Here is a 72,089-nt window from a genome sequence, read left to right as displayed (position 1 = left end):
TGTGAAAAGCAGTAATAACAGCTGCGGGCACTGCTTGGTCATACATAAAATAAAACAAACTTGCACAGCGTACACACATAAGGCATCTTTGTGCATAATTTGGTGTCTCTAGATCTCTGAGATCCAGGTGTTCATACGGACAGACAGACAGGGCTAGAAGGACTTGTCTTGTCATGCTGATCAAGAATATATATACTTTGTGGGGTCTGCCACGCCATCTTCTGCCTGTTACATTTTTCACCTCCCGCAAACCTAATATACTCTGTACATTTCATGTAAAAATCCCCACCACCCACATGCCCAATTGCAGCACCACAATAACCTTGAACCACATATTTCTAGAGTGTACTAAATTTCAACAAGAAAGATCCAAATTTCTGGAATCAACAATACAAAAAATAACTTCACACAAAAATATTTATCAAACAATTGCATTCCTTAAAACTGTGAATCTCTACCATCTGATACAAAAAAAAAACCTAAAATAGCCGCCTTGTTAAAAACAAAAACCAATGTAAGTAAATCTAGACTTAAGTCAACATATTGTAAATACATAAATTGATACTCATAAGCTTAAGGCCTTAGTTGCTATAGCTTAAATTATAAGCTGCTTGCAATTTGCAATTGTAAGTGGAATTAACAATAATAATAATTTCATTAAATTTAAAATATTCAATACATTCAATGATTGCCTATCCCGTAGCAGAGTGCACGAGTGGTTTTAACGTTTTCAAAGTGGTCGTGAGGACATATAGTAAATGACGATCAACATGTGGGCCAATCAAAATTCGTGATCACCGAAAATTCCATCGAAACTGTGCGTGAATTCATAAAAAATCAGCCGAAATCATCACTGAAATTGATGGAAATGGAATTGAACATCTCCAAAACATCGATTTATCGCATTTTGGTGTGTGCACGGTTTGTTCCGCACAAATTGACTGACGATCAAAAATTGCTCAGACGATCGACGCTTGTGACCGTTATTTGACCAAAAATCACATTTCAACCATTAACCACTCGCCGTATTCACCTGATATGGCACCGTGCGACTTCTACCTTTTCGGATTTGCCCATGAAAGGAAAGCGTTATGCAGACGTAGAGGCCATTCAAAAGGCTTGCACCGGCATACTGGCGGCCATACCGGCCAACGAGCCAAAACACTCGTTCGACATTCTTTTGGATCGTGCAAAAAGCTGTATTGAAGCAGAAGGAGACTATTTTGAATAAAATAAATTGATTTTGCCGAAAAAACCATGTTTTTTTTTTTTTTTAAGTCTTGTTTACTTTGGAACACACCTTTTACATACGAAAGTGGAGACATGTTCATGACCAGTTTTCATTTACATCAGAATCGTGTCTCTGCGTGTTTATATGCGTGTATATGTATATGCAGTACAAAGTTGAACCAAAGCAGCAACAACAACAGCTGCGGGAAGAGCATGGGCAGCGATTTTAGTTATGGTTATAACTTTTTCCAGAATTGACCAATCATGATGAAACTTAACATACGGACACATAATCTCTAATTGGATGTAATAACCAAATTTTAGTTTGAAAATTCGAAAAATTACAGTTATGGGAAAAGCACGAATAACGGGGGAGTGGGGGGTGCATCAGAAAAAAAATACAAACTCGAAATAGCCTGTACTCAACAGACAGAATCGTGCCTGTGCGTGTGCAGTACAGAATTAAGTCAAAGCACCAACAACAACAAAGGCAGAGATTACATTTATGGCTATAACTTTCGACATAATTGATCTATCCTGATGAAGCTTAACATACAGAGGCATAATTACTAACCGCCACTAATAGCGGGGTAGTGTATCAGAATAAAAAACAAACTTGACCTACGTGGGCTTACCGGAACCTCGATAATACATTTGATTATTCTTGCTCTTGTACTTGCTGAGATCCTTGCTCCCATACAGACGGACATGGCTATATCGACTCGTCTTGTTATAGTGATCAATAATATATACTTTGTGGGGTCTGTCACGTGTGCATCTGTGTGTTACATACATTCGTACTAAGCCTTAGAGGGTATACTTGTAAAAATTGTATTGTGTATTAAGTCTATCTATCCCTTATAGTCTCTTAGGTCTTCAGATGTTCACTAGATATGATCATACGGACGAACAGCCATGCTAATCGAGAATATACATACATATGTATCTACCAGAGAACTGGAATAAGTATGTTCGATCACCGTTGCTGAAAATTCAATCAAATCAAATCTTTGCTTGGCTGCAAATGAGCTCGAACGAGTTGAGTACTCTCAGCATTTTTCTTATGATCGAACTTGCATGAGCAATCTTTCTATTTTTACGAACAAGCACCGGTCTTGATTGGTTCAGACTCGATCACTTCGAGTATTCTGTTCGTTGCGAACGGGTACCAGCCTTGATTGGTTTGCTTTCAAACAGTTCACGCTCGGTCACTTCGTTTAAGTTGGCTGGGTCCTGATCAAAACAAACCAGACTTTGCAGAATGAGCGTTTGCCGTTATTGCTCGAGTATTGCGCGAGATATACTCGGGTATTACTCGAGTATTGCGCAGGTTTTACCCGAGTATTGCGCGGGTTTTACCCGAGTATGACCGTATAAAATATGCATGTATGTACGTGCTTATACTTATTTATGTATTTGTGCGTGCATGTGTTGTGTGCAATTATGCGCAAACATGTGTATATGTATGTACGTATTACAAATAAAGAGGTAGCGAATGAAAAGAAAACATATGTATACATATGTATATTTATTTTTATATTATGATATTTCTTTATTAAAAAAGGAACTCAAATATCTTTAAATAAACAAATTAATATAAATTAAAATAGCATAACTTTTTTTAATTTAAATAAAAAGGAAGGTATTTCTTTTCGCTAATAGTTTTGTTGGATTCTTTAATTTATATGCATATACATACTTGTATACGAAGTTAATATTGAACTAATAGCCGAAAAAACAATAGAAAGTGCATGTGCACCTGCATTTTTCCGAAAACCTAATATGTATACTCTTGTACCTTTCCAAAAGTACATATGAAACTAACTCCCTAAAATACATACATACATACATAAGTACATTTACGAATTTTGGGATATATTTACATAAATTCATATTAATAATGTACACTACTATAAATGTTAGCAGCTGGATTCCAATTCTGTTTTTTCTTGTTCTAAGCTTTATCTACTGTCTCTACTGTTTCCAAGTCGCTTTTGGTTAATTTTTTGTGTACCATAGCCATGTCTGCTTCATTCTGCTCATCTGACGCACTTTCACTGGATTGACTAGAGTGCTCTTTTGAACCCGTGTTTTTTTTTAATCGTAAACGTTTTTCCCGATTCTTTTTCTTCATACGCTTTGCTCTTTTCTTTGCGGTGCGCTCCTCTGCTAGCCGACGATTGTCATCCAATTTTTGTTGGTACGCTTCATCAGCCTCCTCGCGTGCACTTTTTGCTTGTATGTTCTTCTGACGTGCATATTCTTTCCGGCGCAAGTGACGATAAACATGGAATTCACCAGAGCCGGCCCCTGCACTACTGCCCATGACATTGCGAACGAATGTCGGCACCGTAGCCATGTAGTCTTTTTCGCGCCGTTGCTCAGGTATTACTACTGGTTTGTCCTGCATAGGAATAAAAAAGATGGATAAAATTATAAGCATTTTACACGGATGCCACAAATAATTCGTTATAACAGCCGAACATTTGATATTTCAATATTTGCAATATTCCCATTTATTAAAGAACATGTTATGATTGGGATTCATATACTATATTCATATACATATACGAAGTAGTTGCAGTATTTACAACTACTATTTAGTGGCATCAAGTGTAAAATTTGTAAATTTTGAAATAAATATGGAATTTTACCGGATTTTTCATAAGTTTTTCTAGTTTTAGTCTTTGCAAATCGGTGGCCGTTTTAACAAATATCTTCTCGCCCGACTTTGACCCATCGGCGTCTGTTTTTCGCCTAATGGGGCTTTGTTCGGTTTCCTTAACCAAGTTTTTGATAAAAGACATATGTATATATTATGATTTCTTTATTATTCACTGATATTACATGCTATTTTAACATGAAATGTTCATTAAATAGTCATCCCTTTTTGGAATAAGGCAGTAGTGCTGGGCGAAACATCGATGTAAAATCGATACATCGATGTTTTGTAATTTTTTCCAAACATCGATGTTTTATTTCCGATTTTCGATGTTTTTTACTATTTGAAAAAAAAAATCGCGGGAAAAGCTATGTTAGTAAAAGCTTTAATTTGCATTTTTGAATAAAACCCCTAATACAAACATGCTCATTTTTATTAACAAAAATGAGTGGATCTCAAATAATTAGTCATGAATTATATATATTTTTTATGTTATGCTAACAAAATATTCTTTGAATTTATGAAAATATTGTTTTGTGTTGAAACCGTTCGTATTATATAAGAAAACATAACTTTATGAATAAGAGGACTATACAAAATGAAGTGCCCTATTTATAAGTATCAACAATCAAATCAATCTGAAATTAGTCATTAGCTATAATTTTTTATGTTATACTTTATATTGTTTTTAGTTTATTATTTGGAGTTATGAAAATATCGTTTGTTTCAAAACGTTTTGCACTTTTATAAATAAGACAAATCAAAACGAAGTGCCCTAAGTATATTAATTTTTGTTTGAAAATTTGTTAGTGGAATTTCGATATATCGAAGTTCTTCCCTCAAAAAAATCGAAACATCGATGTTTCCCCAGTTTTACTATTAACGACCACTAAATATAACTCTAGAAAGAAAAACATGGCTAGCCCTATGAAAATATGTTTCGAATATTAAAATTTTTAATGTTACTAAACGCAAAAATGAATACACAATTTTATAACACAAATACATATTAGACAGCTGCATGGCTTTACTCATAAGGTACGTTGAAAAGAATGGAATCGAATTGAAACATTGAAAATGATTTGAATTTGTATGAATATGAGTGCGTCTTGTGTCACACAGCCAGTGCTGTCATTATTTTTTGAGCAAAAACAGCTAGATTGCAAAAAATGGCTAAATCCAAGGCAAAATAAGCTAAAAAACAAGCCGGCTTTAAAAACACTATTTTCTTGGTTAAATTTCTGTTTTAATGTTTTCATATTAATTCTATATTCTTAATTCATAATTTATAATAATAATATGAGATTCTTGTGAAAATAATAATAGAAAATTCACATTAAAATAAAGCTAAAAATTCTACAGTTGTTCATCTAAACTCACTGTCTCTTAGTCAGGATAATTTTCTTTTTACGATTAAGTCCATATCTTAAATTGAAAATTAATTAATATAATTATGAATATGGTTTATTTTGCTTACAAAAAACCTAACTTAAGCTTAAAATGGAGTTAAGCGTATTTAGATTCATACCATTTCTTAATTTGGATTTAACTAAATTCACCTGCTGAAGACCCGCTCCACTTCGCGAACACTTTGTTTATACACTTTAGACATATCTTAAGGCAGCGAAGAAGAAAAAAACGGCTTATCCTCGAGCATGAAGATTATTTTGATAGATTTTATTATTATTACTAAGGAAAAAAATATATGGTGAAAAATAAAGTAAAGCTAGAAAAAGGGTAAATAAATTTTTTCCAAGCTATAATTCCCGCAACCCGCTATTTTCGCACCGACAAATGCATTTTTCCGAAAAGGTAGAAGTCGCACGGTGCCATATCAGGTGAATACGGTGAGTGGTTAATGGTTAAAATGTGATTTTTGGTCAAATAATCGGTCACAAGAGTCGATCGATGAGAGCAATTTTTGGTCGTCAGTCAATTTGTGCGGAACAAACCGTGCACACACCTTTCGTAAGCCCAAATGTTCGGTGAAAATTCGATAAATCGATGTTTTAGAGATGTTCAATTCCATTTCCATCAATTTCAATGATGATTTCGGCTGATTTTTTATGAATTCACGCACAGTTTCGATGGAATTTTCGGTGATAACGAATTTTGATTGGCCCACATGTTGATCGTCATTTATGTCCTCACGACCACTTGGAAAACGTTGAAACCACTCGTGCAGTCTGCTACGGGATAGGCAATCACCGCCATAAACTTGTTCCATCAATTGAAACGTTTCAATAAAAGTTTTACCAATTTTAAAACAAAATTTAATATTGGCTTTTTGTTCGAAGCCCATTTTTGCACAGATAACACAAACATACTGACACTTAAAACGCAATAACTTCACTTCCAATCGATGAAATGTCATGAAATTCTCACTGGACAATCGATAAATAGCAGATTCTAACGCACCAGTCGACATATAGATAGCGCCACCAGGGGGCGCTAGATTCAAAAAGTCCTGTTTACTTTGGAACGCACCTTGTATATGTACATACATATATTATTGATCAGGATGACATGACGAGTCGATATAGACATGTCCATTCGTCCGTCTGTCTGTATGAACGCAAGGATCTCAGAAAGTATAAAGCTTAGAATAACCAAACTAGTATCCAGATTCTCCTAAGTCAGAGAAAGTATGAGCTTGAGTTTTTTTTTTTTTTTGATGCACTCCTCCCGGACCTTTCATTTTAAACTCATTTTACTTAACCCGGCAGAGACGGGAAAGACCTGCTAGTGTTATAATAATTACCTTGCCCGATGTAATTTACAATTCTCACAGGACCCTAAACAGTGTTATAATTTCGTTAACTCAAAACGTAAAACTTCTTCCCTTCCTTCAACATGATGACATAAAAGATAGCAATGATTCTAAAGCTGCTGACTTGCTTGTCATCTTCTTTCAATCAACATATTCCTCTTTTTCTTTTAGTAATACCTCTTATCCTTATTGCATTTCATCTTCCCACTCTATTTTTGCTCCCATTATTACTGATAGCTGTCTACTGTCCGCTATCAAGTCTTTAAAATCCTCTTACTCTCCTGGTGTAGACAATATTCCTAGTTGTGTACTCAAGGAGTGTTCTAGATACCTTTTACAACCATTGCTTAAACTCTTTAATTCGTCGCTTGATTCTTTAATCTTTCCAGATATATGGAGAGAATCTTTTATAATTCCTTTATATAAAAAGGGTGGTAAGTCTGATATTTCGAATTACAGAGGTATTGCAAAGTTGTCCGCTATACCAAAACTATTTGAAAAAATAGTTTGTGGCACTTTGCAGCACCTCTGCAAATCTATCATATTTCCTGCTCAACATAGTTTTATGAAGAGACTGGCTACTACGACCAATTTGCTTGAATGTATTTCCCTGATAAGTTATGCTTTTATTCTTAAAATGCAAACTGATGTCATTTACACTGACTTCAGTAAAGCATTTGAATCTGTAAGCCATGACCTTCTGCTCTTTAAGTTTAGTCTCATAAGATTTCCCGCCGCTTTATGTTTTGGATTTCATTATATTTAAACAACAGGACCCAGCTCGTTTTTGCATCATCAGGTGTGCCTAAAGGTAGTCATCTAGGTCTTTTACATTATTTATTAATGATCTACCCTCTATCTTGTCACACTCTCATACACTTATGTATGCTGTTGATGTGAAACTTATGTATTCTGTCTGACAAAAACCCTCTTCATTTTCAACGCCTGCAGGATGATCCGAACTGCATGCAACCTTGGTGCTTAGAAAGCCACTTGCACCTCAATTGTTCTAAATGTAAGTTCATGACCTTTCATCGAACTTTGCCCCTTTTAGTCACGTATACGATTGACAATGTGTTATTGCAGCGTATATCAACTGTTGAAGACTTTGGGGTTATTTTTGATTTCAAATTGAACTTCAATCTTCACATCTCTAGCATTGTAAGTAAAACAAAGGGTATACTTGGATTCATAAAACGATGGTCCAAGGAATTTACAGACCCTTATACTACCAAACTTCTTTACACTTCTATAGTATGCCCTGTGCTTGAATATTTCTCTTGTGCCTGGTGCTCACAGTATATAAAACATAATGAACGTATTGAATCTGTTTAGAAGAAATTCTTGCATTTTGCTTTACGTGGTCTTAGGTGAGATCCTGGTCTTGGAATAGTTTTTCTCCACAAGTTGGTTATCGGTGAGGTGGACTCCTGCGCTCTCTTAAGTCACCTCAACTTTTCAGTTCCTTGTAGATCAACAAGGAATTTTTTGCCATTCGTCTTGTCCAGATGTACAACTGATTATCGTTTTCGGGTAATTTATTTTAATTATAATGATTTTTCACTTTCAACAGAACTCTCTCTCTATTCTATAAAATGTAGCCTTTTTAGTTATCTCCGGGGAAATCTCTGACCACTTACTGCTGTGAGTCCCCCACCGAGCTGGAGATTTTACTCTTTCTCTTTATGCTTAATTAGCTGTTAAGTAGAATTAATTTTCCTCCTCTACTTACTATCTTTTTTAGATTTTTAGGTCTATAATATCTCTGACCACATATGGCTGTCATTCGGGGCATAGCTGGCCAAATGGCAAATAAACTTCCCCCAACGTGCCGGAGGCAGTAATAGACGTTATTGTACAGTTTTTTCTTAAGCTTTCTTATCTTTTAAGTTGAAATTATGTATAACGTTGTATTATTAGATATCTTTATAAAGTAAAGCTATTACAATACATATAATATAAATCATAGTTTTGAATATGTATTGACAGTACCATTTGTTGATTTATTAAATAAAAATAAAATGAAATAAAATTAGTTCAATAGCGACTTCATATACAACAATATACATCAAATATGGAAGAAACCAAAAAAATTAGGCGAAAAGAAATGCCCTTATTTGTATGAATGATCAATGAAAATTCACTCAATGCCAGCTAACGGAATAGACTCGGATCAAGAGCAGTTGAAAGCTTAATATTCTTTAATTCTTGATAAAGAAATATTAATTAAGTAATACTAATTACTAATTATTTTTTAAGGCTAGACATTTTTAAACGTAAATTCCTATTTTTATAAATTAAAAATAATTATGCTATTTTAAATTATATTAATCATCATTTGTTTAGTTTAATTATATTGAGTTCATGTTTATAAAATTAATCTTGGTATATATCATAACGTTGTTACTCTGCCGCGGGTATGCTCGCCGGCCAGAGTATGCTGAAATAAATTAGGCACCCCAAAGTGCCGAGGTGTCCAACAAATAAAAGAGGGCGGTATGCCAAAACTTCTCCACGTGTTTCTTTAATTGTAAAAAAATGATACAGAGCGCTTCAGTGCGCGTTGGGCATGAGCCAGAAGAGAACTAACTAAAACCCGACTTAAAATTACCCGCCTTTATGGCTTACTATTCTTACAATTACTTATTAGCTTAAAATTACTCGTAATGACGCACAGCTGGTTGCTGCGCAACGCGTCGTTACACCTCCCCCTTTCCCCAAGGGGTCGAATGGCAGATGTGTAGCAGCTGGGTGGCAGCGCTGCCACCCCTCGCGTTTGGCCACCTGTCAACGCCACCTGTACCTTCACCGTCAGCTGTTCGCTCTGTCGCATTGTTGTTTTCTGCATTTCCGCCGCGTGGTGCTGACGTGTCGTCATCCTCTGGATTCTGCAATGGGTGCTGTAGTGGCTGTTGCGCCTGAAATTGCTGTATTAATGGCCAATTGTGCTTCCGGCAGTTGTTCGTCCCACGTATTGTGCTGCCCGTCCGCCAGCTGAGCAATCAATATTTTGACCGTTCTATTGGTCCGCTCCGTGGGGTTGTCCTGAGGTGTATATGGTGCCGTCAGTTGTTGCAGCCTCGGCGAGGAACTGCTTCAGCGCGCGGCTCGTAAACTGGGCTCCGTTGTCTGTAATGAGCTTTCTTGGTGTGCCAAACCGCGCCAGAATCCGCTCTCGTAAGGCCAGCTTCACTGCCGCTGCCGTCGCCTTGCGGATGGGGACCAGTTCTGCCCATTTACTGAACTTATCCACCAGATACGCGTTGCCTCGTTTGGACCGCGACAGCGGCCCCACAAAATCGGCGCAGACGACGTCCCACGCTGCCTCCGCTGGTTTGAAATACATCTTACCTGCCGTCAGCTGTTGCTGGGCTTTATAGCGTTGGCACAACAGGCACTGGTGCACATACTTCGCTACGTCGCGATACAGATCAGGCCAGTGGTATCGGTCTGCAACGAGCGTACAGGTTCGGCGTACTCCCATATGGCCCGCCGTTGCGTCGCCGTGGCATTCTCTCAACACCTCCTGTCGTAGAGGCGCGGCCACGCATAGCCTCCATGGTGACACCTCATCTTCTCCTAGCACATGGGCGATGCGGCGGTATATCCTGTCGTTCTGTATGGCGTAATATGGGTACTTGCTGGGACTCTCCAACACCGCTGCCGTCAGCCGCTGTAACCATTTACAAGTTGGCGCTGCCTCTGGCTCCACGTGTGCACGGCCGGCCACCTCGCGCGGCTGTCGTGACAGCGCGTCGGCCACCACGTTCAGGGTTCCTTTCCGGTACTGGACGTCGAATGCATACTGTTGTAGCTGCAAGGCCCAGCGTGCGATGCGACCAGTGGGGTTCTCGATTGAGTTGAGCCATCGCAAAGCCAAGTGGTCGGTCACGACGGTAAAGCGGTAGCTTTCCAGATAGTGTCGCAACTTTCGGATTCCCCAAACAATGGCCAGGCACTCCTTCTCTGTGGCGCTGTAGTTGAACTCTGCCTTCTGCAGTTTCCTACTGGCGTAGGAAATCACATGCTCCTAGCCGTCTACGTTTTGTGTAAAACCGCGCCCAGCCCGTACTCGCTGGCGTCAGTCTGTAGGCAGAAGCGTTGCGTGAAATCGGGGCACGCTAACACCGACGCTTCTATGAGCTGTCTTTGGATGCACTCAAATGCCTCCTGCTGCGGTGTTTCCCAACTCCACTTGCAGCCCTTTTCCAACAGTTCGGTGAGTGGGCCGACCGTTGTGGCGAAATTGGGCACAAAGCGCCGGTACCACGAGGCCATCCCGATGTACTGCCGCAGTTGCTTCAGATTTGATGGTGGCTTCAGCTCGCGGATGGCTGCCACCTGCCCCGGATCCATTTGGATGCCGGCCTCCGTCACTAGATGCCCCAGGTACCTAATGGATTTACGAAAGAATTCGCACTTATCCCGATTTATTCGCAGATTGGCCGCCCGCAGTCGCCGGAAGCAGCTGCTCCAAAATGTGCTGGATCCGCGGAATTGGGTACGCATCTGGTTCTGAGCGTTCGTTCAGCTGTCGATAGTCGATGCACATCCTCCAGGCGCCTGTCTTCTTGCGCACCAACACAATGGGTGCGCTGTAGGCGCTGTCGGAGCGCTCAATGCAGCTCTCTGCCAGCAATTCGTCGACTTCTTGGTTGATTACTGCTTGCATGGCCGGATTCCGGGGGTAATACCGCTGCTTGATGGGACGCTCGTCTTTCATCCGGATTGTGTGCACAGCCGCCGACGAGACTCCTGTGACGCTCTCGAAACCTGGTTGCCGTCTGGGCCTGCTGCTCCGTTAGGTGGGCAGCTATAGTGGGCCCCGCCTGCGCGTTGGTCACTGAAGCTGCATGCCGGGCCCTGCGGTTCTGCCTCCGCCGCCTGCGTGGCCGTTGACCGCCCGCTCGCAGTTCTACAGTTTGGCCGCCCACAGTCACCGCCCCGTTGGCCATATGGACGTAATCTAATCCCAGTGTTTTACATGTTTTCATGGTACGCCGCCAGCTCTTCCAGGCGGGGTCGGTACTCTTCCTTGGTCGACTTCACGAACGTGGATAGCCGCGACCGCAACGCCTCCACGTTGTCGGTCTCTTCAATTTCGAACTCACGCAACACCGCGCTGAGCTCTTCCTTCCGCAGCGCACGTATCCAGCTCGTTCGTAGCATCGTAAATCCACGCGCTTCTCTCTACACTCGGTCGGATATAACCTCAATCTTCTTTGGGGTCCCTGCTCGGGCGCCACTTGTAATGTTGTTACTCTGCCGCGGGTATGCTCGCCGGCCAGAGTTTGCTGAAATAAATAATAAATTAGGCACCCCAAAGTGCCAAGGTGTCCACCAAATAAAATAGGGCGCTACGCCAAGTGAATCCGTTCCACGTGGTTTTAATTTCCAAAATTTACACAAAAGGTGGGTGCGCTTCAGTGCGCGTTCGCTTACTTCTAGACCAGAACTCCAACTCCTCTCTCCAATTTCAAACTACTTATCTCTTCTTATACTTAAACTACTTCTTAAAACTACTCGCCTACTCAGGAATCGTGCTCTGCAGAAATAACAACAAGACGAGCGTCGACTGTAAATGTATGCTGTTAAAACGAAACATAAACATGTCTTCTAATTTAATTAATTAATTAATTTTTTTTAATCATTTCATTTTGTTTTTAACTTTTTTTTTTTAATTTTCCCTTTTTTGTGGAGAGTACAGGCTCGGCTGTAGCGTTCTCTCTTGTTTAGGTCTATAATGCGTCTGACCACATTATGACTGTGAATCGGGGCGTAGCTGGCCAACTGGCAAATAAAATTCCCCCAACGTGTCGGAGGCATTAATAGACGTTATTGTACAGCTTTGTGTTAGGCTTTCTTATCTTTTAAGTTGAGTTTAAATTGTTATATGAGGTTATATCATCATTTTATTTTTTATATTAATATATATAAAATGTTAAAATTTAATTTAAATTATTATATTCGACAGAATTATTGTTGATGTACTAAATAAATAAAATAAAATAAAGAGAAGCGCACAGATCACCAGACTCAAAGGAGCGGTTAAAAGTAGCCAACCAACCCACAACGTCAGCAGAAGGATGAATATAAGAACAAGTGATAAATACAGCATGTGTAGGTATAATTACTTTAACAGCAATAAATTCTACTTCAGCAGTCATATTTACATATACAAGCTCTGATCGAAGGGTGGATTTGACTGCGATCAGTATACCACCACCACGACCAAAGACCTCTAACATTTTGGTAATGTAGAGTAAGCGGAACGTGGACAAAGTCTAGTTTTGTGAGGCTTTACTAGTCGTTGGTTGCGAAGAGGGGGCAACAGGCAATGGAACTGGAGCTGGTTGAGATCTTTATTTTCATTGAAACTTATGAACTATCATATGAGGAAGCCAAAATTTAGGTTCAATCCGACTGCCCATCCGTTGTCTCAGAATCTGGATAGAATCAGATTTGATTTTCCCCCACTTCCCACGTAAATATACTAAAATTAAATAATTTCTTGAAAAAACACATGTGAAACTGAACTGCCTCAAAATGCATTAAATGTGGCGGAAACCATCGTCCAAGTAATGAAACATCATATTTGAGAAAGTAGTGGACAAAAAGAGGGTTAACTGAGTATTATGCAATAAGCATGGTCACCCAGCATCCTACAAGTAATATGGAAAATATAAACAGATCCAGGAAAAGATTAAAGCTAAGAAAAATTGAATTAATCAAAATAAATTAACAATAAATTCTTCCACGAAGATGTTGATGCATTCTTCTGTGTTCTGCATAGTTGAATGCGCCAGAGATGTCCAGGAACGCTCCCATTGCATAGTCTTTATGGTGGAGAGCTTTTTCTATACAGGCTACCAGGGAGTGTAGCACTGTATCCACTGATTTTCCTTTAGAGAAGACGCGTTGGTTGGGATCTAAGGGTGGGTAGATACTCTCGCTTATTGCATTTGCCTGATTTCGGCAAAAATATGACCCGTGCAGTCCTCCAGGTTACTGGTACATAGAAAAAAACTTCAGACATGCTTCGTATAGTGAGAGTAGCCATGGGGCTACCCCTTCTCTAGTTGATTTCAACATAGCTGGGAATATGCCACCTAGTCCGGCGGACTTGTAACTCCCGAATGAGTCCAAGGCCCACCCAATCTTCTCCAGCGTAGCGTTGCTTGGGTGCTTTGGGTCCTAGTCCCATCATCCATGTTGCTCCCTGTATCATCTAAGGTCAAGAACGTTGGAAGGGGTTGGTCCCTCGTAGGTGGGTAGCTCCCCTGCATTTCCTATACTTATGCTATTAAGTAGTATGAAGTTTAAGATTGACTCACCTCTGTCATTGGTATCTGTGCTGCCCCATACCGTCAGGGGCCGCTTTTTTGCGCATCCCTCTTCTGTTACCCTGTGTAGCTCTTCTGGCGGCGCCTCCCTTTCGTGTGCCATGTAATAGGAGACCACGAGCATTGGCTTGCCCTTGCAGTCGCCACATCTGTGAAATCATCCGTGCTGAAATTAGACAATATGTACGAGATACCTATCCTCACGAGGATGGTTGTTCTTGTTCTACTTACTATTGTCGGGTGGAGCGTGGTGAAGTTAGGGTGAAGGTGCATGTAGCACCTCAGGATTTTGCCATTTGAGTAAATTGAGGGTCTGCTCCACTGGCCAGCTTATTCCTCTCCTCTGTGGTTAGGTTGCTGTTGTTGCTGAGCTGAGCCTTAATCTTTAGGGCTGTCTTGTAATGGGACTTCGCTCTCATGCCCTTCTTCGTCCTTTTGGCCACGACCTTGCTAGAGGTTTCGGTGCTCGCCGGGATTGAGGAGAGCAGAAGCATTTCTTCAGCCTCCGTAGAGATGCTCTCGCAGTCTGAGCCTACGGCACTGCTGCGTTGTCGTGGCAGTAGCTTTGCAACTCCCGTGGCCTGCACCACCCACGGTAGAGGTGTGACCGCTGGCGGTAGCGGTTTTTCCTCCCATTGACGTTTGGGCTGACATCCCAGACCCTGTTTCTTCCTTCACGACCTCCATTTTGACTTTTTTATCGGGAAATCACACCTAGCGTTTTAAGCCTAACCGCCAGGCATCTCTAACCATGACTCCAGTGGTCGTGCCGTTTCAAGCCCATCAGGGTACACGATACCTTCGTCTCTGCTAGGCACCGCATCGCCTAAGATGTAGGTGCGCAAGTGACACTAGGTATAGCCCGTTTTCTCCGAGACAGATAAAGTGTCCATTGCCCACCCGGCACCATCGAGGAGGGTTCACTTAGAGGATTTTTGCCAGCCGTAAAAATTTTGGTGTCCCTATGTTTTATAGAGTCTGAGATATAGGTGACCTAGGAACACCAAATTTTAGTCCAAAATGCCTTTTGTGAATACGCAGAAAATGTGTATTTTTGAATTTCCCTCCCTCTCCGCCGCAAATCGTAACTCCCGTAATTTTTGGAATTTCGAACTCAAATACCCCAGTTAGTGATTATGTGTCCGTATGCTTAGTTTCACTATGATAGACCGATTTTACAAGAAGTTATAGCCATAAATATATTTGCTGCCCAAGCGCACATAGAAGCTTTGTATATGTGCAATTATACACCATTTACGTGAGTTCGAATACCGAGAGGGATATAATTAATCAAAATTTTCTTGTTAATTTTCTTAACTTTTTTTTAAATTTTATTTCTAATTACTTATATGTACAGAGTATTTCAATGTCGGCAAAAAACCTGTAATTGCAAATCTCTTTTCATTTTAGAACGCATTCATTGGTTTCTACATATTTTGTAGCGTTACGTTGGCAGCGCGGGTGAGCATTTACGACCGGGGAATTCCCCATTTTGTTTTTACTTTTTTCGTGGCGCTGCTGCTGGGGCCAGCTAGCAATACTATGTTAAGGGAATTCCGGATTTACTGACTGCGTATTCTTTGTGTGATTATTTTGACAATTGGTGATTTGTATCTTCGCACGGGTATTTTTCCAAAAAAGTTAAAAATTATACATTTTATAACACACACACACTTAACACACATATACCCTTCTTTTGGCTATGAGTTACTAAGAAGGAGTAAAATTTATTTTGGACATTATTATTTTAATGATTTTTTGTTAATTTGTAGATTTTATTGTTATTCTTTATTAGGTCAGAGTATCTCTGTAAAAGATATTTGATGTTTTGTGATAGCAAAATAAATTTATTTTAAGGAGCCCGCACCCGTGATAGGTCAACATACAGTAAAACATTGCTTTCGTATGTCGATCCCCACTAATTCGAAGGCTTGGCCTTGGGACTACCGGAAATTTAAGCCATATAAAGGTTCATCGGTATCGTCGTTATATGAGCTAGTTGACCAGTTGCTGGACCATTGTTATAGTTGCTACACTTAAATTGTCCTGCAATTCCTTAATAAGCAGCCTCATCCCATTGCACACGCTTGAAAGGCTTTAATTCATGTGGCGGCAGTCCAGAAGGGTTTAGTGATCGATTTGTAATATTTTATTTTTCTGGGGGCTTTTGAAAAATATTGCCTTAATATTTAAAGTGGCAAAGTTTCGAGGATGATTAGATGAGGATGAACTAACAGCATGCTATTCAGGAGTTTTTAATGTATTTTTTTTTTACACATTTGGTTACATTATTGGCGTTTTAGTAAGGATTCCATTCTTTTTTGCAAATATAATATAGCCCATGTTAACCGTCGATAGTGTAGCTTCACAACAGTGAAGGAATCCATTAAATCGGTCCAGTAGATTCGGAGCCTTTTCAATTCAAACTAATAAACCATCAAAACTTGAAACTAGAAAAATGATGACTTAAATAATGAAAAGTCGAGTGAACAGTGCTCCAAAAGTGATGAATTGGACCTTCTAAAAGTATACCAGAATTATCAGATGCAGCACCCAACATCCAGATATAGAACAACCACAAAAGGTACTAGCAAAAATCAAAAAATTTCTGTTTTAGCATGAGCAGTATTTTGGCTTTGACGCCCGACCATTTCCTTACTGGCGGGTCGCACCTTTCCATTGCCGAGCCTGAAATCAAGCAGAAAGCCTCGTCCATAATTAACCATTGGCAACAGCTTAAGGCTATCAGCGAGTAATTTGGTCTCCGTTGGAAACATGAATACCTGAAGGAGTTGCACAAGCGCAACAAGTGGAAATAGCCTCTACGGGACTTTCAGACAGGGGATTTGGTAGTCGGAGGACAATCTCTCTTCGCATGATTGGCGTCTTGGACGAATCCGAGAGACCTATCCTGGCTCTGATCGAATTACACGAGTAGCCGATGTCTTAACGTCACGAGGCACTATCAAACGGCCAATCCCAAGACTTGTACTACTTCCCGTACAAGAAACCGTTTCCGTCCAGTAGCTACTTTGTCTAGCTCCGTGTTGTTTGTTCCAGCCAGACCCGCGGAGTGAACTCATTCCGCTGCCGTGTTTGCCGAGGAGTCCACGCCCTACAGCGGTGTCGCCGGTTCCATAGGCTCAATCCGGCGAAACGCCTTCGGGCAGTACTCATTAACAAGTACCCACATCACAGCACATCAACGCATCCTTTGCGGCTGCACTGCGCCAGTCCAGCGATGATGAGGTCGCCACGGCTGTCGTGCGGTATATATATATATATATATATATATATATATATATATATATATATATATATATATATATAAAATTAACTCTTTAAAAAACTTTAGAGAGCGTCGAAAGAAGAATATCATATAGTAAATAAACTTATAATTATAAGCACATTTTACTTAGCCCAGCAAAGACGGGCAAGACCTATATATATATACTAGCAGGTATTGCCCGTCTTAACCCGGCTCAATATAATGTTTCCAATTGTATTAATTTGTGTGTGCATAACCTACCCATATGTTTTCACTTTATAAGTTACCAGTAGGAAGGCATTTAAGGTATTTAAATGAACATTTTCTGTTCTTGACAAAAAATTGTTCAGTAGACCGTTACATTTTTATTCTTGCCAAACTATTTCGTTAAACGAACATGACCACTATAACTAATACTTTTTAAAGCTCGTTTTCTCCCTTTGGAGCTAGAATTTTCCAAAAACCTTTCTTAGTGTGCTCCTACACTATCTAATTTCATCTTTTACCGTTTGGGCTGTGCGTTGATCACCAATTAAGACGTTTTAAGATAGACTATGTGCAAAAAAGGGGAATAATTATAAGGGTATATCCTAATTTTAAATTCACATTTGAGTCTTTTCGTGCCATATTGAGTCAATACGGTAACGCACAAACTCCGAATATGAAAAAGCACTGACAATTCTCATCTCAATTTGCTAGAGTAAAACTTTCGATAGTTGAAGCCACCGGAGAGAAGCCCAACAACAAGTTTAACGTCCCTCCACGTCGGTTTTACGAGAGGGAGCCCCTAAATTCAAGGCCGCTTCCGATGGGCAGAGCTATGGATAGATTAGCTGTACCGAATAAACGTCCACGAACGGATGATGACATTCGCTGTTTTAGGTGTGGAAAGAAAGGCCATATCAGAGCCTACTCCAAAACGAAGATGGCCCAAACTGTTGACGGTAAAAGTGCTAGCGGTGAGTCGTCAGTTGTACCTTCTGCGGCAGTTCAGGCCGTACTGAATCGATATGTTGGGCTAAAGAAAGAGCTGAACATAAAAACGTAAACATATGTAAGTGTACTTTTCTAACAAGAAACTACACCCCAGTGCTAATCAACAAACAACTGTTCCATTGCTTACTGGACACTGGCTCCGACTATTCATTCATTAGGTCCGACATAGCGGACAAGGTTTCGCAGAAAAGAGACCCATACACTCTCTCGGTAGAGGGAATTGGAAAAGAGCTAGTATTGCTGACAAAAGATATTTATTATTGGCAGGGACGTGTTAAAACACTCCACATTGCGCCGAAAGGCAAAAGTACTGTGTTCCGATAAGAAAGCGATTAGCGACTCACTTTCCCACCAAAAACCTTTGGGTTCTGTATTGGTAAAATATTCTCGGAACAATATAAAGAGCCATCCAACTACGCGGGTAACTACTTGTTCCCTAAACATTCGTTTGATAAAAGATACAGTTGTCAACTATAGGCCTTATCGAATCGCCCAGCTGCTCGCCTTTTGCTAGTCCAATAATCCTCGTCAAAAAGAAAAATGGCTCGAATCGACTTTGTGTGGACTACAGGGCACTCAATAGAATTGAAGTAAAGGATCGTTACCCAGAATTGAGGACCAGCAGAGCAAATGGCCAGGTAGAACGATATGTCGACACCGTAGCTAACTTATTACGGACTGATACAGAAACAAACCTCCAGTGGCCTAACTACGTCAGCCGAGTACAGTTGGTTCTTAATACTACAGTTAACAAGACAACTGGGGTTTCCCCCTTAAAGATACTGACGGGAGTTACTGGGCGTACTCCAGACATTGGCGCACACCCAGCTGCATTAGATATCGAACCCTACTGTGATGACATAGTAAATATACGCGAGCTCGTTAAAGAACGAATTGAACGATTTGAATAAATGTAAGCCTACCAGGTTAAAATATAGGCGAGAAGGTAATTTACCGCAGCAATCAGATCCGAAAGTCGAAGTTGCAACCCCAGTATCGAGGACCCTATGAGGTGTTGGGCGTCTTGCCGAATGATCGTTATAAGTTAAAACGCGGTAACTCCAATACCATAATAGTCGCCGCTAGGGAAGTGATTCGACCACTACTCGAACTAGAGGCCGAAGAAGCTACTAATAATTAGGGAACATAGTTATAAAAAAAATAATAATAGTTGCACTAATTATAAGACAAAAAAAGATAAAAAAAAACAAAATAATATAATAACAAAATAAAAATATGATTAAGAAAGAGAAAAGGTGAAAACTAAGTAATAATATTCTAATGTAGTTGTGTTGCTGTTGCATTGTACTTGTGCTATAAGTAGTTGATTAGAATTCATGAACAATCGTAAGATTGCCTCTGAGTCATGCTATTCTGATGTAGTTGCGTTGTTGTACTGTACTTAGTTGTATTAAAGTTGATTGCAATTCATGAACAAGTGTAAGATTGCCTCTGAGTCATGCTATTCTGGTGTAGTTGCGTTGTTGTACTGTACTTAGTTTGTTATAGTTGGTTGGAATGCGTGAACAAGCGGATGGTCGCCCCTGAGTCATGATATTCTAAGTGAGGTAGGATTCGTGAACAAGCGAATGTCCTGGATAAGAGTGGACACATGATCATACGGAAGGTCGCCGCTGAATCATGGTGTCCTGGATAAGAATGGACACATGAACACGCGGAAAAATCGCCTCTGAGTCATGGTATTCCAAGAACTGTACTGATGGAAGTGCTTTTGAGTCTGACTCGGTGGAGTTAAAACAAGCCGGTTCCATTGTGGTAGATTTGAAAATGCTTAAGTAAATTTGTTTATGTAAGCTTAAGGCTGAATTGCCACCCTGTACTTGTTATGCAATTAAAATGAAGTGTTTTCCAGAATCAAATTTTGTTTCACTATTTTGAAGAGAGGGAGCCTCATCCAAGATTGTATTAGGCAATCAATCTCTTCTTCGTGTTAACCTTAAATTAAACAAGATATAACGCTACAGTCGAGCAAGCCCGATAGTAAAATACCCTGTACTCTCCATAAAAAAAGGAAAATTAAAAAAAAAATTATTTGAAAAAGGTTAATTAATTTTATCAATGAATTAAATTATATATAAAATAATCAACACATGCATATAATAAATTTACATCAGAATTGTGTCTCTGCGTGTTTATATGCGTGTATGTATGCAGCACAAAGTTGAATCATAGCAGCAACAACAACAACTGCGGGCAGCGATTTTTTGTATGGCTAAAACTTTCTTCATAATGGACATACCATGGTGGAACTTGGTATACGGATATATTTATTTATTTATTTCATCGACAAACAATGCAGTCGATGTAAAAGAAAAAGAAAACAAAAAATCAATACAATAGAGAACTTAAACTTAAATAAAGCTATAGGAATAAAAAGCCTATAAATAAAGCCTATATAATCGCTAACTGGGTGTGAATACCAAATTTTAGTTCAAAATTCCAAGAATTAGTCCGCAGCTGTATTTGTTGCTGCTTTGACATAATTATATAATGCACACATGCAAATGTACAAGTACACAAACACGCATAGATACGATTCGGATGTAAATGTATGTATCTCCTTCTGTGTGTTACATGTACATACACTCGCACAAAACTAACTAAACTAAACTTTGGGTATAGGATATAAAAATTGCAAGATAATATCAATAAACATTTTATTTTGTGTGATTAAACGACATTTATGAAATTTAATGTAGTTTTTATACCCTGTACCCAAAGGGTAAAAGGGTATATTAGTTTTGTGCGAATGTATGTAAAAGGCAGGAGGCTTCGCAGACCCCACAATGTATATATATTCTTGATCAGTATGACAATATGTCCGTCTGTCTGTATGAACGTAAGGATCTCAGAAAGTATAAGAGCTAGAATTACCAAACTTGGTATTCTCCTGAGTCCGAGAAAGAACGAGTTTGTTATTTTTTTTCTGATGCACCTCCCCACTCACCCCTATTCACGATTTTCTATAACTCCCGTAATTCTTGAAATTTTGAACTTTTCGGTAGTCACATTAAGTTAGTGATTATGTGTCCCTATGCCAAGTTTAGTTATGATAGACCAATTTAACGTTAACCAATTTAACGTTAACGTTAAAGTTATAGCCATAAATATAATTGCTGGCCAAGTTGTTGATGCTGGTGCTTTGGTTGACTGCAAACACGCTCACACAGACACGTATACATATAAGGCATCTGTGTACAAAATTGCCTGTCTCTAGGTCTTATAGTCTCTAAGATTCTTTTATTCTTTCGGACGAACAGACCCGTCTTCTTATGCTGATCACTAATATATGTACATATAAATCGAGGGGTCTGCCACGCCTTCTTTTGCCTGCCAAATTTTCACTTTGTTCAAACCTAATATCCTCTTGTACAGAATGTAATGAAATCCTGGCAACCACCCTACTAGGCTAATTTATTTTCCTCGTCCTGACATGCAATTTTTATTAAGTTATAATAAACAATAAATGCGAATATTCCTCGATAAAGCATTTCTTTAATTATTTATTAGATTGCCTTTATTGTTCATATTTCACGGGTATTGCATACAAGTGTAGTTTTTGCATACGAAGTAAAATTTTTCACAAATAATTTTGAATGCTGAATATATTTTGCCTTTGCACTTAGTCACAAATTACAACTAAATATGCAACATAAAGTAGTGCGTTGATCTTAAAAACAAACCTAATATTGTTCATAATTTAAATTTCTGTTTTTTTTTTTTTAAATCTTTTTTTAAAAAGAACGTAAAACAGAGTTTGCTTTAGATTGTTGACAAAAACGCATTCCATTATAAATTATTTAAATTATAATCCATAATAAAATTGAAGTAATTTTAACAAAGCAAAGTTTTGAGAATACAATGTTTTATGGTTGAACCTATGTTAAAACCATTAATATTTTTACCACTCACTGAAACACAATTACTTTCTTAAGTCGATTTGCTGTATGTGATAAAAACAATTTTAAAAGAAATGATCTACATAATTGTATGGAGTTGCAAAGAAACACTTTACTTTGTTTGTTGCTAATGTATGTATTATTTGCTTAAATATGTTTTATTTTACGAAAATCCTACTACGAAGCAATGTTTTCACGGCAATCGGCTAGCGAGCGTGCATTTATATTTTGTGAGCGTGGCCTATAGTGCGAGGCTCAACTGTGTACAATTAAATTAACAGTAATTATAATTTACAGTTGTTATATGTATATATATATATGTATTTTAATTTGCATTGAAGGTTAGCAATTCTTAGGTAGCTGTTTTAATAAATATTTTTCAATTTTTTACGTGTTCCTAAAAGGTTGCTTCCATGTGACACAGACGTTGTAAGGGTATTTTTTGTTGTATGTATTTAAATAGTTGCTTTAATATGTATATTTAATAAAGGAGGCAAATCGTTTGCTGAGTTAACGGCATTCCCAAACTTTAACTGTTTGATCAACGCTGCCGGAGATGACATACGGATGAGACTTGTGAAAATCTACAACAAAACCAGTTGGCAATAAATACATTATAAATGTACTTTTTAGTTTATTCGAATATACTGACCAATTGATGTGCAAAAGTGCTGGTGTGCATAGAGCGTCTTCATGCATCGTTTGTTTCGGAGATCCCAAACTCGAATGGTTTTATCATCACTGGCCGATACTACATATTTTCCACCCGGATGGAATGCCAACCCTCTTACCCAGTTATCGTGCCCATTTAAAGTTAGCAAGCACAAGCCAACACTCACATCCCAAATGCGAATGGTTTTGTCGCGTGAGCCCGATGCCAGGAACGGGCCCTGATGGTGGCCTTTTTTGTTGTCGGCACCGGCAGCTTCGTTTATTGCTGATGCAGCAGCTTCCGGTGCCCAAGCAATGCATTCTACAGTGTGCTCATGATCACGCAATTCAACCTGTGACAAGAAGGTGACAATATTGTTTCTAAAATTTCTAAATTGAAATACAGAAACTCACTTTGCAGTCCTTTGAATTTGTTAACCAAACACGTATTGTATGATCGTTTGAGCATGTAGCAAAGATGCTGCCCTCAATATGCACCCGTACCATTCGCACCCATTCGCGATGGCCGGTATAGGTTTTGACGCAGTAGCTGTGAAATATTCAGAAGTTTTAGTCACTAGAGCGGAAAATTATTTCTTTTTAAAAGTATACATACCCCGTGGCTACTTCCCACATTTTTATGGTGCGGTCGCGAGAGGCAGATAGTACATAGTCGCCAGCTGGCACAAAAGCCACCGAAGAGACATTATGATCGTGACCGTGCATGGTTTTAACACAGTCATAGCTTTGTTGGAAATCCCATAACTTGATGGACAAGTCTGCGCTGCAGGAGGCTAAAAGACATATTGGATTACGTAACGTACAAAAAAGTTCTATAGTCAATGCCTACCCAAAAGTTTGCCTTGCGAATCAAATGCCACATCCTGGACAGAGTCTGTGTGGCCTTTTAGGCTCCGCTCATATTCGCCAGTTTCAAAGTCCCATATCTTTATAGTAGCATCTTCAGAGGCCGAAACCATGAGTCCAAAAATTGGATGAAAGATCACCTATATAATTTATGGAATAGGATTACAGTGTTGGATTTGGTGGCACCAATCGGTTTACCCTCGTGATACTGGCTCTATGTCCTGTCAATGAATATTTTTCCGGCGGTCTGGGTATCCATTCGCCTGGGGTGCGTTTGTTTCTTGTTGGCGCGCCCTCAATGACCTCTTTTTCAGCTTCAGTCAACTTAGCCTCTAATTCCATAACTTTTTTTTGCAAACGTATGACTGAGGTCCATTTTTTTTCTAACAGACCACTAAACTTCTTTTCCACTTCGGTGCTGAGATCGGCCTCCTTACGAAACGCCTCTAATGAACTGGTATAGCCATTAGAGCTCAAATAGTCGGCAATCGCTTGGTTACTGCAAAAATGTTGTAATATTTTATTAAATAAATGTAGATTAAGCATAAAAACACAAGATGAACACCAATACATACAGCTCCTCGCGCTGCCGCTGCGACAACACCATTTTCATGCTGTACTCCGATTTGTTCGAGCAAAACAACTCTTTCCTGTCGCCTTGGTCTTGCTTGGATACTGGCTGTTTCAAAATGGTGATATGATAAATATAAATAATAAATAAATATGTGATGATAAATAAATTGCCTGTCTAATAACATTACTCATAATTTATGTATATTTGATTTTTTGCTATTTACTATTTACTTGACCTAATCGAATATTATGTCTGAGTAGAAAATATCATATAAACCTGATTTATGTTGAGAAATTGAATATTTAAGCTCACATCACCGCCATCAAAATAATACACACAGGACAAGGCTGCCTAGGAGCTGTGTTATGTATTCAGCTGATGTATATTCTTGGTTAGCAGGAGACTTTGCCAGATTAAGAGCGAATTAAAATTCTTTGGTAAAATAAAATAAAGTTTCATAGCGCACACAAATAACATACATACAAGGTGCGTTCCACAGTAAACAGGACTTTTTGAATCTAGCGCCCCGTGGTGGCGCTATCTATATGTCGACTGGTGCGTTAGAATCTGCTATCTTTATCGATTGTCCAGTGAGAATTTCATGACATTTCATCGATTGGAAGTGAAGTTATTGCGTTTTAAGTGTCAGTATGTTTGTGTTATCTGTGCGAAAATGGGCTTCGAACAAAAAGCCAATATTAAATTTTGTTTTAAAATTGGTAAAACTTTTACCGAAACGTTTCAATTGATGGAACAAGTGTATGGCAGAGTGCACGAGTGGTTTCAACGTTTTTCAAAAGGCTTGCACCGGCATACTCGCGGCCATACCGGCCAACGAGCTAAAAAACTCGTTCGACATTCTTTTGGATCGTGCAAAAAGCTGTATTGGAGCAGAAGGAGACTATTTTGAATTAAATAAATTGATTTTGCCGAAAAAACCATTTGTTCTGTTTTTTTTTTTTAAGTTTACCTGTTTACTTTGGAATACACCTCGTATATAAGGCATCTGTTATTATAAGAAATTTTAGTCCAAGATGCCTTATGTGAATACGCAGAAAATGTGTTTTTGGAATTCCCCTCCCTCGCCATTTTTCCCGGCGCAAATCGTTGGTTATGATGTGTCCGTATGCCAAGTTTCACTATGATTTATCAAGAAGTTATAGCCATAAATATATTTGCTGCTCAAGCGCTGCTCGCAACTGTTGTTGATGTTTGATTGACTGCAAACATGTTTACACAGACACGAATAGACGTGCATAGACATTCATTGCTTTGTATATATGCAATTATACTCCCTTTACGTGAATTCGAATACCGAGAGGTAAAATCGATCAAAATTTTTTTTTTTAATTTCTATAATTATTCTAAACATGTGTACAGAGTATTTCAAAGTCGGGACACCCGACTTTAGCTTTTTTACTTGTTTTTTTTATTAACAAGTAAATTATAAAGAAATGACATTAAATTATGGTCATATAACAAATGAAAACAAATCTTTTCCAATAATAACTGCCGCACATTGTTTTAGCATGAACAATGAAATGAAGAATGAAACTCCAAACATGCCTAACTGCTTCCCAAAATTGTTCAACTTCCTTCTTTACAGCGCACCATAAATTCTAAATCGGCTTGAGATCTAGATCCAAATGAGTTGCATTTTATCACTTGCATATAGCAGCATAATATTCTGCATTATATGCACATAAAGGCGCCGATCTATGATATCCCTGACCCAATATATGGGCCCCACGCCGTAATATGAAAAAATTGCCCAGATCATAATGCGAGCTCTTCCGTGTTTTACGGTTTTTGCTGTGAATCTATGGTGCCATTCAATGTTTGGTGGCCGCCTAACATACTGACAAGACCCAGTTCCAAAATGGACTCCTTGGACTCCGAGCGGCCCAATTAATTTACATTAGGCATCTCCGTATTGTTTTGTGTGCTTGTATTGATTTTAAATTTTTCTTTTATCCTTGTAGAGCTCGCAAATGTATCTCACTACACGGGTCATTAATTTATTTTAGAGCGAGGTCGTATACGTGCTTTAGGGATGGGTTAAATTTTATAGCGTTATGCACCATTGTACGAGAACAACCTACTATATTTTGAACTTCATTGCTGTTCCCTCACATATCAATTTTTGAATGAGTGCACAAGGTTTAGATGTGCAATGCTTGGCTCCACCCAAAAAAGGAACTAAAATGTTTATTGTAAACCATTAAAAAACTAGTATACCCTTTTACCCTTGGGTACAGGGTATAATAATCAAATTTACCATTTGCAACTTTTTGTGAGCTAATGGAGCGACACACTTATTAGTTTCCCAATGTTTGTCCAAGCACTACTAATATTTTGAACTTGTAAAAAAGGGTCAAGCTGTAGAAAAGGCAAATAACAATAACAAAAGTGCACAAAAAGCTAAAGTAACGGGAAAAAATGAAAGGAAACACGAAAATAGAACGAAGAGTATGAAGAGTATCACTACTATTGTTTTGAGCACAACTGTAGGTGTCACGCCTCCAGACTTGGACAGACAGACACAGACAGACAAACTGGAGTTCATATACATATATATATGAAATGTAAATACAATAAAAGTCTATATACCAAGTTCGGTTTTACCCGTTTCCATAATACAGGCGTTCGGCCAGATACGTCAAGATCAATTTGTTTCGTCATGCTTATTAAAGATATATGTATGTACATACAAGTACATACACCGCAACCGATTAGCACACTCTTTAACCTTTCAGTGCAAATAACTCAGTACTTTGAATACATATGTATGTATCATGCTCAATATTCTTTTCTTTCATTCTTCTTTATTTACACTTCTGAGAAAAGAACTGTTATGCTCTGGAAGATACCGTTATGCATGGCATTTTCTGCGACAGCCGATTAGCACACTTACGCTTCAGTGTTAATTTTTGCGAGTGCGTTGTCGTATTTGGCTTATTAAAGTTTTTGTTCAATAAGTTTAAACAATTTTCAATTAAATTGAGTTAATATGGGGAAAGCTAAACCGTTGAATGTTCCGGCACGATGACGCCCCACACACTGCAAGAGCCGTAAAGTCTTGGATTGAGCGTCAAAACGTGCCTTTACTGACATGGTCGCCATACTCACCCGACCTAGAAAATGTTAGGGGACGCTTATATACGAGTCTGGAAAACAATACTCAACTGAGTCGGAGCTAATTGAAGGAATAAAAAGTGCGTGGGAGACCATTGCACTAAATTATTTAAAGAAATTATATGACTCCTTACCCAACAGGAAGTCATAGTTAACCGTGGTGGGTAAACCCATTATTAATTCTTCCTAAATAAGCTAAGAAAATGCAGAAGCTTACGTAAAAAATTAATTTGATGGTTTTCTGTGCCCACTTTCTTATGTTATTCCATATTTACATAAAGGTGTGCTAATCAAATGTCACAAAAATAAAAGTGAATTTTTGGTATTAAATTTGTTAAAATTCTGTTAAAATATTATTTATAAAGCTAATACAATTACTATTACGTTTCCTGGTGTATAATTTAATGATCTTCTATTAGCTAGAAAGTTAATTTTAATAGCTTTATAAGATTGGCTGATATTAAGCTTCAAAACGAAGAAGCATAGAGTGTGCTAATGGATTGTCGCGCGGTGTATAAACATACTTTATGGGGTCGATGTTTTCTTTTATTTCACAAGCTACTTTTACCATTTGGGTTTACGGTAGTAATGTTTTTATTTTTGGATAAGGTCAGTGAAGATAAGAAACTCATAAATACTTGGCACTTGGGGACTATTCACAACGGGATAAATACAATTGCTCATATTTAGAATTGACACTTCCGCATCATCTTTGTGATATTTTGTGTGCAGTTACTTCTGTTGCAATTCGTTATTCCCAGGCAAAATATGTACATATATATCGGAAGTAGTTTGGCCACGAGTTAGCTTTCACATCAAGGTAACATACAAATTTAAGTACTGTTAAAATATGAGAATAAGATTCCTAGCAACTTCATTCCCTTTGCAGAACTGGTTTAGTGCTCAAACTTTATTCATATATGTACATACATATATGTACATACTGGTGTACATATGTACATACATAAGTAATTTTGTTAGACTAGATCTACCGAGAGGGCGCTAAGGCATTTACATATGTACTTTTTATGCAACAGAAGAAAGGAGCCAGTAAAAATCGATCGAAAAGTAAATGGTAGGGTGAGGTGTTGTGTAGGGTTAGGAAAGAGATGTTGGGAAACGTACACACCAACATACATATGTATGTAAATATGTATTTGTACACATGCGCAACACAAAAAATTGACGTAGATGATGTGTCATCGTTTTCCGTCGATGCAGAAAACTACTCAATGCCTGAACTTTAGGCCCATAATTTATTTTGTTTGAAAACATGTAAATATAGGGCGCTTTTTTTTTAAATGTTGACAATTCTTATAAACACTAAAACAGAAACCTTCCCAAACTGAACACAACAAAAACATATGGAAACTTTAAAACTAGTGCGACAGCCATTTTGAATTGGTGGGTCAGCCGAAGTTGACAGTGCATCCAAAAGTGGCAGTCGCTGCCGCAGCGAAATGAAAATCCACTAGCAACATTTTTAAACCAACTTATGTTATTAGAGCTTTAAAAAATTTATAGTCCGATATATCACTAGTCTCTCATATTGGAACACACTAAACCATTGTCATTCTGATTTTTTATATGCATTGATTTATATTTCGCTACTTCCAAAACACAATACCAGGGAGATTAACCACCTCTTTTTTGATATGACATACATATGTATGTATTTTGTGAATTTCACCTTCATACTAGATGCTCTGTGCTCATTTATACTTACGTTAATTGTCAATTTACTTAACTATTTTTACAAGTTCTGCTTATTACGCAGAGAATCGCGACAGCTAGAGATGTACACAATACAGTTTTCATTGTAGCACATATACTTTTGATTAATCGATGCTAAAGAAACCAGTTGTAATCGGTATCCGATATACTTAGAACAATGAGTTGGCAGCTCCATTTGTTCTACATAAAAGAGAAGACTTGGCGCCTACTCATTATAGTTTAGAGCAGAAATCTTCTTTATACACCCAAGTCAAAATGTTTATTACCTTAGAAAATTAATGCAATCATTTCCATGATTTTTTAACATGTTGGGCAAAATTGCTCTGCACACATATATCTACATTTTTATCTTTGATATATACATGCGGCAGTGGGCTCTCAATAGCATTTCTTATCAGTTCAAAGGCATAACGCTCAATTATGTGCTCAGTGTTTAATAAATGCCCATCGAAAACGGTTATAATTGCGCGACAATATGTTTTGAATTTATCGTATGAAAACTGATTTATACATCTAGAAAACGCATTCCTTACACGTATTAGAAACAAGTTTTCAAGTGAGTAAAATTGGTTACTTAGGTAAACCAGAAATAGTTAGGCGTGTTAGCTAAAGATAAAGGTTAAAATACTTGGATTATGCGCAATTTTTTCCAAATGTATCGATATAATTCTAATCAAATGGATGATTTTGATTTTTATTATACTTATACGCTTGTGATAACGTCAAAAAGGCTGCACTTGTCTTTACCGTTATATATGTACGTATGTATGTAATATATTCATACAAATGTATGTATGTATATGCTATGTACGATTATGGACGACAGCCTAGCTGTTGGAACCATTAATACTGCCTTATTAAATTGTATTAGGGGCTTTTTTTGAGATTTTAAGTTGTATTGCTCCTATTGTGTCAGAAATTATATACATTTTTTTCCAATTACTTCTTTTCGCATTCACCTTATCAGCGGGCCTTATTATATTGGAGATAACGCTGTAGTACCCGCCTTTGTAATCGCGTTAAATTGCTGTTATTGACTTATTTTTGTACGGTAGGTACATGGTTGGTAGCGCTGTGATTTGCTTAACTGAAACTCAATGCAATTTGTACAGACATGTCGGTTTATATGGTGTTGCCTTTTCCGCTACTTTCACAAAAAGATAAGAGTCATTTATGTATCAATACAGAAATGAAGCAGTTTTATTTATTTTTAAATGCTTTTTGTCTGCTTTGGACTGTGCATCCAAAGCTCAGTGCAAATGTAATAATGAGTCAAATTTAATCTATATATATATGTAAATATGTACATACATACATATATACAATGTGGTACAATTGTCTCCCAAGGAGGCGTGGTAGACCCCACATGTTAAGCAATTTTTATATCGAGAACAGCAATTCGCAATTGTATAGTTGCCCTTGACTCACTGAAGCAGACTGAGCTGCATAACTTTAATATTGAGGCACGTGGCTATACTTCCTCAACTCTTCTTTTTCGTTCTCTATAATTTCCTTTTCACATTTAGGCTAAGGCTAAAACCATGATTTCAGCAAAGTCAGTGTAATTCGTTAGGCACCTTACGAACTTTTGTTGTACTTTCTTCACATACATTAATATTATACTCTGTACATGATATGTATAGAAGAATATTAGGTTTGCGGGAGCTGAAAAATGTAACAGGCAGAAGGAGGCTTGGCAGACCCCACAAAGTATATATATTCTTGATCAGCATAACGAGACGAGTCGATCTAGCCCTGCCTGTCTGAACCTGAACCTGTCCGTATGAACACCTGGATCTCAGAGACTATAAGAGATAGAGACACCAAATTTTGCACAAAGATGCCTTATGTGTGTATTCTACACAAGTTTGTTTGATTTTTTTGATTTTCCACCCCACTTTCCCCCTATGGGGGTTTTCCCGATTTTCCATTCGTATAATCGCCTATATCTCGGAGACTATAAGACCTAGGAACACCAAATTTTAGTCCAAGATGCCTTATGTGAATACGCAGAAAATGTATATTTTGGAATTTCCCTCCCTCCCCCCTCTCCCCCGCAAATCGTAACTCCCGTATTTCTTGGAATTTGGTTATTATGTGTCGGTATGCCAAGTTTCACTATGATAGACCGATTTAACAAGAAGTTATAGCCATAAATATATTTGCTGCTGCAGCGCTGCCCGCGGCTGTTGTTGATGCTGGTGCTTTGGTTGACTGCACACATGTTTACACAGACACGAATAGATGCGCATAGGCATACATACACTCACACAGACGCAATTGCTATGTAAATGTGCAATTATACACCCTTTACATGAGTTCGAATACCGAGAAAGGTAAAATCGATCAAAAAAATTTTTTTTTAAGTTTCTTAATTTTTTTTATTTTCTATAATTATTGTAAACATATGTACAGAGTATTTCAAAGTCGGGTCACCCGACTTTAGCTTTTTTACTTGTTAAATGAATTGCCTTTGTTCTTGAATTTAACTATTATACTTCTACAGGCAATCACACATAGTAGTGGCCTCGAAAGCTTCTAAGAAAGCTTCCTCCATAAAATTTTCTGCAATTTTCCCCGCAGTCTCATCACGAGCTGCAGATTGTGCGTCAGTTTCTGCTCTGCCTCAGCCCCCGGCTCTTACTGTTATAGCTCCCAGAAGACAAGTTTTTGTATCAAGATTATCTTCCGATACCACTTGTGAATCTATAGCAACCTATATTGGCAGTAAATCGACGGCTAGTGTATTCATTTCGAAGTTCAGTTTTGCTGAGCCCCGTGAAATAGCCTCGTTTCAAATAAGTGTTCCGCCTGAGGCTTTTCAATTATTTGTGACCAAAAATTTTGGCCTCCACATATGATTGTTCATGAGTTTAGGCAGAAAAAACGAGTTTCGTCACTGCCTGTTGATTTACAGTCTAGTACTCTTTCTTCGAAACCAACGTCAAGTACGGCTTTAAAAAACTAGACTCGCGACCTTTTTCGATTAATATTCTGTATCAGAATGTTAGTGGTCTTTTGTCCAAGCTCGGGAATTTATTTCTGAGCAGTTTTTCTTTTTATTCTAATATTATTGCGTTTTCAGAAACGTGGTTAAATCCTACGATCTGATAATGAAATTTTATCAGATGACTTTTGTATTTTTCGTCATGATCGTCCGAGTCGTCGAGGCGGAGGGGTACTGATTGCAGTCAAATCCAACCTTCGGTCGGAAATCATTGATGGTGATGTGCCAAATGATGTTGAATTTGTTGCTGTTAAAGTAACTTTGCCGTCTTTTGCTCTTTACATCACTTGCTCGTATATACCTCCCTCTTCCGATATTCAAGTTTATATGCAACATATAACTTGTATTAAAGCAATTTCCACTCATCTCCGTGACAGAGATGCGTTTGTTGTGCTAGGTGATTTTAATTTGCCTAACATAGAATGGTCATTTTTCAATGAGTCCAATTTTTTGGTGCCCTCAGCAGAGCATGAATTTTTGGATCTTTCTTTGTTTCAAATTAATCCTATACCTAATCACCTCAGCAAAATGCTTGATCTCGTCTATGTCACTGACCCTAGTAGCGCTGTAGTCTCTAGGTCTTTACCCCTGTCAGTGCCTGAAGATACTTACCACCCTACATTTTCAAATCACACCTTTATTCCTACATTTATAGTAATTCTAACAAAACACGTCGTTGCTTTCGCAAAGGAAATTTTTCTTTGCTTAACGAACTTATTTTAGCAACTAATTGCTCCTTTTTGTATAGTGCGGTTGATATCAACATAGCCGTCAAGTTTTTCTTTGACACTATTAATGGTCTTTTTGATGTCTGTATCCCAAATAGTGTCATATCGTCTGCGTCATCAAAACCTCCTTGGTTTTCACCAAGACTTTCAAACTTAAAAAATGTTAAATCTTGATGCTTTAAAAAGTATAAGCAGTCAGGCCTATCTCTTGACTTCTATAAATACTCTATAGCGAAATCGAATTTTGTTCTTCTTAATTCACGATGTTATAATAATTACCTTGCCCGATGCAAGATGCAATTTGCACAGGACCCTAAACAATTCTATAAGTTCGTTAATTCTAAACGTAAAACTGCTTCTCTACCTTCATCATTTTTCCTTGGTGACAAAAAAGCCAGCAACGATTCTGAAGCTGCTGGCTTGTTTGCCAACTTCTTCCAGTCTATTTATTCCTCTGTCTCTATTAGTAGTACCTCTTATCCTTATAGCATTTCATCTTTCCACACTATTTACGCTCCCATAATTACTGATAGCTGTCTACTTTCTGCTATCAAATCTTTAAAATCTGCATACTGTCCTGAAGCAGACAACATTCCTAGTTGTGTTCTCAATGAGTGTTCTAGTTCCCTATTACAGCCATTACTTAAAATCTTTATCTGTCACATGGTTCCTCAATCTTTTCAACTATTTGTAGAGAATCTTTTATTATTCCTGTTCATAAAAAGGGTGGTAAGTTTGATATTTCAAACTACAGAGGAATTGCAAAGTTGTCTGCCATACCGAAATTATTTGATAAAATAGTTTGCAGCACTTTACAGCACCTCTGTAAATCTGTCATATCTCCAGCTCAACATGGTTGCATAAAGAGACGGTCTACTACGACCAATTTGAGAGAATTTACTTCCTTAGTAAATGAAGCATTTACTCTAAAAATGCAGACTGATGTCGCTTACACTGACTTCAGTAAAGCATTTGACTCTGTGAACCATGATCTTCTGCTCTTTAAGCTAAGTCGTATAGGATTTCCCTCCGCTTTTTTGTGTTGGATTTCGTCTTACCTAAAAGACAGATCCCAACGGATCTTGCTTAGGTCGCACATTTCTAAGCCTGTGTTTGCATCATCAGGTGTGCCTCAAGGTAGCCATCTTGGTCCCTTACTTTTTGCATTATTTATCAATGACCTCCCCGCTACCTTGTCACACTCTCATATTCTTATGTATGCTGATGATGTGAAACTTGTTCTGACTTATAAAGACCCTTCTCATTTTCATCGCCTGCAGGATGATCTGAACTGCATGCAATCTTGGTGCTTAGCTAACCACTTGCACCTCAATTGCTCTAAATGTAAGTTCATGACATTTCACCGACCTTTGCCCCATTTAGTCACGTATACGATTGACAATGTGCCATTGCAACGTATATCGACTGTTGAAGACCTTGGGGTTCTTTCTGATTCCAACTTGAACTTTAACCTTCCCATATCTAGTATTGTCAATAAGGCCAAGGGATTACTTGGATTCATTAAACGTTGGTCCAAGGAATTTAATGACCCTTATACCACTAAGCTTCTTTACACTGCTCTAGTACGCCCTGTGCTTGAATACTGCTCTTATCCTCATCAGCAAAGATACGAGCCGACACGCCAAATAATAAAATTGCCGAACTGACTGCCTTTATAAAATGTTCCGTGTTTAAATACAATGTGTGGATAAAATAAACAAACTAAGGGAAAGCATCAACTTCTACTATAACATACTCCTTCCGATTTTTTTATACCTTATACTCGTAGGGTACCCTATCCTATATTAGGTTTGTGCAAAGTATATAACAGTCAGAAGGAAGCATCTCCGACCCCATGAAGTACATACATACAAGGTCGTACAACAAATTTTGCCATATAAAGTCGACCACACGTTCATTATTATGGTGCACTATTTCGCCTTAAAATGGAACTCAGTTGGATTTGTTGACGTTTTTTCATTGACCATGTGCAAAAATTATTATTTTAATTATAATTTGTTGCCCCCCTTATGGTAAAAGCTGCGTACGCCCTTAAGTACATATACATACATACATACAAGTATATATTATCAATCAGTATGTCGAGAGAAATCGATCTAGATATGTGGTTCAGTTTAGATGAACGCCTGGATTTCGCAAACAGCAGAGTCCACATTAACAAAACTTGGTATATAGACGCTCCTAGTTCTTAAGCTACGCGGGTTTATTTTATTTTGATTTTCCCTCCCCTCACTACAGAATTTTGCCAATACTGTCTACATTTTTAGTCCTACATAAATCAAACTTTGCACATAAATACACAAATATCTGCATTTGTTTTAGATTTCATTCAAATCACTTGTCATCACTCAATTTGCCACTAATGTCAATGTGTTTTGTATGTCACGGTATTTCTACCTTGCACTTCTTCCTAAACATTTCCTGATGATTTTGATACGTTACATGTAATACCGTTTTCTGCAAATCTATGTACATACTTGAATATTTTCTTAAGCTAATACTTGTAGTAATTTATTACGGACCATCTATGTTATATGCTCTCGGTACCACTGGCAAGCAATTATTTCTACCATTTTTATACTCTGTACATGAAATGTACAAGAGTATATTAGGTTTGCGGGAGCTGAAAAATGTAACAGGCAGAAGGAGGCGTGGCAGACCCCACAAAGTATATATATTCTTGATCAGCGTGACAAGACGAGTCGATCTAGCCCTGTCTGTCTGTCTGTCTGTCCGTCCGTATGAACACCTGGATCTCAGAGACTATAAGAGATAGAGACACCAAATTTTGCACGAAGATGCGTTATGTGTGTATTCTATACGAGTTTGTTTTATTTTTTTGATTTTCCCTCCCACTTCCCCCCTATGGGGGTTTTCCCGATTTTCCATTCGTATAATCGCCTATATCTCGCAGACCATAAGACCTAGGAACACCAAATTTTAGTCCAAGGTGCCTTGTGTGAATACGCAGAAAATGTATATTTTGGAATTTCCCTCCCTCCCCCCTCTCCCCCGCAAATCGTAACTCCCGTAATTCTTGGAATTTCGAACTAAAATTTTGCAAATACCCCCAGTTAGTAATTATGTGTCCGTATGCCAAGTTTCACTATGATAGACCAATTTACCAAGAAGTTATAGCCATAAATATATTTGCTGCTGCAGTGCTGCTCAAGCGCTGCCCGCGGCTGTTGTTGATGTTGCTGTTTGGTTGACTGCGAAAATGCTTACACAGACACGAATAGATGCGCATAGGCATACATACACTCACACAGACGCAATTGCTATGTAAATGTGCAATTATACACCTTTTACGTGAGTTCGAATACCGAGAGAGGTAAAATCGATCCAATTTTTTTTTTATTCGTTTTTTTTTTATTTTCTATGATTATTGTAAACATATGTACAGAGTATTTCAAAGTCGGGACACCCGACTTTAGCTTTTTTACTTGTTTTTATTTTTCTGTGATTTACCCAAATTTTTTGTGTTCGTTTGCTTTTGCCTTGTCCTTACTTAGCTCGTTATTATGCAATTTAGAAATAATGACAGACAAATCTGGATCTTACTGTTGTTCAGAAATGAGCCATTATCAGTCAGCTCGACCATGTGCACGTATTTCTTAGAGATCTTATCAACGGCTTTAGATTCAGGTGGGATGCGATTTTGCCAAAAAACACAACGATGATCCTTTTTATATTCGACTCTAAGGTCGAACATTTGTAAATATACCACACTCGTGTTCTGGTTTCCAAGTAAAGCTATCATTCTGGAGGTAAGATACCACTTAGTGGTTTCATTTGCTCTGAAAATTGTACGTTCAATTGAATCTGCATGTATGGGCACTCATAGCCCTAACGCTAAATTTTGTTGTAGATGTTGTTATAGGGCTTTTAAAATTTCGTGCCCCCTGGTGTAAACATTAGCTCTTAACAGCTCCTTCATTAGGTCTCTCATTAGCGCTAAGTCTGTATTCCAATATATTCTATTATAGGAAATCTGTGATAACCTTAAATTCATATGTGCCCATGTGCCAGCAGTGGATTATGTTGTTGCTGTTTTATTGGAATGAACACACACACACACTATTTGAACTGTGTATAAACATTCCTTTCTTGTTATAGCCTGTACCCAAAGGGTAAAAGGCTATACTAGTTTTATGCGAATGTATGTAATAGGCAGAAGGAGGCTTCGCAGACCCTACAATGTATATATATTCTTGATCAGCATGACAAGATGTGCGTTTGTCCGTCCGTCTGTATGAACGCAAGGATCTCAGAAAGTATAAGAGCTAGAAATACCAAATTTGTTATCTAGATTATCCTAAGTCCGAGAAAGGACGAGCTTGTATTTTTTTTCTGATGCACTCCCCCACACTCCCGCTATTTGTGTTTCTTCCATATTTGGAATTTTTAACTCAAATTTGCCAAATACATCCAGTTTATGGATATCTGTCCGTATGCCATCATGATAGGTCAATTCTGAAGGAAGTTATAGCCGTAGACATTATTTTTGCCGGGACTCTGCCATCAGCTGCTGTTGTTGCTGCTTTGGTTCAACTTTGTGCTGCATACATCCACGCATATAAACACGCCGAGACACGATTCTGATGTAAATGTATGCTGTTGAAACTGTGCATGAACATGTCTCCACTTTTGCATATATGTATTGAATAATTTATATATTTAATTTAATTAAAAAAGTACATATACATACATACATACAAGTATATATTATCAATCAGTATGTCGAGAGAAATCGATCTAGATATGTGGTTCAGTTTAGATGAACGCCTGGATTTCGCAAACAGCAGAGTCCACATTAACAAAACTTGGTATATAGACGCTCCTAGTTCTTAAGCTACACGGGTTTATTTTATTTTGATTTTCCCTCCCCTCACTACAGAATTTTGCCAATACTGTCTACATTTTTAGTCCTACATAAATCAAACTTTGCACATAAATACACAAATATCTGCATTTGTTTTAGATTTCATTCAAATCACTTGTCATCACTCAATTTGCCACTAATGTCAATGTGTTTTGTATGTCACGGTATTTCTACCTTGCACTTCTTCCTAAACATTTCCTGATGATTTTGATACGTTACATGTAATACCGTTTTCTGCAAATCTATGTACATACTTGAATATTTTCTTAAGCTAATACTTGTAGTAATTTATTACGGACCATCTATGTTATATGCTCTCGGTACCACTGGCAAGCAATTATTTCTACCATTTTTATACTCTGTACATGAAATGTACAAGAGTATATTAGGTTTGCGGGAGCTGAAAAATGTAACAGGCAGAAGGAGGCGTGGCAGACCCCACAAAGTATATATATTCTTGATCAGCGTGACAAGACGAGTCGATCTAGCCCTGTCTGTCTGTCTGTCTGTCCGTCCGTATGAACACCTGGATCTCAGAGACTATAAGAGATAGAGACACCAAATTTTGCACGAAGATGCGTTATGTGTGTATTCTATACGAGTTTGTTTTATTTTTTTGATTTTCCCTCCCACTTCCCCCCTATGGGGGTTTTCCCGATTTTCCATTCGTATAATCGCCTATATCTCGCAGACCATAAGACCTAGGAACACCAAATTTTAGTCCAAGGTGCCTTGTGTGAATACGCAGAAAATGTATATTTTGGAATTTCCCTCCCTCCCCCCTCTCCCCCGCAAATCGTAACTCCCGTAATTCTTGGAATTTCGAACTAAAATTTTGCAAATACCCCCAGTTAGTAATTATGTGTCCGTATGCCAAGTTTCACTATGATAGACCAATTTACCAAGAAGTTATAGCCATAAATATATTTGCTGCTGCAGTGCTGCTCAAGCGCTGCCCGCGGCTGTTGTTGATGTTGCTGTTTGGTTGACTGCGAAAATGCTTACACAGACACGAATAGATGCGCATAGGCATACATACACTCACACAGACGCAATTGCTATGTAAATGTGCAATTATACACCTTTTACGTGAGTTCGAATACCGAGAGAGGTAAAATCGATCCAATTTTTTTTTTATTCGTTTTTTTTTTATTTTCTATGATTATTGTAAACATATGTACAGAGTATTTCAAAGTCGGGACACCCGACTTTAGCTTTTTTACTTGTTTTTATTTTTCTGTGATTTACCCAAATTTTTTGTGTTCGTTTGCTTTTGCCTTGTCCTTACTTAGCTCGTTATTATGCAATTTAGAAATAATGACAGACAAATCTGGATCTTACTGTTGTTCAGCAATGAGCCATTATCAGTCAGCTCGACCATGTGCACGTATTTCTTAGAGATCTTATCAACGGCTTTAGATTCAGGTGGGATGCGATTTTGCCAAAAAACACAACGATGATCCTTTTTATATTCGACTCTAAGGTCGAACATTTGTAAATATACCACACTCGTGTTCTGGTTTCCAAGTAAAGCTATCATTCTGGAGGTAAGATACCACTTAGTGGTTTCATTTGCTCTGAAAATTGTACGTTCAATTGAATCTGCATGTATGGGCACTCATAGCCCTAACGCTAAATTTTGTTGTAGATGTTGTTATAGGGCTTTTAAAATTTCGTGCCCCCTGGTGTAAACATTAGCTCTTAACAGCTCCTTCATTAGGTCTCTCATTAGCGCTAAGTCTGTATTCCAATATATTCTATTATAGGAAATCTGTGATAACCTTAAATTCATATGTGCCCATGTGCCAGCAGTGGATTATGTTGTTGCTGTTTTATTGGAATGAACACACACACACTATTTGAACTGTGTATAAACATTCCTTTCTTGTTATAGCCTGTACCCAAAGGGTAAAAGGCTATACTAGTTTTATGCGAATGTATGTAATAGGCAGAAGGAGGCTTCGCAGACCCTACAATGTATATATATTCTTGATCAGCATGACAAGATGTGCGTTTGTCCGTCCGTCTGTATGAACGCAAGGATCTCAGAAAGTATAAGAGCTAGAAATACCAAATTTGTTATCTAGATTATCCTAAGTCCGAGAAAGGACGAGCTTGTATTTTTTTTCTGATGCACTCCCCCACACTCCCGCTATTTGTGTTTCTTCCATATTTGGAATTTTTAACTCAAATTTGCCAAATACATCCAGTTTATGGATATCTGTCCGTATGCCATCATGATAGGTCAATTCTGAAGGAAGTTATAGCCGTAGACATTATTTTTGCCGGGACTCTGCCATCAGCTGCTGTTGTTGCTGCTTTGGTTCAACTTTGTGCTGCATACATCCACGCATATAAACACGCCGAGACACGATTCTGATGTAAATGTATGCTGTTGAAACTGTGCATGAACATGTCTCCACTTTTGCATATATGTATTGAATAATTTATATATTTAATTTAATTAACTTTTTTTTTTAAATTAATTAAACAATTTATTTCCATTTTTTTTTTTTGTGGGATGTACAAGAAATTTAACAGTTGAGATCGCTCGGCATTAGTATTCCTTTCTTGTTTTTCATTAAAATAGCATGTGGGCATTTGTGTTGTTGTTTAAGGAGTGTTTTGGGAACTCAAGTGATTTTTGTAGGTTTAAGTCTGTATGTTTCATTTGGTGTGTTCATAAGGACTGACGCGAGACATGTGCTTTAAAATATGTTGTTCGTTAATGAATGCAAAATATTGCTTCTTAAGATGAGGATGATATACTATAGAAACAAGCTCAATACTGAGAATATTCGTCTAGTTGATCAGCTCCCCAGAAGGTAAGTGAGGTAAAAGGCTATACTATGTAGTTTTGTGCGCATGTATGTAACACACAGAAGGAGGCGTGGCAGACCCCACAAAGTATATATGTTCTTGATCAGGGTGACAAGCCGAGTCGATATAGCCATATCCGTCTGTATGAGCGCAAGGATCTCAGAAGGTACAAGAACTAGAATGACCAAACTTGGTATCCAGGTTCCCCTGAGCCCTAGGCAGGTCAAGTTTGGTTTTTTATTTTGATACACCCCCCAGTCCCCCGCAATTCGTGTTTATTTATAACTTCCGTTATTCTTGGAATTTTGCAGTTTTTGCTAGTTACATCCAGTTAGGGCTTATGTGTCCGTGTGCCAAGTTTCATCATGATAGGTCAATTCTGAAGAAAGTTATAGCCATAAATAAAATCGCTGCTCATGCGCTGCCTGAGGCTCTGTCGGCAGCGCTGCCCGCAGCTGTTGTTGTTGTTGCTGCTTTGGTTCAACCTTGTGCTGCATACATACACGCATATAAACACGCATAGGCACGTGATGTATATGCTGTTAAAACTGAACATAAACATGTCTTCTCATTTTATTATTATTATTATTATTATTATTATTATTATTATTATTATTATTATTATTATTATTATTATTATTATTATTATTATTATTATTATTATTATTATTATTATTATTATTATTATTATTATTATATTATTATTATTATTATATTATCATATTGCAAATTATGAGTTACTTAAATTAATTAAGCTATAGCAGCGGGGACCTTAAGCTTATTGGGGTGTAATAATTCTTTACATTTGTTTGATTTTAGCTTAGGTCTAAGGATGTAAAAATATTGATTATATTAGCGTGTATATTTTCGTGGCCTTAAGGAACGCTATTGTTTGTTGGATGTTGGTAGGTGCTGTTATCTCTTTTATTGATGGGTTAAGGTATTTGGATCTTTCTATTTGAAATAGGGCGCAATCAAGTAGGATGTGGTTTAGAGTAAGGAGAATTTTGCAGTGTGGACAGGTTGGTGGAGCAGTTTTGTTTAGTATGAAGTTGTGTGTCAGATTTGTGTGGCCTAGTCGGAGTATCATCTAGTCGGGGCGTGTTTTGATATGGAATGTTGTCGATTCTATTTTTGCTAGGATTAACCGTTTTGTAGTATGTATATTGATGTATATTGATCGCTGTATATTGATAAATTGTCTTTAATGTGTTTACGTATGTCAGATACGTTTAGATTTCGCTCATAAATGAGAGGGTATTTAAAGGCATTTTTGGCCGTTTGGTCCGCTGTTTCATTGCCAGCAATCTGGCAGGGTCCAGGGACCCAGACTAGATGTATTTTGTCGCCTTTTGTTGCTGTAATATTTCTGATTGTTTCGGCATCGAAATTTTGGTTAGTGGTGTTTTGTATCGCTTTGAGTGAGATGGAGTCTGTGCATATAACAAATTTCCCTTTCTGTTTTGCTGCGTATTTACAAGCTGCGAGTATGGCAGCTATTTCGCCAGGCGACTTGGAGCCATCGGAGTACAGGAATCTTCTGTCCGCCATAGTTCCTTTGAGTTCACAGAACTTTTGTTGGTAGACTATTGCTGGAGTGTCGTTTTTAAGGTTCGAGTGGAGGGAAGTGTTTATTATTTTATTTTGAAATGACCATAGGGGTTTAGGTTCTTTCGGGGTTTTAAATGGTGATATTTCTATATGTAGTTCATTGTAATAATGTATAGTGTCTATTAAGGAATAAGGTATTTTGGGTCGCCTCTTAGCTTTTTTTATTTGTTGGTAAATACTCTCTATTGGTGAGTTTTTGGCATTCATAATGGTCTTGAAATTTTTTTGTTTTGCATGAATAATTCTTATTTCTATGGGTAGTATGTTAGTCTCATATAATATGTTGTTGATTGGAGTAGTTCGATATGCGCCTATTGCTAAACGCAATGCCGAGTGATGTATTGTTTTGAGGCTGTTGATGATAGATTTGGGTGCATTACCGTATAGGTGTAAGCCAAAGTCTATTTTTGAGAGGATGATTGAGTTAATTGCTTGAATCAGTGTTGGACTTGATGCTAGATAAGCATTTTATAATGTTGTCTCTTTGACAGTTGCAATTTAAGATTTTCTATGTGCTGGTCCCATTTATAGTTCTTTGTGAATGTTAGCCCAAGTATTTTGATTGAGGTCATGTTTAGCAAGGAGAATGAGTTGGATTGAAGTTGGAAGTTGCAATTCTTTTTACGACAGATGTGGAGGTGTTTGTATTTGGCTATGGAAAGTGATGATCCAGAATAGTTGCACCATTGTAGTATGTCGCACAGAATGTTGTCGATATTAAGAGAGTGTTGTGTTCTGTGGATTTTTTTAATTATTGTGTAGTCATCTGCGTAAGCTGAAAAGTCTAGTCGTTTGTGTTTGGCTATTGTTTTATTTAGTTTGTTATATGCAATGGCGAAAAGTATGACTGATCCTTGGGGGATCCTTGTGGGATTCCGTTTTCTAGTGGTTTTTGTGTAGAGTGAAATTGGTTGGCTTGAACTATTATTTTTCTGTTGGAGAGAAAGTTAACTACATATTTTAAAACTTTTGGTCCTATTTTCCAGTTGATGAGTTCGTCGATGATTGTCGAACGCCTTAGCAAAATCTAAAGATATTATGGACAGGTGTGATTTTGTTGAGAGGGATGATGTGATCTGGTGGTCTAACATTGCTAGAGCATCGAACACGGATTTCCCCTTTCGAAATCCCATTGGATGGGTGTCGAGTAGTTTGCTGTTCGTGGCTAGCCACCATAGCCGGTTTGCAACTATTTTATCCAGTAGTTTTGCTATGCAAGAGTTAAGCGATATTGGGCAATAGGAGGTAACTAGAGTTTTGTCTGTATTTGGTTTCTGTATAGGGATGATGTTGCTTAGTTTGAATTGTTGTGGTATGTGGCCGTCAATTATATTGTTAAATAGGTTAAAGAGGCGTCTTTCTAGGTTAGGGGACAAATTTTTTAACGTTGGGTAACTAATGCGGTCTATGCCTGGTGTCTTTCCTTTAAGTTGGTTTAAAACGGGGTTTTTAGTTCGAGGATAGTGATGTCCTTTTCCAGGTTCATAGTTGAAGGAGGTTGAATATATGGTAAGTTGGTGCTTACTTGTTCTTTGTGCTGTCGGAATAATGTGGAGAAGTTACTATCTGAGGCTGAAGTGGACCAGTAGTTACAAAGAGTGTTGGCTATATCGGCAAACAATCCCCAGCTTCGATGCCAACTGTTAAAATCTCCTGTTATAATAAGTGGCTGTGGGAGGCTGCCATACATATTTCGAATGGTTTATTTGGGGGTATGTAAGACGAGACTATAGTAAATTTGATTTTAGAGTGTATTGTTACTGCTACGTTGTCAAATTCTAGAGTATTTAAATTTACTTGTTGTTGTTGTATGGAGATGTGTACTAGTAGTGCCACTCCTCCATATCCGTTTGTGGCTGTGTTCTCGTGATATAATGAGTAATTGATTGGGATGGGTATGTTTTGAACAGTGTTGTAGGGATATTATTTTGGGACAGTGTGTTTTAATTAGGATTTGTAGGTGGCTGTAGTTGTTTACATAACCGTTTAGGTTCCACTGGAGAATTTTTAGCATATTATAATGTAAAGTTTATATATTTTTGATTAGAGGGGTTACGAGTTGTTTTTATGTTTATGCTCGTTTTTGTCTTTCGATTTAAGGGGTTTGGCAAGGGTGTTTAGTTTGTTGCTCTAAATCCTGAGCTTGATGTCTTCAGTGAGTTGGGTAGAAAGTGGTTTGGCTTCTTCCTTGGATGGGGTGATGTCCATGATGGTATCAAAGGGATCGTCGTACGTGATGATGTGTCTAGCTGGCGTTGGCTTGATAAGGTTTTGGTTTTGTGCCTTGTTATGGTTGTATTGTATTTGATTTGTGCTCTGTCTCAGTGATGTAGGTGTATTAGTTGAGGATGGTGTAGTGTTTTGTGGTCTTGCCGTTTGTATTACTGCTGGTTCTGCTACTATTTTCGAGTATAATGTGGTTTGGTGAGCATGTCGGTTGTGGTACGTTTTGAGTGCAGTTTTATAGTCGACTTTTTCAATTGTTTTGATCGTTGTAATTTCTTTCTGTTTGATAAAAGTGGGGCAAGATTTATCCATGGGGCTATGGTTATTTTGTGTGTCGTACTTGCAGTTGATGCAGTATTTCTCTATATTGCAAATTGCGTTTTCAGAGGTGTGGTGCTCTTCTGAACAATTGGTGCATGCTGTGGGGCTTTTACAAGTGGTGGTGGGGTGTCCAAATTTAAGGCAATTGCGGCATACTAGTTTTGTGCGCATGTATGTAACACACAGAAGGAGGCGTGGCAGACCCCACAAAGTATATATATTCTTGATCAGGATGAGAAGACGAGTCGATATAGCTATGTCCGTCTGTCTGTATGAGCGCAAGGATCTCAGTAAGTACAAGAGCTAGGATAACCAAAATTGGTATCAAGGTTCCTATAAGCCCTAGACAGAACGAGTTTGTTTATTTTTTCTGATACACCCCCCCACTCCCCCGCAATTCGTATTTTTTCTTATAACTTCCGTAATTCTCGGAATTTAAAAATTTTGGTAGGTACATCCAGTTAGTACTAATGTGTCCGTGTGCCAAATTTCATCATGATAGGTCAATTCTGAAGAAAGTTATAGCCATAAGTAAAATCGCTGCTCATGCGCTGCCTGCAGCTCTGTCGGCAGCGCTGCCCGCAGCTGTTGTTGTTGTTGCTTTGGTTCAACTTTGTGCTGCATACATACACGCATATAAACACGCATAGGTACGTGATGTAAATGTATGCTGTTTAAACTGAACATAAACATGTATTCTAATTTAATTTAATTAATTATTTTTATTAATTAATTCATTCATTTTTTTAATAATTTAATTTTTTTTAATTTTTTTTTTTTTTTAATTTTTATACCCTGTACCCAAAGGGTACAAGGGTATATTAGTTTTGTGCGAGAGCACATGGAACACACAGAAGGAGGCTTGGTAGACCCCACAAAGTATATATATTCTTGATCAGCATGACAAGCCGAGTCGATATAGCCATGTCCGTCTGTCCGTCTGTCTGTATGAACGGAAGGATCTCCGAAAGTATAAGAGCTAGAATAACCAAACTTGGTATACAGATTCTCCTGAGACCGAGAAAGGACGAGTTTGTTCATTTTTTCTGATCCACCCCCCCACTCCCCCCCTATTAACGATTTTCTATAACTCCCGTAATTCTTGGAATGAACTTGAACTAAAATTTGGTAGTCACATTAGGTTAGTGATTATATATCCGTATACCAAGTTTCATTATGATAGAATGATCGGAAAAAAAGTTATAGCCATATAACCACGCCCAATGCACTCATACATACATATGTACAAGTACACAAACACGCATAGACACTATTCTGATGCAAAGGTAAATGTATGCCTGCATGGAATATTTCATATTTAATTTAGTTAATTAATTAAATTAATTTAGTTAATTAATTTTATTAAATTAATTAATTAATTTAATTACTTTTTTGTGGGGTGGTACAGGGTATTTAAGAGTTGAGCCTGCTCGACTTTAGCATTCCTTTCTTGTTCCTTTTTGTGGAGAGTACAGGCTATTTTACTGTCGGGCTTGCTCGACTGTAGCGTTCTATCTTGTTTTTTTTTGGCTTTTTATAGATTACTGATAAGCACTTTTTGCACTTGCAAACAGTCGGTAGTCGCACGTCTTTACTTCTCGAAGCTAAGATTGGTACTGTCTTCTAATTTAATTTAATTAATTAATTAATAAATTCCATTTTTTGTAATAATTCAATTTTTTTAATTTTCCTTTTTTTTTGTGGAGAGTACAGGCTATTTTACTGTCGGGCTTGCTCGACTGTAGAACGCTACTCTTGTTGTAATTATTCTTGGTGCCTAAATTATTCAGGGTTTCCGATGGAAAAATTGGAATTTAAAAAAACATCACGTCAACACAGCATAACCCAAACGGTCACAGCTAAGAAGCTAACATTTAAACTGAAGTATTCCTTCATATTCAGAGGGATAATTTAATTTTTGATGATTACATTTTTTGCATTTAATTAATAAAATTTTGTAAAATAATTTTTAAGTTTTGCTTTGGAACAGGATCCGCCCGACTCTAGCATTCCATTCCAGTTTAATAATTGTTTTTGTTGTTGTGTGGTCATTCCATACAGGGTATTTAGAAGTCGTTCCTCGACTGTAACTTTCCTTTCTTCTTTTATTTAATTTTATTAAAAATTTATTCCAAAAGTATTTTATAAAATTAAAAAAATGCTTTTTACAGAGGCTTTTAACGTTGGGTCTGCTCGACTTCAATATTCCTTTCTTGTTTACGGCCCTTTTAAACGCTTGCCCAATATGACCCCAACATGTACATCGCACACTTAAGCAGGTGGTTCTATGGCCTTATTATTCTTATGTATGTGATCTTGGCACAGTTAGTGAGGAGTGACGACCAAATTGGAGGTGAGTTGTTTCATAATTATTCATATTTGAACAATTGACCTTAAGCTGTTAACATAGATGACCAAATAATTGTTGTGGCTACGGCATATACTCTGAGTTTTACCCTTAAAGATGAACAAACATACCAATTCGACAAGATTTTGTGTCGCAATCGAAATGGAAACGACATAATAGCCAACGAGCAGAATGTTTGGTAGGATAATAAGGATTTATAATTTATCAATTATTACCAATTTAATTACATAAATTCACATGCAGCGATAATTTGGATCCCTGCTCCACCTACACATCTATAATAACTCTAACTAGAGAGGGCGTACTGCTGCCGGACAAGAGCATAGAATCAAAAACGGAGTACAAAGGTAAGTGCTTTTATTAATGTTAAACTTTAAGCTAATACTTGGCTGTGCGTTCACAGAGCCCACCACTGAAATCACTTCAGTAGAGTGCACAGAAAATAGTATTACACTAAAATGGCAGACAACCGATGGCATGTGCATTGAGTACTTTGGGATCTCAGCTACATCTTCTGATAACTCATATTCTACGCAGCAACTAAGAGATAGTCCCTACACCTATACCTTTGAAAATCTGAATTCCTGTCAGAACTTTGACCTTAATATTAAAACAACAGACGTACTAAGTGTTGTAGTGGGCAACGACTCAAAAGCTGCAACAACAAAGTATTCCGAGCCGGGAGATTTAACATTGAGTATTTCGAACCAGAGCAATGGAGACACTCGTATTACCTGGCCCGATGTGCAGCATAAAACTTGTATAAATATATACAAATTTGTGTGGAGGCGGGACAACTGCGATGAAGGCACAACGACATTAGTGCCTCTTAGATATAGAAAAACAGACGACACCGGAAATACTATAGTGCCTAACGTACCTAATGAGAGTACTGGTAGGTGATGATACTTCGGCCATTTTATCTTATTAAGTTACTTTTACTTTCTCTGAAGTTGAGTGCGAATGGATGGAGACTTCGCAGGATGGCAGCCTAAAGCAGTTTACGCTGATGAATTTACAAGGCTGCGAGCTACATACATTTGAGGTATTTATAAATGATAATCAGACGGCCAAATCATCAGAGAGCTTTATATCGGCAGAAAAAAGTAAGTGATATGGATAATAATAGTCATATACTATTTGGATGACAAATGACTGTCGGTTAATCAACTAATATAATTTGGATACTCTTTATCTTTCCCAAATGGGCTTTAAATAAAAAGTTAACTTTTTCCCACCATACCATTTTTTATGTTTCCAAAGGGAATTACCAAAGTTGGTATGGAATCCCCTAAGCCCTAGGTAGATAAAGTATATTAATTTTTCCCGATGCACCCCCCAATCCTCCGCTATTAATGGTTTAATTTGATTTGATTTGATTAACTACCGTTATTGCTCAAAATTGGCAAATACCTGCAGTTAGTGATGATGTGTTCGTATACCAAGTTTTATTATAATAGGTCAATTTAAAAGGAAGTTATAGCCATAAATGTAAAATGTACAGAGTATTTCAAAGTCGGAGCACCCGGCTTAAGCTTCTCCACTTGTTTTTATTTAATTTATTCAATTAATTTAATTTTTAAAAATTAATTTTGAAAACTTTTTGAATTTTTTTTTTTTTGGGAGTGGGTACAGGATATTTAAGACTCTAGCATTCCTCCCTTGTTTAATATTGTAGCATTATTTGTTCAAAGATATTTATAAAATCATTGATTCATTGAATAATTTGTACAAGATCATTTCTATAATTATTATTATTCATATTATTATAATTATGAGTTTATGGAATTATTTGAATATGCTAAAAAATCAATAGATTAACCCAGTTATTTTGTGATGCAAATCACCTTGTGCGTGGTGTCTAAGTAGAGTTATGGAGTTAAGGCCATTTGGATTTCGTACAACTGCCTGAAATAGGCTCTAAGAGACATAACGCACACATAATTTTGGTGCGTTAAGTCCTCGGGCGTTATGTCATGTGACCTGAAAATAAGCTTTAATGCACCGTTCTGCAGATACAGGTACAGGGTATTCAGTTGGGCTGGTACGAGATTATTATTATCCCTGTACCTAAAGGGTATGGAATATTTTATATTTATATCCTTCATTTCTCAAGGATTTTTGAAACAAAATAATGCAAATTGAAAATGTCTCTAGTAACTTTCTTGGACTCTTTTCTGGTACCTCCTTTATCCCACCATAAGCAATGTCCACGTCTTCTGCCAGATCTCTAATGCTAAATTTGCGGTTTTCGATCACCTTTTCTTTCAATTTATTAATGTTTTCATCAGTTTTTGATGTCGACGGCTAGGCCACTAGGTTCATCATCTCACGATCTCTTCTGAAGCGTTCATGCCACTCGTAAGCGGCCGTTTTTATACTCTGTACATGAAATGTACAAGAGTATATTAGGTTTGCGGGAGGTGAAAAATGTAACAGGCCGAAGGAGTATATACAATAATAAATAGTATATATATTCTTGATCAGGATGACGAGACGAGTCGATCTAGCCCTGTCTGTCTGTCTGTATGCGTTATGTGTGTACGCTGTGCAAGTTTGTTTTACTTTCTGGATTTTCCCCCCAACTTCCCTCCTATGGAGGTTTTCCCGATTTTCCGGAGACCATATAACCTAGGGACATCAAATTTTAGTCCAAGATGCCTTATGTGAATACGCAGAAAATGTGTATTTTGGAATTTCCCTCCCTCCCCCCTCTCCCTCACTTAACTCCCGCAATTCTTGGAATTACGAACTCAAATTTTGCAAATACCATCAGTTAGTGAGATATGTGTCTGTAGTTTCACTATGATAGACAAGAAGCTATAGCCATAAATATATTTGCTGCCTAAGCGCTGCCCGTAGCTGTTGTTGATGCTGGTGCTTTGGTTGACTGCAAACATGTTTACACAGACACGTATAGACGCGCATGGACATTCATACACTCAAATAGACGCAATTGCTTTGTATATGTGCAATTATACACTCTTTACGTGAGTTCGAATACCAAGAGAGGTAAAATCGATAAACATTTTTTTTTTATTTTTCTTAATTTATAATTATATATAAACATATGTATTTCAAAGTCGGGACACCCTAATATTTATTTGTTCTAAGAGTGCCCTTGTCGAATTAGTTTCCCAATATTTCTAAGGCTTTCCTATTCAATTTTAATGCAAAATTTAATACAAACTGTAACAACTCAAATTCGTCAAATCCATTTTAAATATACTCAAGACGTCATAACTATTACAAATGTCAATCAATGGCGATAAAATTTGGTAGGAATGTTAATGATAGATGTGGCAACGCATCAAAAAGATAAAACTCAAATCAGTTTACTGATTTTGATCAAAGTAGTACGGTGTCTTTAGCATGCTGAGAAAAGTTAAAATATGGCTTCGTTCTATAATGACTGAATCTCGGCAAAATGCTAATTAATTACTATATACATATATGTTTTCAAGGATTATGTTTTTTAAGCGGACACAGATAGTTAGATGCCGAATAAAAGTCGGAATTACAAGGTGCTTTCCAAAGTATACAGGACTTTTTGAATCTAACGCCCCCTGGTGGCGCTATCTATATGTCGACTGGTGCGTTAGAATCTGCTATCTTTATCGATTGTCCAGTGAGAATTTCATGACATTTCAAAGTGGTCGTGAGGACATAAATGACGATCAACATGTGGGCCAATCAAAATTCGTGATCCGAAAATTCCATCGAAACTGTGCGTGAATTCATCAAAAATCAGCCGAAATCATCATTGAAATTGATGGAAATGGAATTGAACATCTCCAAAACATCGATTTATCGCATTTTCACCGAACATTTGGGCTTACGAAAGGTGTGTGCACGGTTTGTTCCATACAAATTGACTGACGACCAAAAATTGCTCAGACGATCGACGCTTGTGACCGATTATTTGACCAAAAATCACATTTTAACTATTAACCACTCGCCGTATTTTCGGAAAAATGCATTTGATCATAAAAGGAAAGCGTTATTCAAAAGGCTTGCACCGGCATACCGGCGGCCATACCGGCCAATGAGCTAAAACACTCGTTCGACATTCTTTTGGATCGTGCAAAAAGCTGTATTGAAGCAAAAGGAAACTATTTTGAATTAAATAAATTGATTTTGCCGAAAAAACCATTTGTTCTGTTTTTTTTTTTTTAAAGTTTATTTTGGAAAACACCTTGTAGAAGAGTTTATCGTGGAAGAGTCTTCTAAAAACTAAAGAAAATTAATAATTTAAGTTCACATATCTTAATGTGCGTATATGAATTAGCTAATTAATAACAAGAGAGAAGACTACAGTCGAGCAAGCCCTACAGGTAAATACCCTGTACCCGCAAACTTCCGACACTGAGTTATAGCAAAAGAAAAATGAAGAAGATCGAACTGGAGGCTGCAGTTTGTGGGCGTAGTACTGGAGTGATATTGTTTCGTTAATAACTTTTCTTAGAATTGACCGATTTGGATGAAATGCAAAACAAAAGTAGATACATAATTATGCAAAGTTTGGTAGCTTTCGAAATGTGGACAGTAGTGACAAAATTCTGTATCGGAGAGGAAAAATAAAAAAAAATAAACTTGTATAGACTGGGGACTAGGAGCGTCTAAATACCAAGTTTTGTTAACACACGCGCAGCTGTTTCCAAAATCCGGGCGCTTATCCAGACAGACGGACAGACGGACGGATATTTCTGGATTGATATCTCTCGTCATGCTCATCAAGAATATATACTTTGCACAAACCTAATATTCCCTTTTTACGCTTCGGGTACAGGGTGTAAAAAGAAGCGTACCCCCTTGCCTGTATTCAATGGTAGGCGCAATAGTTATCCAAAAAGCATATGACCATATCATAACTTTTTAAGCTTTATAAAAACTTAAAACGTTTATTAGCTCCTAGCGCCATAACAAATCCTACAAACATAATAGCAGCGACAGAGCTATTTTGGCAATGGGAGGAGCCCAGTTCTAATGCGAAATGTGTGGCAAATTATAAGGTAAATCTGACTGGGCCCGCACAACGTTTGCAGTTTAACACCACTCAAAAGCTAGCCAACGACCTATTTGTGGTGTTTGAAGATTTAGATCCTTGCGGATCGTATGAAATTCAAATTGTTCCAATTTCTTTAAATGGAACCAATGGGCCGAGCTATCAGAACACCGTTGTCCTTAATGAGGACCGTAAGTATTAAACGCTTAGAAAATGGTCTTATTTATGTTTGTATCTGTATTTGTATCTGTAAATAGAACCTTCAGAAATATGGAATGCATTTTGGATAAGTGAACCGTTATCCATAGAGCTACATTGGGATACACCAAAGTATGGCGATCTCTGCATCGATAGTTATCGTACAGTCGGCTGGCTAGATGAAAACATAACTGTCGACGCATTGAGCAGGACAACTAAAGAGAACACGGTTCTCTTCGACACAGGTCTTAGTTCGTGTCAATCATACACAATACAAATAATACCGTACACGGTGCAGAAACTGGATGGTTTGCCAATACAAATGGAGATAGAAACAAAAGCGGCCATTGTAGACTCAAAAAAGATCGACTTGCAGCTGGTGAGCCGAAGCTCGCACGGCTTGAAGCTGAATGCACGTAATCAGGACAACGACAACAGTTGCCAAACATATTTTGCATACTTTAATTGCTCCACTTTGACGAATGTTCCATATAAAACCGCTGAGAGATACGTTGAGAGTCATACGCAAAGTTTAGGCTTCCAAGCCACTCTAGGACCTCTTTCTCCAGATGTAGCTTACACCTGCGATGTCATTCTGCACAATATGGCTGGTGCATCAAAATCTAAACGAATATTAGATCAACGTACCCAAGGCTATTGTAAGTATGATGATGGTTAAGCTGTTATAAATATCATGAATTCGTACAGTTCCAGAGAAGCCTCAAAATTTGGAAGTACTCAACAGAACCAGTAACAGCCTTTATTTTCGTTGGAGAGAACCTATTTACTCAAATGGTCAAATAAGGTTTTACATTGTGTATCTAATGCTTTATAAGCCCGCCTACTTTGTGCCTTCTAATTGTCCAATAATCGATGGTAAAATGAAGGATCCGATACCATTAAACAACTTAGAGACATCTTTTGATTCATTATTTCCGGCCATTGAATATAGTATGCAGGTAGCAGCGCAGAATGATTACGGTTTGGGACAATATACAGCGCCTCTGATTGCTGAGACTTTGCCTGGAGGTTATATTAATTAAAAACCCTATAGCTGAATGATAAATAATTCAAAAATTCATTCACAGTGTCCGATCCAGTTTCGGACCTAAACATTACCATAAGTGGACCCAATCCCTATAGCAACGCATATAGTGCTAATGCCACTGTGTTTTGGAATATGCCCTGTAAATCAAACGGTGTAATAGAAGCGTTTCAGGTCAAGTTTCGGGGGGAACGAAACTCCAGCCAACCGACTTACTTTATGCGTTCGGTGCCACCTGATACAAGTGGTGGTGGTCGCATGTCCTATACGGAAACAATGCTGCAGCCGGAATATAATTATACGGTCAGTGTTGCAGTTAAAACACTTGATGTGGATGAGCTGAGTGAAGGCGAATATAAAACTTTTGAAGCACCAGCGGGCAGTGAGTATAAAACAAATAAAAAAGCTAAAATCGGGTGTCCCGAATTTGAAATACTCTGTACATATGTTTAGAATTATAACAGAAATTAAAAAAATTAAGAAAATTAAAAAAAAATTTGATCGATTTTACCTCTCTCGGTATTCGAACTCACGTAAAGTGTGTATAATTTCACATTTACAAAGCGTGAGCATGTTTGCAGTCAACCAAAGCACCAGCATCAACAACAGCTGCGGACAGCGCTTGGGCAGCAAATATATGGCTATAACTTCCTATTAAATCGGTCTATCGTAGTGAAACTTGGCCAACGGACACACAATCACTAACTCGGGCTACTTTGAGTTCGAAATTCCAGGAATTACGGGAATTACAGAAAATCACGATTTGCGTGGGGGGTAGAGGGGTATCCCAAAAAACACATTTTCTGCGTATTCACATAAGGCATCTTGGACTTTAACTGACTGCACACATGTTTACACAGACACGAATAGATGCGCATAGGCATACATACACTCGCATAGACGCAATTGCTTTGTATATGTGCAATTATACACCCTTTGCGTGAGTTCGAATACCGAGAGAAGTAAAATAGATTCAATTTTTTTTTTAAATTTTCTTAATTTTTTTATTTTCTATAATTATTGTAAACATATGTACAGAGTATTTAAAAGTCAGGACACCCGACTTAAGTTTTTTTTACTTTTTTTTTAGAATACTGTACTCTACGTTTCAGTATATAACGGATATATGTGTTTTCATGTAATTGTCTTTTTTGCATTATTAGTACCAGCGCGTTTAAGTGAGGATGTAATTGGCCATATGCGTGTCAATGCTTATGAAACAAATCATCCGACAAGCTCCGCTATTGTTCGTCTACCAATTGATATAATGAGCTCTGATGCGGGTACAATCAAGTATATTGCCTTGTTGCTATCGCAAAAGAGTTGTGCCAGCGTAATGGATCTACAAAACGACACACTGGACTCCAACCAAAATTGGCCCCCAGTTAGGCCATGGGAAGCGGCTGACCAAGACGGAGACTGCATCTGCCAGTATCAAACGACGCCGGTGCGTTGGGAACCGAATATTAGCACTGCCGGTTCGCAAGAAATAACGTATACCATTGGTATTGGGAAGTGTCCTGATGAGTCTGAACCTTTTTGCAATGGGCCCCTTAAAGCGGACACGGAGTACCATTTGGTAGTGCGGTTGTTTACTAAATCTGGCTACAACGATGCGGCGTTGCTTGAGTTCAAAACAGATGCAGCCATCAAGGTTACGTTAATACTAGTAAGCGTGTGCTGTTGCCTCCTATTGGCTTTTGTGGTAGGGCTGCTAGTACTTTGGGTGCGAAAACGGATTGCTTGGTACGTTCTTAAACAACATAAAAGATATTTAATTAAAACTCTGACATGCAGGCACCGCGACTCAGGCCAAGGCATAGAAGATCCTTTTGGAAATGTTACACCCAAAAATTTTGCTATATTCTATAATGAAGTGTCAAAGCCGGAAAAATTGGCACGCGAATTTAAGGAGATAACAGTAGTCGCTCAGCTCAGTTATGCCGCTTCTGAATTGGGATGTCATAAGAATCGCTATGCAGATATTTATCCATGTGAGTTAATTCATTTAGATAACATTAAAGTATAAGCTAATGCATTGATTATTAGATGACAAGAATAGGGTGATACTGGATATTGATTCTGAGTGTTCGGGGTCCGACTACATCAATGCCTCCTTTATAGATGTAGGTTATTAAATCAACATTATATATTTCCGTTCTTAAAATGAATTTTACATTATAGGGACATACACGCAAAAAGGAATATATTGCTACGCAAGGGCCAAAGCCAGAGACAATCATGGACTTTTGGAGAATGATACTGCAATATAATGTGAGGGTTATTGTCCAAGTCACTCAATTTCGCGAGGGTAACTCAGTAAGTAAGGTAAATTAGATTTGACTGCATATCTTGATATTGATATTTTTAGATTAAATGCCACGAATACTTTCCATACACCATGCGTGGTCTAAACGTGAGAGTTAAGTCAAAAGAATCCTTTGAGCTTTATGAACGCACTGAACTTTCTGTGGTGCATGACCTTTACGGGCTTAAACAGAAAGTGATTCACTTCTACTTTAAGAAATGGCCTGATCATGGATGCCCGGAAAATCCTTTGCATCTGATTACCTTTCTACGCAAAGTAAAGGCAGAAAAACGTCCTAACTACTCACCAATTGTTGTGCACTGCAGTGCAGGCGTGGGTCGTACTGGAACTTTTATTGGTCTAGACCTAATTATGCAGCGGCTGAAAAGTGAATCGAAAATAAATATTTTCGAAACCGTCAAGAAACTGAGATTTCAACGCATGAAAATGGTGCAAACACAACAGCAGTATACTTTTCTATATTCTTGCACGTTCGAGCTGGTTAAACACAAAATTCCTCGCATTGCTCTTAAATCAGAAGGCCGCGCTAAGCATACAATAACCCCAATCACAGGAAAGAAGGTTAGTTTTCCTGACTCGGATGCATTAAATAATATTGTACCGGACCCATCTGATGCCGAACCAGGGAAGACTTTTGAACGCAGTGAAATGGAGGCTAATGCACCACCACCATTGCCTTTTTCCTCACCATTTGCCGGCATCCGGAAGGGTAATGCTCCGGAATCGTTACATCATCCCAAACACACCAAAGATGGCTAAAAGACTATTAACCATTTTTTTTTTTCGGTGAAAACAACAAAAGCTTGGTGCTGGGAATTTAAAATATTTCGTAAATGTTACATTTTCGATTTGATATATGCATATACATATATTATACATTCAAAATATTGTTTTGGTCTTTATAGAATAGCTGAACTTCTTATTAAGGCGTTCATTTCTGTACCGTTTGTTTTATAAAATTAAACAAGAAAGGAATGCTAAAGTCGAGCAGGCTGAACTCTTAAATACCACCCCACAAAAAAAGAAATTAAATTTATTAACTAAATTAATTTAATTAATTAACTAAATTAAATATAAAATATTCCATGCATGCATACATACATTTACATCAGAATCGTGCGTTATGCGTGTTTGTGTACTTGTACATTTGTATGTTTGTGTGCATTGGGCCTGGTTATATGGCTATAACTTTTTTTCCGATCATTCTATCATAATGAAACTTGGTATATGGATATATAATCACTAACTAATGTGACTACCAAATTTTAGTTCAAAATTCCAAGAATTACGGGAGTTATAGAAAATCGTTAATAGGGGGGAGTGGGGGGTGGATCAGAAAAAATGAACAAACTCGTCCTTTCTCGGGCTCAGGAGAATCTGTATACCAAGTTTGGTTATTCTAGCTCTTTTACTTTCGGAGATCCTTGCGTTCATACAGACAGACAGACAGACGGACATGGCTATATCGACTCGGCTTGTCATGCTGATCAAAAATATATATACTTTGTGGGGTCTACCAAGCCTCCTTCTGTGTGTTCCATGTGCACTCGCACAAAACTAATATACCCTTGTACCCTTTGGGTACAGGGTATAAAAACATGAACATAAATATGAAGCAGACGGGACTCAATATCATGTATTTTCGGTAGGAACAATTAATTTGTATTGCTGTACGTAATGATGTAAAGTTTAAGCTGTCGGGCTACTATACGTTTAAGGTGCCATGACATAAATAAATAATATACATGTATATGTTATTTAAAAGCAGAGAATTATATTTCCAAGAAGTAAGAATATCTTTAATTTATGTCGGGATTTTGTCTATGCGTGCCTGTGTGCAGTAATCTGCCTGGGACTTATGTCCATTTGTGTCTATGCGTGTGGGTGAATACATGTGTGTATGTGTGCAGTGCACAATTGAGCCAAAGCAGCAACAACCATAAAAGCTATGGGCAGAGCTTTCGCAGATATCACATTTAAGTCTCTAGGGAACTTATGTTAAATAAAACTAATGAATAAAAAAACCTATAGAACTTAAAAAATATTTATTATATTCCTCCGGTGGAGGAATTTTATGCCCCGATTCACAGCAGAGAGTAGTGGACCTAACAAAAAAGAAATGTAGATGAAGAAATACCAATAAACAAGAAAGGAGTGCTAAAGTCGAACAGGCTCAACTCTTAAATACCCTTTACCTCTCAGAGGTACAAAATGAAAAAAAATGTTTAATTAATTTTAAAAAATTATTTTGATTAAATTATTTAATTAAAATAAATTTAAATTATTCAATACATATAAACAAAAGTGGAGATATGTTCATGTACAGTTTTAAAAGCATACATTTACATCAGAATCGTGTCTCAGCGTGGTTATATGCACGTATGTATGCATCACAAAGTCGAACCAAAGCAGGAACAATAACATGAGCAGAGATGCTGGATAGCAAGTTTGGTCATTCTAGCTCTTGTACCTTCCTGAGATCTTAGCGCTCATACAGACGGACGGACGAACGGATGGACACGGCTATATCAACTCGGCTTGTCACCCTGATCAAAAATATATATACTTTGTGTGGTCTGCCACGGCTGCTTCTGCCTGTTACATACATTCTCACAAAACTAGTATACCATTTCACCCTTTGGGTAAATGGTATATAATTAAAATACTTAAATAATAAAAGTTAAGAGGGATATTTTAATCAGAGCATAATACTGGAAAATAAAAGAATAAAGGAATCAAGCAATCAATTTGTGGAAGAACAGAACACCAACAACTATCCTACGGTGAGCTAACGAGGGTACTTTAATAAGGAGAAGTTTACTGGAGTAGGGTGAGTAGGGAGTAGGTAAACGCAGATTAGGATCCCAGTTAGCACCACGAAGAGAAAAAGGAAGAAATTGTTCTGGACCGATTTAATGCGGTCCTGATGCAATTTATATTGAGGACACCAATAAAAATAATCTCGATAAAAATAATCTTGATACGAAAAAATGAGCTTTACATCACCGGCATACATCAGTATACGGGAATGCAACAGGATAAACGGAAGGTCGTTAATAAACAAGTGTAGCAGGCCGTTACTCTATACACTTTCGTACTTAGTTTAATAAGCATTAGTGTACACACTGAGAGCATACCCGCTCTCAGAGGTACACAAGATATAAGTAATAAAGAGAACATCACTTTTTGATCGTTCCTTGTGCAAGACAGTTGTGTGAAGTGCTTTGTGTATAAATACTTACATACATATACATATATTTAAAGACCTGACTTTACTACTAAAATCTCAGAAGTGGGATAGTAACGCGCTATGAACACTACAATTGATGTAAACACATTTTCAACCCAGATCTTAAAAAATTGGTTAAACGCCTTGGGTAAATCAACAATGGGCTCAAAAGCAGAGCTGGTCGCCCGACTCAACCATATTGAAAATCGTGGCGCTTACCCTAAGGAGCCCCAAGCCCAAAATATGGATGACAATTTTTCACCCAGAAATTCTGAACTTAATGAACAACAATGTGAAATTGCCAAAGACGAATTGCGCCCCGACGCCAATAGTTCGCAACAATGTGGGCAGGGCAACAACAATTCCCACGAAAATCATAACGGGACCAACATTCCGACGCAAAACGAACAACAGCGGGCCCTCAGCAACAGCGACGGCGCCGATCACGATGCCAGCAACAGAAGCGAATCGGCAGAAGCAATGCAAGACGAAAAAAGATAATTGTTACAGTTACGTGCCGAATTAGAAGCAACACAGGCAAAGTTTCGTTTACTTGAGTTAGAGCTGCGAGCAAAATTATTCGACGATGATGGCAGCGCCGTTGCTGCCGAACACTCTTATGCTCTCTTAAAACCAAAACCAATTGAGAGCGAAGAGAACAAATTTACTCCGTTGCACAGTTTTACGTTCGCAAAAGAGATAGTGGTGGACTTCGACGACAAGTCATGCGTGCGTGCCTGGATCACACAAATAAAAAATATTGCACGCGCGTACAATATTAACGACAACTATTTACGCATGTTGGCCATATCTAAGTTAAAAGGCGCTGCTCAAGTCTGGCTACATGCAAGCCCGGCGCGGATGTTAGAGTCTCTCGACGATTTATTTGCCCAATTGACTTTGGCATTCGGAGGAAAAATATCAAAGGTCGACATCAGACGAAAGTTCGAGGCTCGCAAATGGAAAGTAGAAGAAAATTTGTCCTCCTATTTTGATGACAAGATGACTCTTTAACGAGAAATAAATGATGATGAGCTGCTGGATCAGATGATCGAAGGAATTCCGTTGGAAAGCCTGCGTGTTCAGGAGCGCATCCAATGCTTTTCCGACCCAACGCACATGCTACGGGCCTTTGCCAATGTGCGTCTACCATTTCGACCAAAATTGAGTGATGGCCCAGAGAACAAGTACGAAGACAATGTTCGCTGTAAAAACTGCAACTGCAGAGGCCACTTCGCCAATGTCTGCAAGAAAGCCAAACGCGAACGAGGCTCATGCTATGCTTGTAGCAAATTTGGTCACCTGGTTGCACAGTGCCCTGAGAGGAAGAGCGTCGTCAAAAACAATTATGTAAGATATTTTAAAATTTTCTTCAATAACCCTGATAATGTTATGCCATTGATTTCAGAATGCCTAATAGACTCAGGAAGCCCTGTCTCGTTAATTAAGATTTCACTTATCCACGAAAAAAATTATCTTGAATTCAGTTAACGATTTATATTTTGGCATGAATACAAGCCACATTAAAACATGTGGAAAAACACAATGTTATGTATTAAAAGGAACAATAAAAATTTATTTTCATTTAATTATGGTGGCTTCTGAGTCTATGGGGTATAATGTTGTCCTAAAAAAGCTAAAGTCGGGTGTCACGACTTTGAAATACTCTGTACATATGTTTACAAAATAAAACAAACTCGTATAGAATACACATAAGGCATCTTTGTGGAATTTGGTGTCTCTATCTCTTATAGTCTCTGAGATCCAGGTGTTCATACGGACGGTCAGACGGACAGACAGACAGACAGGGCTAGATCGACTCGTCTCGTCATGCTGATCAAGAATATATATACTTTGTGGGGTCTGCCACGCCTCCTTCTACCTGTTACATTTTTCAGCTCCTGCAAACCTAATATACTTCTGTACATTTCATGTACAGAGTATAAAAAGAAAACAGGTGACTTGCGAATGTGTGTAGATTTTAGAAAACTAAACAAAATTACACTGAAAGATAATTATCCCTTACCACTGATAGATGACCTGTTAGACAAATTGGTAGATAAATCGGTGTTCACAAAGCTTGACCTCAAAAATGGGTTCTTCCATGTGTTTGTCAACCAAGAAACAGTCAAATACACTTCCTTTGTCACACCATTAGGCCAGTACGAATCGTTAAGAATGCCAGTTGACCTTAAAAATGCGCCTTCTGTATTTCAACGATTTGTTAACAAAATTTTCTACGGCATGATTAGAGAAAACAAGGTCATCGTATACATAGACGATATTTTAATAGCAAACAAAAATATGTATTACCGAACATTTAGATACCCACAAAGAAGTTTTTAAACGGTTAGTTGAAAACAAACTTGAGCTTCGAATAGACAAATGCGAGTTCTTGCAACCAAGTGTCAAATACTTAGGCTTCCTAATAACAAACGACGGAGTAAAAGCCAATGATAAAGGAGTCGAGGCCATTCGAAATTTTCCAATGCCAACAAACGTTAATGCGGTACAAAGCTTTTTGGGCCTTTGTTCATATTTCAGAAGGTTTATAAAAGATTTTTCTACCGTTGCTAAGCCTTTATACGATATTCTAAAGAAAGATAGACTTTTCCGATTTGGCCTCGATGAAATCAATTGTTTTAAATTGTTGAAAGAGAAATTGACACAAGCACCAGTTCTATCAATATATAATTACAAACACGAAACATAACTATATTGCGATGCCAGTTCTCTAGGATTTGGCGCCGTACTAATGCAAAAGAAAGAAAACAAAAAATTGCACCCAATTTTCTATATTTCCAAAAGAACAACAGATGTCGAATCAAAATACCACAGTTTTGAGTTAGAAACGTTAGTAGTTGTTTATGCTTTACGAAGATTCCGAGTTTATCTACAGGGCAAAGATTTTAAAATCGTTACAGATTGCAATTCGTTAGCACTTACACTAATTAAGATTGAACTTAATCCTAGAATTGCCAGATGGGCCCTTGAGTTTCAAGATTATACTTATGTACAAGTCCATAACCTGGTACACGTATGGAGCACGTTGATGCTCTAAGCAGGTGTACAAACATAATGACAGTTCAAACAAATAGCTTTGAGGACAATCTAGTTATATGTCAAGCAAAAGATAGTAAACTGAAAGAAATTAGACAATTGCTAGAGAAAACAGAATATAAATTGTATGAGATGCGCAACGGAATAATATATAACAAGTAAAAAAGCTAAAGTCGGGTGTCCCGACTTTGAAATACTCTGTACATATGTTTACAATAATTATAGAAAATAAAAAAATTAAGAAAATAAAAAAAAAATTTGATCGATTTTACCTCTCTCGGTATTCGAACTCACGTAAAGGGTGTATAATTGCACATTTACATAGCAATTGCGTCTGTGTGAGTGTATGTATGCCTATGCGCATCTATTCGTGTCTGTGTAAGCATTTTCGCAGTCAACCAAACAGCAACATCAACAACAGCCGCGGGCAGCGCTTGAGCAGCGCTGCATCAGCAAATATATTTATGGCTATAACTTCTTGTTAAATCGGTCTATCATAGTGAAACTTGGCACACCGACACATAATAACCAAATTCCAAGAAATACGGGAGTTACGATTTGCGGGGTAGAGGGGGGAGGGCGGGGAATTCCAAAATATACATTTTCTGCGTATTCACATAAGGCATCTGGGACTAAAATTTGGTGTTCCTAGGTCTTATAGAGATATATGCGATTATACGAATGGAAAATCGGGAAAACCCCCATAGGGGGGAAGTGGGGGGAAAATCAAAAAAATAAAACAAACTCGTATAGAATACACACATAACGCATCTTTGTGCAAAATTTGGTGTCTCTATCTCTTATAGTCTCTGAGATCCAGGTGTTCATACGGACGGACAGACGGACAGACAGACAGACAGGGCTAGATCGACTCGTCTCGTCATGCTGATCAAGAATATATATACTTTGTGGGGTCTGCCACGCCTCCTTCTGCCTGTTACATTTTTCAGCTCCCGCAAACCTAATATACTCTTGTACATTTCATGTACAGAGTATAAAAAGTCAAATGATAATAGATTGCTATTTTATGTTCCAACTGAAATGGAAGATCATGTTATGTTCAAGTACCATAATGAACTTGGACATGTAGGTAGAGACAAGATGATTGAAGCTATAAAGAAAAGCTATTGGCTTCCTAACCTTAAAGAAAAATGTTCTAAACATATCGAAAACTCATTAAAATGCGTCTCATTTTCACCAAAAACAGGAAAAACAGATGGATTTATGCACAGTATTCCTAAAGGTAGTGAACCATTTGATGTTATACATATTGACCATTACGGTCAAGTAGATGCAGGAAGAGCTAATAAATATATATTAGTAATAATAGATGCTTTCACTAAATTCGTTAGATTATATGCAACAAAGACAACCAATACAAAAGAGGTAAATCGATCGTTAAAAGACTATTTTAAAGCATACAGTCGTCTGAAATGCATTATTTCAGACAGAGGTTCTGTTTTTACTTCCGAGAATTTCAAAAACTTCCTTGAGGAATGCAATATCAAACACTTTAAAATAGCTACAGGATCACCTCAAGCAAACGGTCAGGTAGAGAGAGTTAATAGAAGCCTCGGTCCAATGATAGCAAAGTTGATAGAACCAGAAAATGGTTTGCATTGGGATCTAGTTGTAGAAAAAGTCAAACATACATTAAATAACACACAGCATCGAAGCATAAAACAGTTACCCAACAAAATGCTATTTGGAGTAGAACAGACAGGGAAGGTCATAGACGAGCTAAGACAGAAGCTAGAGGAATTAGATAAAACTGTTTCGAAAAGAGACTTATAAAATATACGAGAAAAGGCTGAAGAAAACCAGAAAAGGGCACAAATGTATAACAAAACATATGTAGATAGAAAAAGAAAAAAACCTACTGAATACAATGAGGGAGACTATGTAATGGTTAACAAGTAAAAAAGCTAAAGTCGGGTGTCCCGACTTTGAAATACTCTGTACATATGTTTACAATAATTATAGAAAATAAAAAAATTAAGAAAATAAAAAAAAAAATTTTATCGATTTTACCTCTCTACAAGCAATTACATAGCAATTGCGTCTGTTTGAGTGTATGTATGCCTATGCGCATCTATTCGTGTCTGTGTAAGCATTTTCGCAGTCAACCAAACAGCAACATAAACAACAGCCCCGGGCAGCGCTTGAGCAGCGCTGCAGCAGCAAATATATTTATGGCTATAACTTCTTGTTAAATCGGTCTATCATAGTGAAACTTGGCATACGGACACATAATAACTAACTGGGGATATATGCAAAATTTTAGTTTGAAATTCCAAGAATTACGGGAGTTACGATTTGCGGGGGAGAGGGGGGAGGGAGGGAAATTCCAAAATATAAATTTTCTGCGTATTCACGTAAGGCATCTGGGACTAAAATTTGGTGTTCCTAAGTCTTATAGATATAGGCGATTATACGAATGGAAATTCGGGAAAACCCCCATAGGGGGGAAGTGGGGGGGAAAATCAAAAAAATAAAACAAACTCGTATAGAATACACACATAACGCATCTTTGTGCAAAATTTGGTGTCTCTATCTCTTATAGTCTCTGAGATCCAGGTGTTCATACGGACGGACAGACGGACAGACTGACAGACGGACAGACGGACAGACAGACAGACAGGGCTAGATCGACTCGTCTCGTCATGCTGATCAAGAATATATATACTTTGTGGGGTCTGCCACGCCTCCTTCTGCCTGTTACATTTTTCAGCTCCCGCAAACCTAATATACTTCTGTACATTTCATGTACAGAGTATAAAAATTTTGATTCTACCGTAGGTGTATCAAGAAAATTAATTCCAAAACATAAAGGCCCATATGTTATTGCAAAAGTTCTAAAAAATTACAGATTTCTTCTGAAAGATGTCAAAGGATTTCAAGTCTCTCGCAATCCATATCAAGGTGTCTGGGGTATACACAATATAAAACATTGGATAAAAAGAAAAACCACAAATGTACAAAAGAGAATATGGAGAATATAGGAGAATATGTCAGCTGTGCTTGCATACAGACGTGTTTCTCTATCGCTGCGCCAAAACTCATAATTTGTCAATTTATTTACAACATTTTACGTACACAGTGCTAATAATCGCGAGAAGTTCAATTTCGTTCTTCATAGAAACTGCTAGTGATCAAATAAATTAAAGGAATCTTTAATAAAATCACTAATTATAAAAGTACTTTTGAAGCGCGAAAATTATACAAACACATATATCAATACCAACACCGAGGCACTGAGTTATTAACATATCTGCATATTTGCATCAGCGCTCAACAAAGCACTCAACACTCAACAATCACTCATCAGCGCTCAACAAATAACTCAATAAAACATAAACGAAAAACTTACACTGAACATCATGGCACCGCAACCCAACAAACGCGCACGAGAAAACACAGTCACTGACCTTAAGGAGGGCCGCCAGTCAGAGGCTATATCGTCTAAAATTATGGCGTTGATAAGTCTCCGTTTTGAGGAACAGGCCAGCCTCATCACTGCCAATATGGGAGATGCTGAGCAGCGCATCCTAAACGTTCTGCTGGAGCGTTTCGACCGTATGGCTGCGGAAATGAAGCAACTACATGAGAGGGTGGATCAGCTTCATGAGAGGGTGAATACCATGGAGCGCGAGGTCGGAGAGCTGTCTTCATTGAGGGAGCGGGTTGGAGTGCTGGAGGCAAAGCTTGCTGCGCAGCTCAATGTCAATGCTGCCTGTGACCTGCGCATACATGGAGTCCCATACATGGAGGGCGAAAATGTACGTACCTTATACCACTCCCTCTGTTTCGCCTTAAACATTACACCACCGCCTAGGATACGGAAAATTTTTCGTCCAAGAAATAAACAGGTTTCGAATGTTGATCCCGATATAATTATTAAATTTGAAAATTTATATGAAAAAACCACGTTGCTGAAGGCAGCCGCAGCCTACCGTCGGCAAAGCAACAAAACACTAAGCTTGCAAATGCTGCCCTGTAAACATATGCTAGCTTTTAACAATAATATAAGCTTTAGGTCTAATTCTTGGATAAATAATTTTTTCATTATTCGTTTTCTTGTAAATGTAATAATAGTGTGCAGATCATCTGTAAGTGCTCTTGATCTCTGTATAATGCGTGGGCGTTTGATTGTTTTTTGGACTCCATGCAAGATAACTTAAGATATGCTTCCACAGCGAACAGTCATTCCATTATTCGGGTTCTATGTAAGCAAAAGAAGGGTCTTCATATTTGTCACCTTAACGCACAAAGTCTAGTGAATAAAATGGACGAGTTTAGATCTTTGTTTGTCAATTCTAATGTAGATGTAGTGTGTGTGTTTGAAACGTGGTTTGTCTCTAGTGTTAATGATCAATATGTATGTTGTAATGGGTATAATGTCTATCGTTCTGACCGTGAGGGGCATGCGGGGGGTGTGGCCATATATGTTAAAAATAGTCTTAAATGCCAGGTGATTAGCAACCAGCCATTGGGCGGCAATCTGGAATATTTGTTTCTGCAAATATCAGGCCGCAAAAATATTGAAAGCATCCTTGTCGGATGTACGTATAGACCTAACAGACACACTGACTACAGAGACTTTCTGGATACCTTTTCCGCAGTGTCTATAAAATATAACAATATTGTCCTGGCTGGAGATTTTAACAGCAATATGCTAATCGAGCATCACCTAAAAGATGACATGATCGGTTTGGGCATGAGACTGGTAAATACTGTTTTACCTACACATTTCTCCAACACCTGTAATACCCTCCTTGACGTATTCTTTGTTAATGACACCAATAAAGCGATTCTTTTTGACCAGCTCTCAGCACCAGCTTTCTCCAAACATGACATGATCTTTTTGATGTATGATATCTACCTAGATCAAAATAACCATACAATCACTTATAGGGACTTTAGGAATATTGACATTAGGCTACTCTTTGATTACTGCGATACCATAATCTTTGACGAGATATATACAAAACCCACAGTAGACGAGCAGCTTGAACTTTTTAATGAACACTTTCAGCACCTTTATAATAGTTTTGTGCCGCTGCGACTAAAAGTAATTAAGCCTGTTAAAAACGAATGGTTTAGTAGAGAAATTGGTTATGCAATAATACGACGAGATCATGCTTTCAATAAGTGGAAACGCTATAAGACCACGGCTCACCTTTTGCATTATAGGAAACTCAGAAAAATAGTTCGGCTGAAAATCATAAATGCTAAGCGTGCCCATTACTCAGCCAAATTTACATCAGCCCTGTCATCAAGTCAGGTTTGGTCGGAAATAAAAAAGGTAGGGATTGGAAAATCCAAACCCTCCGTAAACCTTGACGTAGATGTCGATGAGCTTAACAATAAGTTTGTAGATTTAGCAGTACCTGAAGTTCTCGAAAATGCGTACGCGAACCATACTTCGCTACTAAACTGTGATATTAGTTTTAGTTTTATGTGTGTACGTGAATGTGATGTTTTAGATTCTATCCTCAAGGTAAAGTCCAATGCGGTTGGTCTCGATGAAATTCATCCTAAATTTTTAAAATTGCTACTCCCCAAACTTTTAACGCATATAACATATATCTTTAACTCAGTGTTTACAACCTCGTGCTTTCCGTATAAATGGAAATTCGGGAAAATAATGCTAATACCTAAGGGAGGCAATGATTTTCGGCCTATTTCCATACTACCGTTCCTCTCAAAAGCATTTGAACACCTGATGACAAACCAAATTACTAACTTCATGGTAACAAACTCACTATTAAGCGACAAACAATCGGGCTTCAGGAAAAATAGAAGTTGTATAACTTCAATATTAAAAATTACAGAGGACATTCGTGAGCAAATGGACAACAGTATGGTAACTTTTTTGACCCTTCTTGACTACTCAAAAGCTTTTGACACGGTAAATCATACCATACTCTGCACCAAACTTGAAAGACTCAATAACTTCTCTGACTCCGCTATACATCTAGTCCAATCATACCTGTCCTGTCGCCATCAAGCAGTCGTCACCTCGTGTAGTGTTTCGTCTTTTCTGTTAATAAAACGTGGAGTCCCACAGGGTTCAGTGCTAGGGCCCCTGCTATTTTCTATTTATGTTAATGACCTTCCATGTTCTGTGTCAAACTGCGATATTCACTTGTATGCAGATGATGTTCAGTTGTATGTTAGTCGTCCGTTAGATAGATTAAAAGAATGTGTACGTGCTTGTAATGACGATCTGTTGAAAATCAGTGAATGGGCGAGAATAAATGGTCTGGAAGTCAATCCGGAAAAATCTAAATGCCTAGTAATTTATAAAAAGAAAATTAACTTACTTAATCTAGAGAAATTACAACTGAAAGACAAACATATTGAATACGTAAGGCAGGCAAAAAATTTAGGGATAATCATTAATGAGACACTATCATGGCACAATCATGTTAATAATGCTGTAGGAAGAACGTATAGTGCACTTAGGTTTCTCTCTTTGACGCAGAATTTCCTCCCAGCCAAACTCAAGCTACTTATTGCTAAGACATACTTGATACCCTCACTATTTTATGGAGTAGAATTATTCGGAAACTGTGACGCCGTAAGCCAGAACAAACTAAAAGTAGCCTTTAACAGCATTGCACGTTATGTCTTTATTCTATTAAAAGAAGAGAATCCATAACGGAATACGCAAAACTAATTTTTAACTTGACTCTTAACTCCTGGATTAAACTTAGGACCCTAATTTTTATACACAGAACCATTACTCGAAAAGAGCCGAATTATTTGTATGACAAAATTTCATTTACCTCTTCAAGAAGAACAAATAATATAGTCTGCATAAGATATAGATTATCTTGTTCCGAAAAACACTTTTTTATATTTGCTGTTCGTCTGTGGAACGAGTTACCACATGGCTTAAAAACAATCAGCAATGAAACGCATTTTAGAAATAGAATTCATACGCACTATCAAGAAAATACCTAAATGAAATAAAGTAAGAGCACAATATTAATACATTTACACTCAGTAGGCAACATTTTTGTTCAGATTATAAAATAATAATAATATTAATAATAAGAACCAAATACACTTTAAATTTATGTATAATTAAAATGTATCTAATATAAATAGGTTAAGTACGCTAATGAAATCACTTGAATTTTAATAATATCTAAGGAAATTTAATTAATGTGACTAGTGCATTAATTTATAAGAATCATTCTTGTAGCACTAGGAATAAATAAATAAATAAATAAATAAAAAAACAAAAAAAAAAGAGAAATAAATATACCATAAATAAAAATTGTATCTCAAAACAAAAAACATTGTTAAAAAGAAAGTACAATAGAACAAACCACCTTTGTCAATTTAAAGAAAATGTCGTAGTGTGAAATTATGTTTAAGTAATACAATTGTTAAGTTAAGAAAATCTCTACTTCATGTTAGACATAAAAGAAAAAATAGTGTTCTCAATAATATCTGTACGATCAGGAGATCTAGACGTAAGGATGGCCGAGTTGTAGCAGGCCGTTACTCTAATCACCGTAGAAAGTAAGGATGTATACACCTTTGTACTTAGTTTAATAAGCATTAGTGTACACACAGACCATACCCGCTCTCAGAGTAATAAAAAGAACGTCACTTTTTGATCGTTCCTTGTGCAAGACAGTTGTGTGAAGTGCTTTGTGTAAATAAATACTTACATATGTACATATACATATATTTAAATACCTGACTTTACTACTAAACAAGGGCATAATAGGGTGCCAAGATGACTACACCAGAAGTTACGAGAACAGGTTTAGACATATTCGATCTCAGTACCTTCTGTGTCCTATTTTTATTAAACACGAGGAAATCCAATTCGGAAAGTTTAAAGGAAATCCCATATTCACTTGAAGAGGACTAAGTCGTGAATCACAGAATCAAATGCATTGCTGAAGGCAGTCAGCTTGCATCTGGGCTAGAAATGCATTATTCATCAAAGATGTAAATTCTAGCATATTAGTCGTTGTTGACCGATTTTTTATAAATCCATGTTGAGCAAGGGAGATTACAGAGTTACTTACAATGATTCCGTAAAGAGAATATCTGTCTATCCATCCGTCCGTACAACCCCCTCCCCCCCCACTTGCCTCCTATGGGGGATTTCTCGATTCTCCGTTCGTAAAATCACATATATCTCGGAGACTATAAGACCTCGGAACACCTAAGTTGAGTAACAGATACCTTATATGAATACGCAGAAAATGTAATTTTTTACATTTCCCTCCCTCCCCTTCTCCCCTACAAATATTAATTTTCCATAACTCCCGCAATTCTTGGAATTTTGAACAAATTTTGCAAATACCCCCAGTTAGTGATTATGTGCGAAAGTACGCCAAGTTTCACAATGATAGACCGATTTAACAAGAAGTTATAGCCATAACTTGTTGATGCTGATGCTGCGGTTGACTGCAAACATGCTTACACAGACACGAATAGACGCGCTTAAACATACATACTCTCACATAGACGCAATTGCTATGTAAATGTGCAATTATACACCCTTTACGTGAGTTCGAATACCAAAAGAGGTAAAATCAATCAAAAAAATTTTTTTTAATTCTCTTATTTTTTTTAATATCTAATATTATTCTAAACATACATATGTACAGAGTACTTCAAAATTTCGGGACACCCGACTTTAGCTTTTTTACTTGTTTTTTATAGCTTTTGTAATTCATGGAATTTTGAAATCAATGAAATCAGTTACATCCACTACCCACCATCCAATATCGTGTATATGTATTGAATAGTTTGTATTTAATTTAATTAAATAATTTAATTAATATAATTATTTAAAATTAATTAAAAGTTTTTTTAGCTTGTCCTTTTTGGTTAGGGTATTTAAGAGTTGAGCCTGCTCGACTTTAGCATTCCTTTCTAGTTTAATTTCTATAGTTATTCTAAACATATGTACAGAGTTTTTCAAAGATGGGACACCCGACTATAGCTTCCCTACTTGTTTTAAAGAAAAATTGAAGATGGAAAAATCGATTATTTTCTTTTGGAATTATAGAATTTCTTAGGGTAGTTTTTGATTGGAGTTTCTGTCATAAATATATTTTAAAGCAACATCTATATCAACAGTATCAACAGATACAAGAAAGACCAATTATTATTTGAAATCAAACGATTACGCATAGAAAAATCGCATTTGCCAGGTTAATATACCACTCGAAAGAAAATGAAATAGATCTAGAAAAAGGAAAAAAAAGCCCCGTTTGAAGGAGAAAATCTAGAAAAAACGGCATTAGCTTTTAGTTATTTATTTTTTTTTTTATAATATATTATTTTATTATTATGAATCGGCCGGTGCAGATATGACAAAGCATACGCCATTCGCAAATGATGCTAGCAAAGATTTGCCTGCTTGTGTATATATTCCGCCTCTTCTGGTGTTAAGTTATCTGCTGTGTAGAGCGAGAAGAGCGTCGGGCCAATACGCTATCCTGTGGTACACCTGCCGTGTGAATTTGTGAAATGGCTTCATGTACCTCTACCTGGAATTGACGCCCATCCAGATAAGATCTCAGCAGGAGGTAAAATTGAGCGAGGAGGATACGTTTAATCTTGGCCAGTAGCTCTGATGCCAGACATGATGAAAAGCCTGTGGCACGTCGACAAAGACACCATTACAATCATCTTTGTCGTCATATGCAGTCAGGATATGGTTAACCACCCTGTGTACCTGGTCAATGGCGCCATGTCGTTCCCTGAAACCAAATTGGTGATCCAGCAGGATCCCATGACTCTTCACTTGCTAAGCAAGCCGAGTCACGATCAGTCTGTCGAACACTTTCGAAATTGAAGGGAGGAGGCTGATCGGTACAATTCTGGTTCGACCTCGGACTTGATGGGTTTGTGAATGATGATTCTTGCTAGCCGCCCACTAGCAGGGAAATACTGAACCCTCAGTATTGCATTGAATATCAGTACTGCAACGCTGCCCCGGTGATGCTCGCCGGCCAGAGTCGCTCGGTTATTATATTTATTTTCCGAACCCCGAAATAAAGTTTGGAAATCGCTGGGTGGTTGCTTTTCAATATTTATGTGTGT

The 72,089-nt window shown here is 37.7% G+C and overlaps 3 protein-coding genes across 3 annotated transcripts; 1 reads left to right on the top strand and 2 right to left on the bottom strand.

Annotated features, from left to right (window-relative positions):
• Positions 1-2,885: 2,885 nt before the first annotated feature.
• On the bottom strand, positions 2,886-4,037 carry LOC115633952 (PRKR-interacting protein 1 homolog). Its single transcript, XM_030531470.1, has 2 exons — positions 3,885-4,037; positions 2,886-3,634 (listed from the first exon to the last, which is right to left on the bottom strand). Exons 1-2 carry the CDS (start codon positions 4,035-4,037, stop codon positions 3,185-3,187), a joined length of 603 nt encoding a protein of 200 aa, XP_030387330.1. The 3' UTR covers positions 2,886-3,184.
• A 17,840-nt stretch (positions 4,038-21,877) lies between these two features.
• On the bottom strand, positions 21,878-29,198 carry LOC115619973 (lissencephaly-1 homolog). The gene is made up of 8 exons (XM_030513012.1): positions 29,143-29,198; positions 24,283-24,386; positions 23,906-24,206; positions 23,691-23,847; positions 23,457-23,634; positions 23,255-23,390; positions 22,842-23,193; positions 21,878-22,773 (listed from the first exon to the last, which is right to left on the bottom strand). Exons 2-8 carry the CDS (start codon positions 24,318-24,320, stop codon positions 22,700-22,702), a joined length of 1,236 nt encoding a protein of 411 aa, XP_030368872.1. The 5' UTR covers positions 24,321-24,386; positions 29,143-29,198; the 3' UTR covers positions 21,878-22,699.
• Positions 29,199-29,626: 428 nt separating this feature from the next.
• LOC115624383 (tyrosine-protein phosphatase 10D) lies at positions 29,627-56,599 on the top strand. The gene is made up of 15 exons (XM_030519094.1): positions 29,627-29,706; positions 46,941-47,122; positions 47,180-47,315; positions 47,381-47,484; positions 47,541-48,032; positions 48,091-48,243; positions 52,046-52,333; positions 52,400-52,999; positions 53,049-53,369; positions 53,429-53,767; positions 54,549-55,131; positions 55,183-55,379; positions 55,435-55,511; positions 55,570-55,704; positions 55,757-56,599. The coding sequence occupies exons 2-15, from the start codon at positions 47,026-47,028 to the stop codon at positions 56,471-56,473; spliced, it is 4,239 nt and encodes a 1,412-aa protein (XP_030374954.1). The 5' UTR covers positions 29,627-29,706; positions 46,941-47,025; the 3' UTR covers positions 56,474-56,599.
• The last annotated feature ends 15,490 nt before the right edge of the window (positions 56,600-72,089 follow it).

The sequence above is a fragment of the Scaptodrosophila lebanonensis genome, unplaced genomic scaffold (genome assembly GCF_003285725.1).
Source record: "Scaptodrosophila lebanonensis strain 11010-0011.00,11010-0021.00 unplaced genomic scaffold, SlebRS2 tig00000001-arrow-pilon, whole genome shotgun sequence".
Classification (NCBI taxonomy): Eukaryota; Metazoa; Arthropoda; class Insecta; order Diptera; family Drosophilidae; genus Scaptodrosophila; species Scaptodrosophila lebanonensis.
The sequence above is the reverse complement of the archived record's forward strand: the minus strand, read 5'-3'. Positions and strand labels throughout refer to the sequence as shown.

Bases quoted from the DNA above. Each gene is read 5' to 3' on its own strand.
- LOC115633952 (XM_030531470.1), bottom strand. From the start codon at position 4,037: ATGTCTTTTATCAAAAACTTGGTTAAGGAAACCGAACAAAGCCCCATT. The intron at 3,635-3,884 runs GTAAAATTCCAT...ATTCCTATGCAG, and splicing joins AAAAACTTATGAAAAATCCG to GACAAACCAGTAGTAATACC.
- LOC115619973 (XM_030513012.1), bottom strand. From the start codon at position 24,320: ATGAAAATGGTGTTGTCGCAGCGGCAGCGCGAGGAGCT. The intron at 24,207-24,282 runs GTATGTATTGGT...ACATTTTTGCAG, and splicing joins CAGCGGCAGCGCGAGGAGCT to TAACCAAGCGATTGCCGACT. The intron at 22,774-22,841 runs GTCAGTATATTC...GTTTTGTTGTAG, and splicing joins GCACTTTTGCACATCAATTG to ATTTTCACAAGTCTCATCCG.
- LOC115624383 (XM_030519094.1), top strand. From the start codon at position 47,026: ATGTACATCGCACACTTAAGCAGGTGGTTCTATGGCCTTATTATTCTT. The intron at 47,316-47,380 runs GTAGGATAATAA...ATTCACATGCAG, and splicing joins GCCAACGAGCAGAATGTTTG to CGATAATTTGGATCCCTGCT. The intron at 53,370-53,428 runs GTTATATTAATT...ATTCATTCACAG, and splicing joins TGCTGAGACTTTGCCTGGAG to TGTCCGATCCAGTTTCGGAC.